Here is a 54,804-nt window from a genome sequence, read left to right as displayed (position 1 = left end):
CTACATACCTCAGGGCTAATCAAACAACCCACACCAAGCTAAGTGCAGGGTAACAAAGCTAAACCAGCAGTAAGTTATAATTTAAAAGCCAGAAAAGTGGCAATTGTAAAGCACAACCAGCTCACGACCTCCTGATAACAAAGTGTTCCTCCCCCAAACTTCAGGAATCCCAGCTATGCTGCAGGCGCCCCAGAGCCAGGCCTCGTGGCAGCCAGACCTCTGGGTTGGGGGGACCCTGAGTGGGGCTCTCAGTGTATCCAGTTCTGTGCTAATTTTAGTTTGTGAATAATACATTGTGCTAACTCCTAATGACTCACTGTGGGGTCACAAATAATTAGGCATGAGTCATCTATAAAAGCGAAAGTGTCGGAATGGCCTGTCATTCATACATGAGAAAGGAGGGAAGGACCTGGATTTTGCCTCATTTCCCAGGTGGGCGGTGGGTCATGGCCCCTACCTCACAGGTTCTGGGGCGTTGTGTGGACCCTGTACATCTCACACGTAAACGCTCTCTCCCCCAAATCAGACTCAGACTTGGAGTCCTTGTGCGCAATCAGGTCTGTGCTGGCAGCTCCTGACAGTAAGTGTGGCATCTTTGTGGAAACGTCAGATCCCTCTGGTGGTCATCACAGCATCTCTGGGGCCAAGTCAGTCACAGCATGTCTCAGGCAGCACCCGGCCACTCTGCTCCAGGTGGAAGGCCTTCCCTGACCGCTGGTCACTACAGAGGCCCAGCTCCACCCGAGATGAGGGAGTGCTTGGGCAGACAGCCCTCTACCCTCCAAATGAGGGCCAAGTGGCCGGTTATCTCTGCTTGGGAGATTCTGGGTCTGCTTCGTGGTGTGCTTTCAAGAGCTTACCTTTCTGCTTATTTGTTTCTCCTGATCGAAACAGCTTTGGTCCACTGACAAACCGGCACCCGGAACTGACCCAGCAGCCGCACCGCCTCAGCCTCGGTTGAGAGTTGACTTGGGGGTTAAAGTTTACACTTTTTTGAGAAAGGTAGTAAAACATTAATGATGGGTAGAGTTCTTTCTCTTTTGCCCCATACGTTAACTGGGCTGTGCTGTTTGCTCTATAAAGTGAACTGTATTTGCTAAGGGTAATTGAAATCGGCAACACAAACGATCTTCCTGATTTCCTGCTGCTTCTGGCCTCTGTGTCAAGTGAGCATTGCCACGTGTTATGAGGCAGCTGGAAACAGCCTTGTCATGTCCAAGACCCACTCTTCGTCAAGTCCCCCCGCCACGGGACAAATGCTGCATATTTTGTGAGAACCACTGGATCGGACACTGGGGTGCCTCAGATGCTAGGAGCCGCGAGGTTCCCAGAGCTTACACCCCACCCGCAAACGTACATCCGTGTCCCGTGGTGCACGAGAAATCGGGAGCTGGGGAGTCTGATTGACTTTCTTCATTGAAGACTCTGATTTTATTCCTGTCTCCGGCCCCCAGGCTCCTGGGTGACCTTGGACCGTGCTTGGATTCGGCATCTAGAATGTGATGTGTCTCTTTGTTCAGGGAGGTCTTCCCATGCTCAGAGCAGTGCCTGGCACGTAGCAGGCACTCAGCAAGTATCTGTCAGACCAACAAATGAATCCTATTACCTCTTCCACGCTGGCTGCCCATGGCTTTTGTGGCATTTACCATCCCCCTGGGGAGACGTGGCTGTTACCTGGCACACAGGAAACGATGAGACAACCGAGTGAGGCCGGCAGAGCTGGGTGGCGACCCCCGGCACAGCCTGCAGGCCTCCGCAGGAAGTCAGAGGGCTCAGAGGCCCTCGTGGGCCCAGGGCTGAGGCCAGGCAGGCACCTCCGCGTCTGCTGGGCAAAGAGCAGGTTGGCCTAGGTTGGGTCTGGACCAGTGTGGAGGAGAAGGAGACACAGTGTGGGTTGCCCTACGGGTACGGGGAAAACAGCTCATTTTAAAAATTGAACTGAATTCTGTCTTAGCTGAGTTTAAGAGTGTGGCCAAAGCCATCTGTGACAGGTTATCCCCTGATCTGGGCTTGTGATTGTTCCTTCGTGCCTGGAAACATCTACTCCATCTGAGACTCTTAGGGTTCCATGGCCTGTGGTCCTGAGGCTTGGCTCTCCTGAACACAGCCCAGAAGGCTTCCTCTCGCAATGCCAGGCCGGCTGCTGAGAAGGGGCCACGTCAGTGGAGGCCACGGAAGGCTCCTCACTCTCCAGGCAGCCATCCCGCATCAGACAGCACATTCTTAAGAAACGTCTCTGGTAACGAGAGTTCAGGTTGGGAGCTTAGGGTTGCTTATTTGAGGGCCGAACTTTGTGTGCAGAAAAGCACACAGGCATCACCAGTCACAGCTGATACGTGTTGGCAAAGCTGTTTATGACAGCCCTGCAGACGCAGGTGACGTGGGTGCTTGAAGGAGCAGACAGCCCGAGCTCAGGTGGCAGCCGCACTCTGAAGGTCGCCCCCCGTGTGCACTGGGGTGGGGTTCGCTCTGCGGGCCTCGAGAACGCAGCATATGGGGGTGTTTGCACCCATAAACGGCCCCCATGAAATGACCGCTGCTCCCGGGAGCCGCAGCGCGAGTCCTGACGCCTACAAATGGACGTTCTGCATCTCGTCTCCGCTCTGATGAATTGGGCCCAGAGTGTGGCTGCACAGCTTTCCACAGCCTTGGAGAGCAATCTAGTTTATTATTATTTCTCCAACATAAAAATCCAGACCACACAGTTGGGGCAAATAAACTTCTGGGGATCATGACTATCCAATGAGGCTGTTACTTCGATCAAATCACAAACTAATGACCGAATTTGGATTTGATTATGTGCCTATAAAGATAACCGAGGACACGGTGTGGGTAACTGTCAGTCAAGGTCTCTTCTGAAAACAGTGAGCATTATAGCACGCCAATAACATTTTTATCAGGTAGTTAAGTTAATTACCTGTGGTAAATGTGTTAGCGGGACAAGTGCAGATTGCTGTCAACATTTGCCGACCACTTTAAAATGCTTCCCGGCCGTGTGGGAGGAATCAAGGGTATGAGAGTATGCAGATGCATTTACACCTGCTCGTGTCATATAGAATCTAATACAAGTTTTAGGCTGAAACCTGTGCATCTTTTTTCCACCACAAGATGGCTCTGTATGGTTTCTTCTCAGAAGAAATCTGGGATCACCTGGCAAATCTGCGTTTGCGAAGTCGCAGCAAGCCCTGCTGCTTGCTGCAATTGTATAGTCAAAACTGGACGGTCAGTTTTTTAAGGACCCTCCATACTGTTCTCCATAGTGACTGTATCAATTTACATTCCCACCAACAGTGCAGGAGGGCTCTCTTTTCTCCACATCCTTGCCAACATTTGTTATTTGTAGGCTTTTGATGATGGCCATTCTGACACGTATGAGGTGATACCTCACTGTGGTTTTGATTTGCATTTCTCTAATAATTAGTAATCCATCAATTCCACTCCTGGGTACATACCCAAAAACACTGTTTTGAAAATATACATGTACCCCAGTGTTCCTAGAAGCATTATTTACAATAGCCAAGACATGGGAGCAACCCAACTGCCCATCAACAGAGGAATGGATAAAGAAGATGTAATATATGTACAATGGAATATTACTCAGCCACAAAAAAGAATGAAGTAATGCCATTTGCAGCAACGTGGCTGGGCCTAGAGAATATTATGCTTAGTGAAATTAGCCAGACAGAGAAAGACAAAGACTGTATGATATCACTTATATGTGGAATCTAAAAAAAAATAAAACGAACCAGTGGATATAACAAAAAAGAAACAGACTCACAGTTCTAGAAAACAAACTAGTGGTTACCAGTGGGGAGAGGGAAGTAGAGAGGGGCAAGATAGTGTTATGGTATTAAGAAGGTATAAACTACTATGTATAAAATAAATAAACTCTAAGGATATATTGTACAGCCCAAGGAATGTAGCCAACATTTTATAGTAACTATAAATGGAGTATAATCCTTAAAAATTGTGAATCACTATGTTATACATCTGAAACTTACATAATATTGTAAATCAGTTATACCTCAATAAGAAAGAAAGAAGCAAACAAACAAGCAAACGAATAAACAAACTTGGGCAAATGTTTCGTGAGAGTGCTAAGGGCAGAAGCCAGAGCATAGGATACAATGAAAGACAGATAAATTGATAAATTGATAAATAAAAAGCATACATGTTTAAAAAAAAGAGAGCAAATTTTTAAAAATTTAAACATGATAGCAGAAAATATAAAAACATAAAAACAGTATAGAATATTTGAAAAAATCAATAGAAAGTTTAGAGGATAAAGCTGGGGCAATCTTCCAGAAAACAGATCAAAAAGAAAAAAAAAAAAGTAGAAATGAACAGATGAAAACATTAGAGGATTAAGGGCATCATTTAAGAAGTAATCCAAGAAAATCTCCAAAGATGCAGGGCATGGGTTTCAGATTACAAGAGTCCACTCTGTGCCCAGCCCAATGGTGAAAACAGGCCACACCGAGACACAGCTCTGTGTATCCTTGTGAGATGTCAGGACACCAGGAGAAGGAGAGGACCCTCAGAGTTTCTAGTTTCTGTAGCAGGTCCTGGGAGCAGTCAGTCCAGATGGGAACAGGTCAGAAGTGCTCCAGGAGAAATTTCTCCAAGAAGATAAAGCTGATAGAATACCTGATGTGTTGGAGCATGCAGAGAGAAGATTTAGATGACTCTTGGGAGTTAGGCTGAATTAGAGATAAGTACAAAAAACACAAAAGACCAGGTAAGCCACGACAACAAAAAAACCCAGACAGCTTTTAAACTCTGGCTAAATTAAAAAGCTTTGCAAGAAGGAAAGAGAAATCACAGTTTACTACCTGGATCAGCTGTTGATAGCACTGATGTATTAGTAAAAACCCTGAAGTCTGGTCTAACTAAAGTTATGGCATAATCCCAGCCATATAACGCCGTGATTGAGAGCACAGACCCTGAGGCCAGACCGACTAGGTTCAAATCTTCACTCAATCATAATAATCCACTTATGAGCTGTGTGGGTGGGCAGGCCGTTCACTCTGACTCAATTTCCTTATCTGTAAAATGGGAATCATAACAGAACCTATTGCATAGGGTTTGGGGGGATAGTAGATGAATTAATACATGTGAAATGCTTAGAACAATGCCTGGCATGTGGCAAATTCTATATAAGGGTAACCTAGCAGTATTATTACTTCATAACCGTTTAGGAGAATGGAGAAAGTGTGTGTGTGTGTGTGTGTGTGTGTGTGTGTGTCTTTCTTAACCTTCATATCCCATAAGGAAAAATAAATAGAAAGTGCCTAAAACTGAAAAAGCAAGAAGTAGCACTATGAAACTGTTATTTAGAGATGTAAAGGAACATACCAAAAAAAGAAAAAAAGCTGAGATGAATGTAAAATTGTTGCTTCTGGAGAACAAGAGGTTGGAGAGAGTCTGGGTGGGGCTGGGAGAGGCCTGTTGTTTTTTGGAATAAACCTTATAAAATGATTTGAATCTTGGTTCGACAGAGCAGACCCTGAGGCTGGGTCTGTGGGCAGGATTTGTGAAGGAAGTGCTCCGAGGGGAACTAGTAGGGGACAGGGGATGGGGGAGGGGGAGGCTGGGCTGCTGGGCGGCCTCTCTCTTACCCCTGGCCAAGGCCGGTGGGGGGCCTTGCAGCCCCGGGGCGTGCCTCGGGAGTGTGCTGGGTGCTGGCGCCCAGAAGGCTGGTGATAGGCCTCAGAAATGTAAAATTATCTGGGAGGTGGCTTTTAAATCGTTAAAGGTCCTAAAAATCTAGTTCAAAACTCTCCAATTTGCACCTCCAGCCAGACTCTCCCAGACTCCAGGGATGAGCAATAAATCCAACTCGTCCCCCCAGGGCTCCTGGAGTCTTCACACCCACCTTCCTGGGAGTATTTGCTGGTTTCTTTTCAGGTACCCAAATACCTCAGTGTGTACTTTCAAGCATGAAGTAAAGGACCATTCGGGGCCAAGTTCTTCCTGAACCCCTGGAATCACGGGGCACAGACAGCTGGCTCCTCCTTGCGCAGGGGGCTTGATGCTGGATGGCTGCCGCTCGGGAAATGCATGCTCATTATATACGGTCTGCCCCACCCCGTGCAATTAAATAAAAACAACAGTGCTTAATACATTTCAGTACAATTTTAGTACACATTTTAATACAATTATAACACTCAAACAGCACTTTTTTGCAAATACGACCAGCAACAAAAAAATTTTTAATGCTCAAAGTAACTTTGAAAGAGAAACCAGTCCTGTTCATTTTCTCCCAGATTTACATACTTTCATGTATTGCTCAATAGAAGCTTAATGAAGAGTTTGTATGTGATGTCATAATTAAAACACATAAAATCGGGACTTCCCTGGTGGTCCAGTGGTTAAGACTTTGCCTTCCAACGCCAGGGGTGCAGATTCGATCCCTGGTCGGGGAGCTAAGATCCCATGTGCCTCGCGGCCAAAAAACCAAGACATAAAACAGAAGCTATACTGTAACGAATTCGTCAAAAAAAGTCTTAAAAAAAAATCCACGTAAAATCTTTCTCCACCAACCTTGCTGCAGACAAGGGGCGATCTCACTGTAACACTTTTAACCGCTAACCCGGCACTGGCCCAGGTGACTTTGAGGTGTCGCCTCGGAGGCTCTGGGGTGCAGTCCCTGAGCACCACGTGGGGTGGCCCAGCATCTCACACAGAGATCCCCAATTAACAGCTGCAAGAACCAACCTTGAACCATTACGTGCAGGTCTGCCTGCCTTGTCGCTCTGTGCCATCACTGAGAGCATCACAAATGTCACGACTCTGGGTGGAGGCAAGGACGTCAGCCACTTGCTTGTGGACGAAATGCGTTGTAAGAGCACACTCGCTTCTGGAAGGCAGTACTGCCTCTCCCCGGCCGCCCACCCTTTGGGATTCTGGAGGAGCCACTGGGCTGGAGACAAGCCCCACTGGGAACAGTCACAAACCTCAGACTTGAAATCGTACCACAGAAAGCAACCAAAAGATCTAAAATTCCAACCAGCATGCCAGCTCCATTAGTCTCAGCTGCCCCAAGTGTTACTTTTGAAAAATCTTTTTCTACTCACCCTCTGGAGCAGGAATTCTTAAGCTGAGTCCACCCTCCATTAAATTGTGTGCAGTATCTGTCTGCTGAGATGTGTGTGGGTATTTTCTGCGGAGAGGACCCTGGGGATGACGCCCCCTCCCCCCAGTTGTAATGATGGGCTCTAAGGGTGACAAAGGAAGAGCTTTTGGTGTGCAGTGGAGTATATATTTTTTCTACATTTGGTAGAGGAAATACTCATATAAACCAGTTTTTTTTTTAACATTTTTATTGGAGTATAATTGCTTTACAATGGTTTGTTAGTTTCTGCTTTATAACAAAGTGAATCAGCTATACATATACATATAGCCCCATATCCACTGGGTAAAAGAATGACAAAAGGCCTGGAAAAGAAAAATGGAATAGAACCATTTCGTTCCTCCGCAGCTGCAAATAGATGAAGGCATTTCCTCTTTTTATATAGGGGCAGGGACCTACACAGGAGAGGCAGCAGCTGTTTCAACATGCGCTCAAATTCCTTTTTCTAGAAGACTAATACTTGAGACCAGATAATTTCTCTTCTCCACAGGTAAGTGAATATTAATAGAGGTCCTTTTAAGGTTCCGGGGCAAGTTTGTATCATCACAGGCATTAGAGCCGTGGTTTTCCAGGATACATTCTGCAAGTTCTGAAACACGGCCCCAGACACCCCAAGGAGCCAGGAGACCCCTGCCTTTCCCATCCTCTCTCCACACAACCCTCTATCTGAAAAGAGATGGCTCCTATTTCTTCATAGCAGTGTTGGGAAATCTATAGGCTCCGTCGAGAAGAGAGAGTGATACAAAACTGAGAGGAGAGTATGCAGGGAAGTGGGTGATGGGCAGGTGTGAGTAATGAAGGAAGCTCAGAGGGGTTGGACCGAGTGGGAGTGGGGCTTGGACCGAGCGGGAGGGGAGCTTGGACCAAGTGGGAGGGGTGCGAATTGAGGCCAAGTGGGGTACAGTAAGGAGTCGGGGCTTTATCCTAAAGGCTCTAGGACACCACTGAAATCCCTGGCATTTGGGAAGGATCCCTTAGCATCGTGTGGAGAAAGGACTGGAGAGGGGGACCCTGGCTGCAGGATGTACCTGGAGATCAGGTGAGATGATGGCGGACTGGACAGAGATGAGGTAGTAAAGGGAGATGGATGGATTCCACCCCTAAGGTAAACCAAGGAGCCATCCATAAATGGGGCGAGGACTCCCGCTCAGCTCTGCCGGGGGCGTCTCTGGGGGCTCGGTGAAAAAAGCTGATGGAGGAAATTATCAAACGCAAAAATCTTGCATGGGCTGTGGATGGAAACTGTGAGCATTCAAGCACCTGACCCTGTGGGTAATCAGAGAGCAATTAGGTCTCGCTTACTAGATGGAATCTGGCTGCTCCCGGCTCAGATGGGTTTGAAGTGGGTGGGAGTGATTAAGCACAGGCCAGCGGCGGTACCCTGGTGGGGCAATTACAGCTGCAGGAAAATTCGATGATCAGACTGAAGCGAGAGGAGGGCTAATTGGAGAAGCCAGGCTGGAATTGCATGGTGAGCGGACAACCAAGAAGGGAGGTGTCCCGCGTCTCCCACTGTCCACTGATGGTTCCAGGGGAAGTCGTGGTGGGGGTGGGAGGTGGTCCAAGAACAGATGCTGCAAGAGGGCGAGGACTCTGCTGACAGAGGAGCAAGGACAAAGGTACAGGTGATGCCTGGGGGACCTCTCCTGACTGGTTAGATGATCAGTGACCCCGGAGGCTCCCTGAGGGACAGGGGAGACGGGCTATATTGAGGATGTGGCCGAGGGGTGGAATCTCTCTTGCTCAATCCTACCTTGGCCATCCTTGGGCTGACCTTGGCTCATTCACTTTTTGTTTGAGCCAATATTTGAGAACCTAGTGTCAGTAACAGTTTACAGATGGCTAGCACTTCATGGTTGGCAAAGGTGTTTTACGTGTATTTTCTTGTTAATCCTCACAATCTGTGAAGAAGGTACTATTGTTCTCAATCGGCTGGTGAAGAACTGAGGTTCAGAGAGGTCAGTTAACTCGCCAGGTTCCCATATGATGCCCATAACAACTGTGAGAGGAAGGCAGGGCAGGGTCTCCTCTATTTCATAGACTAGGCAAAGCAGGCTGGGGAGAGTTGCCCAAAGTCATACTCAAGTAGTTAGTGGCAATTGGGGCTGAATCCAAAAGTCTTTCTACCGCATGCCTATAAAAGAAGGAACAGAGCTTCAAGTTAAAGGTGGGTTTCAGGGATGATGTCCTGGTGCTTTGCTTGATCTGCTAGGACAGTGGCCCTAGCTGACTACCTTGGCTGTGCTGGATCAAACCGGGAGAAGTAAACAGTAGAAGATAAGGATAAAATCGGGATTAAAGGGACCACATACTGAAGGGCAGTCCACATTCAAGCTATTTTGTCCAGTTATCACCATAACTACATGCGTTCTTGTCACAGTGTGATTTTTGGATAGGAAGAAATTTGTGTGATGGTTGGATGCTGGGTCAGAGTCCCCCTCCTGTCAGAACCCTCTCTGTTCAGATGCCCTCTCCTTAGGGTGAGTTCAGGACTGCCAGGTCTAGAGTTATTCTGTGTAATGTAACTGTGTGTTAGTTATGCTGCATGACAAATCAGCCCCAAATTTAGTGGTGTAAACAAGCACACACTTATTATCTCACAATTTCTGCAGGTCAGGAATCTGGGCATGGCTTACCCAGGTTCTCTGCTTCAGGGTCTCTCCCAGGCTGCAGTGAAGGAGTCAGCCAGGGTTAGGGTCTCATCCCAAGGTCTGGCTGGGACAGGATCTGCTTCTAAGCTCACATGGTCGTCGGCAGGATTCAGTTCCTCCAGGGCTGCTGGACCGAGGGCCTCAGTTCCTAGTTGGCTGTTGGCCACCCTCAGTTCTTTGCCCTGTGGGCTCCTCCAGTGTGGTTGCTATTTTGTCACAGTGCACAAGCCCAGAAGGGAATGAAGGTCTGTTAGGAAGACGAAAGTCCCAGTGTTTTGTAACCTAATCACATCCCATCGCCTTTGCCTTACGCTATTAGTTAGAAACAATTCACAGGGTCCAGTCTACCCCAAGGAGGGGGTAATCACACAAGGATGTGAATACCAGAAAGCAGTGATCACTGGGAGCCGTCATAGCAGCCTGCCAACCACAACTCAAGGGTACGAATAGAAGGCATAAGCCAGCAGCAAGTGGGGAAAAAAATAAAGGCTACTAATTTATTTTTTATAACTTTAATTAATTAATTAATTTATTTTTATTTTTGGCTGTGTTGGGTCTTCGTTTCTGTGCGAGGGCTTGCTCTAGTTGCGGCAAGCGGGGGCCACTCTTCATTGCGGTGCGCGGGCCTCTCACTATCGCGGCCTCTCTTGTTGCGGAGCACAGGCTCCAGACGCGCAGGCTCAGTAGTTGTGGCTCACGGGCCTAGTTGCTCTGCGGCATGTGGGATCTTCCCAGACCAGGGCTCGAACCCGTGTCCCCTGCATTAGCAGGCAGATTCTCAACCACTGCGCCACCAGGGAAGCCCAAGGCTACTAATTTTTGATTACGTATTATGTTGAGCCCTGAGCTAAGCACCTCACATGAATTAATTGTCTCATATAAATCTCCCAGCAACACTGTGGCATAGATATCATTATCCCCATTGTACAGATAACACACACTTCAGAGGAATTAAATAACTCTCTCGAGGCCAAATAGGAAATGGTAGAGCCAGGATTCAGAGTTGGGTTGCCAAACTACCAAGCCCATTCGGGGCCTGGAGGGGGCCTGAGCCCGGGGACCCCATTTCCCACCTGAGTGCTTTTACCTGAATTGTAGGAAAAATAGCTAAGAGGAATAAAAATGCTTTACAAATGCCAGTCTTGCAAACTTCAACCTGGAAAGTCTCAGGTGTTTTACGGAGAGATTAGAGGCAGGAGAGTGTTAAGGTAGGAAAGCGGTTGAGAGGCTGTTTCAGGTGTCCAGGCTCAGAGCAAAGCAAAGCTGGGCAGCAGGTGGGAGGGAACGGACAGGCAGGTGTACAAGCCAGCCAGGCCAGGGATGGGCGAGGAAGGAGGAGGGACAGGGCTGATTGCACTGGTGCGGGTGGGGCCCAAGAGACATCCTTTCCAGAAGCTCCTGGTGACTCCAATGTGCTGCCAGGGTGAGAACCACTGTTCTACATTTTCGTGGGTGGCAGACAGGGTCACACTGCCAATGGCAAGAAAGAGGCAGGGAGCAGGCGGGAGGGAGGGAGGTGTAACCAGGTGGAGATGGTAAGATTTAAGATGGTTTAACTTGCAAATAATGTTGAGTTGGAGGTGACTGCTTGATGTTTTTTACTTTAGTAAAAAAAAAAAAAAATCCACTCCTCATTTAGAAATGTGGGATGTTGAAAACACATTGAAGAGTAAACTACAGAGAGGATAGAGGTGGACGATGGATCAGTTCATAGGAAAGAAAAAAAAAGAAAGAAAAGGCACGGCCTGGATTGTATCAGCTTCTTTACGTGCAGAGTTGTTGGGAGAACTAAGAGTTGCTGGTAAATGTGCTTGGCTCAGGGGGTGGCACATAATAAATGGAATTATCGGTTATTACAATCTCATTCACTCCAAGAATGACTCCAATGGTCCAGTTTAAAGGTAAGAAAAGAGATTAAAATAACTTTATCCAAAGTCCTACAGTTAGTAAATGTAGACTTAGACTTCAAAGTCGGTGCTCCCCTCTACAATACCTCACATCAGAGGGCTGAGCACGAAGACGTGGGTACGGAGAAGAAGGTGTGAAGAACAGTTGGTTAAGGAGATGGGAGAAGTTGGGAAGCCAGGAGCAGAGGCACGGGTCACGGTGTGCGTCGGAAGGGCGGAAGAGGAAGAGGCTTACCACGCAACCCCGCCACGGCCAGGGGGCAGCGGAATGCGGAGGAGGTAGCCGGAACCAGCACCAGGGAAACCATTTAAGATGTGCAGAGTCGTAGGAGGGATGTCTGCGGACCTGTCCGCTGAAGAGGGGTTGGCCAGCAAAGGAGAAAAGCAGCATGTGGATGCGTGTCCCAGACTCCCTCTTCCAGTCCTCATGACACGCGACAAGACAGGCCATTATCCTCGTGGGAGTGAGTCCCGGTTTGTTTTCAAAACTGCGCTTCTTTGCAGGGACTGCTCATCACCATCAGACAGGGGCTTGCCAAATGATTCACAGTGATGCAGTCTGTGAAAAGTACACACCTGGGGGAACATCAGACCATCCTGTCATTGTTATCCTCATCCAAGGATGTCCTTTAAACATGTGGTCCCCGTAAACAGAGATACCCATACCATTCAAGCCTCTGAACAGTGCTTCTCAAATTCCAATGTGCGTCAAATCACCTGGAGACCTCTCTGATTCAAGCAGGTCCGAGGTTCCCACTTCTAACGAACGATGCTGCTGACCCGAAGACCACACTCTGAGCAGCAAGGCCTCAGGGCAATGGTCCCCAAACTTGACTGAACGTTGGAATCACCTGGGGAATTTCCAGACTATGGATTCCCGTTTCCCACCGACAGAAATTGTGATTTAATTGGTCCAGGATATGCTCTGGGCTTGGAAGTTTTAAAAGGTCTCCACGTGATTTTAAGCAAGTTTAGGATGCACTGCCAGGGGGCTTGCAGAGGGAGCATGTAGAGAGCTTGCAGGAAATGAATCCATAAGACAAACCCAGAATGTAGTAAGAACTGGATAGTTTAGATCATGCAAGGGTAGTACTTTGAAAAGGGTGGTGGCGGATGGGAACACATTTAACAGTCGCCTCGGAGTCCATCACAGGGCCTGCGACTCGCGCGCACCTTTTGCTGGGGGGGGGAGGATGAAGCCCTGGCCACTCGTTCCTCCCTTCCGCTCCTGCCCCAGAACGGGAGGGGCGGGGGCCGGCGAGGGGCTTCTCAGAGCATGCGCGAACGCGGGCCGGCAAGGAGCTTCTCGGAGCATGCGCGACTGCGCCGGCGCTCCAGCCCCGGCGCTCCAGCCCCGCCCCGCCGGGGCCGCGCTACCGGAAGTGCAGTCGGGTCGCGCGTAGGATCTCCCGGAGCGGTCGGTCGCCCTCGGTTCGCGGCACGTGGCTCAGCACGTGGCCGAGTGCCTGGCCCCGGGCACCCTGGAGCCGCCGGCCTCTGTCGCCGAGGCGGTGTCGTCCCTGACCATCGCTGACGCGTTCGTCGCGGCTGGCGAGAGCCTAGCCCCGCCGCCCCCGGCGCCCTCTCAGAGGTTCATCTGCTCCTTCCCCGACTGCAGCGCTAATTACAACAAGGCCTGGAAACTAGACGCGCACCTGTGCAAGCACACGGGGGAGGTAACGAGGCCGAAGGCGTGGCTGCGGGGGGCGTGGCGTCCAGGCCGGGGACTAGTGGTGCGGTGCGCGCCAGGTGGGCGCTGCCCGAGGGTCCCGCGCGTGGGTGCGCAGACGCGTTCAGCTTTGGCTCCCGGGACCGCACAAGCGAACCAGCTATGCCTTAGGTCAGGGAAGGACTGGGGAGGTAGACAGGGAGCTCCAGGACCGAGATATCCTTGCCGTGGGCTCAGGGCTCACTAAGCAACACTTTCCCCATTTTTGACCTTGAGTGGGGGCCAGTCACCACCTCCCCATAACGTGTAAATATTTGCAAGGTTGGAATACTCCCACGCCCACCCCCAACCTGCCTTAAAAGGCCGCGCCTCCTGGGACCGGAATGGAGAACTTTAGAGTACTGGAGGTTTGCAAGCAACATGTGTTCGTTCATTCATAGTTCAGTACCATCTTGGCCTGGAGAGCAGCAGATACGATATTCATGGCTTCTGCCGTCACGGACCTTATGCTTTAAGCGGGAGGACAACGGAATAAGTAGGAATGCGACGCAGTGAAGAGAGGGCTGCAGGAGGGTGGTCGGGAGAGGCTTCTCTCTTGACCTGAATGAGAAGGAAAGGTCCCAGCCCTGCAGACATTTGAGGGAGAAACAGCCCGGGCAGAGAGAACTGCCAAAGGAGCGTGTGGTCCTGGGGGTGGACGCCGGCCAGTGTGATTGGGTGGGGGAGCCTGAGGAGCAGGCCTGGAGGGTCATTTGTAGGCCAGGGTACAGATGGGTTTAGAGCTTGGGTTTTGTTTTGAGGGCAATAGGAAGCCTTTGGAAGGTGACAGGTGAGCAAAGGGCGGCTCATGGAGGCCTAGGAATTGGCCCAGTTTCCCGGGATTTGGCGGAGTCTGGCTTCTCAGGGCCTCAGCTGAAGGCCCTTAGCCGGGGCGCTGCAGCTCCCGCCTCTGCTCCTAGCACTTTCCTGACTTACAGGTTATCCCTCCGTGTGTCCTCACGCAGCCCATCCCCCCTCCCCCTGCAGCATTTGCAGGCTGACCGTTCCCTCCCCGGGACCTTGTCCAGCTCACTGACCCTTTCCCCTGGCTCCTCTCCCGCCCTCAAGGTTCTCCACGTGCCCCGCCCTCTTGGCTGCTTCTTACCCTGTGACTGGCTTCTTTCATGGCATGCTTTATGCTTCGCCTCCCTCTCTTTCCTCTCGCGCGTTCAACCCCCCTAAATTCTGGGCCCTGTTACCAGGATGTCCAAATTAGACCTTACGTTTCTTTTCAGACTCGTGGGCTGTATTTAGGATATTGGCACTCCCAGCTTCCTGTGAAGGCTGCCCGCTGGTTTCACATGGTATTCCTAGAACAGAATCTGCTGCAGCACTTTGTGAGCAGCTGTGGCATTTCGGTTGTCGCATAACCCCAGGCAGGAGATCCTTGCCTGGCTTCCTATAGCAGGTGCTTAGCACTTACTGGGTGGAAACCATCTCTACAGACAGAGTCCACGGCTTTGCCCATCAGATAGTTTAGGGCTTGAAGTAACAGCAGAGCCACTGACGCAGGCAGGATTGACGTGCTTTTTGTTGCCTTCCTGCTAGAGACCATTTGTTTGTGACCATGAAGGGTGCAGCAAGGCCTTCGTCAGGGACTGGCACCTCAGCCGCCACGCCCTGGTTCACACCGGAGAGAAGCCCTTTGTGTAAGTAGAGAACTGTCTTCAGGCCTCTGAAGTGGGTGGCGTTTGGCACAGAAAATTGGCTGATGACCTTCAAGGTGAAGAAAGTGGAGCTGCTTTCGCCTGCATCTCCTGAGACTGGGTTTGGAATGTGCGAAGAGCGTTGGGGTCTTGTGGGTCATTGCGTGTGATAACTTCAGGGACGCGTTCTTCTGAAGTTGTCTTCAGTTTGCATCCTCTCGTCTCCCTTTAAAGTGTATCCTAAATGGGAAATCAACCTCGAAAAGTTCAGACCAGATGGAAAATGGTTCCCTGGCAGATTCTGGGCTCTGCATCGTCAGGGTCTTTGCGAACCAATCAGCTGCTGGGATAAGAGACATAACGCAGGGGAAAGTAGAGCTTTAACAGTTTATCTTCTCTTTCTTTCAATTAAGCCCCCACTTCTCTGCCATGCCAGTGTTAATTTCATTCTTCTCTGACACAGTTGCTCGTTATCTCTGAAAGGATAAATATTACTGCTTTTCTTTTAAATCAGCTACTTTAAAGCAGTGGATCTCAAATTTGGGGTCCATCAGAATCACTTGGAGGGCTTGTTAAGTCACAGATGGGAGCAGCCCGCCTACTCATCAGGAAGGACCAGTTAAAGTATATCCACACCGTGGAATACTGTACAGCGGGAAAAAGGAATGCAGGTGTTCCCTGTGAAACTGTAAGAAAATCTCTGGGGCTTATTAGTTGAAAAACCGAGGTTCGGAAGAGGGTGTATTTCAGGCTACCTGTTTGTGTGTAAAAAAGAGCAGGTAAAAAGGGAGGTAGACAGGAAGTCCTGTATTTGTATTTGCTTCTGTTTGTATAAAGAAATCCTATAAGCTACATAGCAAAACTTAAGAACATTGTTGCCTGTCTTGGGAGTGGTGGGAGTCCTGGGTGGGTAGGGGCAGGGGTGGAAGGAACCATGCAGCTGTGTCCCTTTCCATGCTTTTGGTTTCTGAGCTAAGCGATTGTATACTATTTAAAAAACTAAGTCTTAAATAAAAATGGGGCTGGATACGGATGCACGGGTTGGAGAGAACGGCGAGGGCTACTCCTGCTGGAGCAGGACGACTCTAGTGTCTCTTCCGGCTTGCTCTCCAGCACAGATCCCTCTCTTTAGCGCCAGATCCCCGAGTCCAGCTGCTTGCTGGGCGGCGTTACTTGGCTGTCTCCCTGGTTCTATGGGGCCCAGGTCCCTGACAGTCCACAAGCTTTGTCTTTGGTCTCGTTCTTGCCAGGCGGCATCACTGCCTGCTTGCTGACCCTCGGGACTCCTCATTCTTCCCTCCTGTCCTCCACAGCAGGAGGTCTGCAAGGGCTGTCCTTACCCCTCAGGGCCTCTCCCCTCCCCCAGCTGCCGGTGTCTCGGTTCAGGAGCTGGCCTGCACGCCTCACTTGAAGGCTGTTTCCCCGGCCCTCTCTCACATCACCCTCCAGATTGCTTCCTTTCCTAAAACTGGGCAGTGGTTTTGAGCGCTGCTTACATAGTGACCTTTGGGCCTGGGCACTTCTGTGGTCTTGCCCCGTTTGCTGGACTCTGACAGGAAGTGGGGGTCCAGCTCTTCTTAACTGGGCAGCAGCACTCCCACCCCCAACTTTGCCAGGGAGTCTCACGCCCCCTGCCTCTGCTGTTTGGTTCCTGGCAGGACTTTCCTGGCCCTGTCCTGTCCCACAGTGGTGCTGGGTTAGATGTCTGTGTCAGGATTGAAGTCAAGAGTGACGGAAAACTCAGCCCAGTAGAGGCTTAAACAGGATAGTGTCTGTTTCTCTTGCATAACTAAGATGCAGAAAGGCCGAGGTGGATAGGGGCTCCTCCTAACTTCCTCTGCAGTCCTCATGGTCCAAGATGGCTGTCGGAGCTCCAGCTGTCACATATGCCTGCCACCAGGATGGAGGGAGGGGCAGAAGAGGTGTGCCCCCTTTTTAGACACCTTGTGGGAGCTGAGCAGGATGGGCCAGAACTTAGCTGTGGGACCACGCCTCATTACAAGGGAGGCTGGAAGAAGCTCTACTTCTGTTGGCTGTGAACCCAGCTGAAAGTCAGCATTTTGTTCCTGAGGTCAGAAATAGCACGTGTTGGAACTTGGGGTGGGTGGTCTCTGCCACAGCACCCCTCTTGTGTCCTTCCAGTGGGCCTCTGGGCATTTCTCCCACGTCACTCTGCACTGTCGGTCTCCGCCTTTCTCTGCCTGTCCCTGCGGATAGCGTGGTGCCTGATAGGAGCGTTATTCGGGGTTTATCGGTGAATGATGGCTACGATGAGGGCTTGTAAAGGAAGTCCTGCTTCATCCATCCGGCTTATGAAGACTCATCACAAAAAGAGCACATGTTAAAAATCACAAAGAATTTAGATAATTCAAGGTCAGGATATAGAAACACTCATTAAGGGGAACGAACTACACCGGCTTGGTGATGTGTCACAGGGCCTAATGGTTTATGGTTCTCTAAATATCTGTTTTTTACCTCTAATGATAAGCTGAAACCAGTTTTTTTGTTTGTTTTGTTTTGTTTGAGGTCTTTTTGGAAATGTAGTTTGTAGAGACATTTCAAGCAAAATTAAAGTTATCAGATTCTAAACTGAGAACAATTTAACTTAAGCATGATTTAAGTCTAAGCAGGGTTTGGGCTTTTGGAACTAGTGTTTTTCATCTTCCCTCTGCCCACTGTATAATGTCTGCTGCACTGTGCTTAATTTCAGAAGCCTAACAAGAAAATGCATCTCTCGTTACATATAATCACGTCAAATTGAGAGGCGTTATGTGGTATGGCTTAACACTTTGGAATTTGTTAAAGACTATTTTTTATTATACTTTGGAATAATTAGCTTTTATAAAGTGGGAGGATGTACACATCTTAAAATTTCTCTTCCCTTGGTTTGTTAATATTTTGGTTTACACAATTTCCTAACAGTTGTACAGCTAGTGGCTGTGATCAGAAATTCAACACAAAATCAAACTTGAAGAAACATTTTGAACGCAAACATGAAAACCAGCAAAAACAATATGTAGTAAGTATGAATGATTTTATATGCTTAAATTCTGACTTTTTTAATGTTTTTTGCCTGTGTGTCTAAAATTTTCATCAACCAAATTTTGTCGGTCAAATATCTGAATTTAGTTTGACACTAGCTATCATAATAATGGTTTATTTTGAAAGCAAACTTTTTTGCTAACTAAAGTATATTATTGGTAGACTACCCCAAATGAAACGTTTTTGCTGTTTCATATGTGTTACTTTTCAAAGCTTCTTGAATTTTATAGTAACTAAATGGGTGAAAGTAGCAAGTATGTAATTTCTGCAATACTTTTATCTTGAGAGGATTCTGTTATGAACTGTTCTTGATTTTGTTTTGAGACTAACAAACCTTTACTTAAACAGTGCAGTTTTGAAGGTTGTAAGAAGACCTTTAAGAAGCATCAGCAGCTGAAAACCCATCAGTGCCAGCACACCAACGAACCGCCGTTCACGTAGGTACTTTACGTGGGTGAAAACCTCTTAAAGTTCAGGTGGGGGTAAGATTAAAATGCATAGGTTGCATACCAATGCTCAGAAACAGTTTCTTTTTTTTTTTTTAAATTTATTTATTTATTTATTTATTTTTGGCTTTGTTGGGTCTTCGTTTCTGTGCGAGGGCTTTCTCCAGTTGTGGCGAGCGGGGGCCACTCTTCATCGCGGTGCGCGGGCCTCTCACTATCGCGACCTCTCTTGTTGTGGAGCACAGGCTCCACACGCGCAGTCTCAGTAGTTGTGGCTCACGGGCCTAGTCGCTCCGCGGCATGTGGGATCTTCCCAGACCAGGGCTCGAACCGTGTCCCCTGCATTGGCAGGCAGACTCTCAACCACTGCGCCACCAGGGAAGCCCAGAAACAGTTTCTTAATCAACATTTTCCTGTTAAGTTGTACAGTGTATGCCCATTTATGTATTTGGGGTCTTTCAAAAGTTTGTGCTTTTGTTTCTCTAAAAGAAAGATTTAATGTGTTTCAGAATAATTTGTGAAATTAGTACAATTGTGGTTAAGCTTGAAGGGAAGGCTTATGTCTTAACTATTCAAATAGAGCCTGTTCAGTGGTGTGAAATGTCCTTATGAAGATGCTAAGTATTCCTTTCCTGTAGAACAAAGGTATGTGGGCTTAGCCTGCATCAGAGAGGGTTTCAGGAGGAACAGGAAGAGGTGACTGGACGCATTGGAAGACACGTGCCAAGGGCACCTGCTGATGGCCGTCCTGCGAGCCCTGGCTGGCGCTGTGCGCGGCTGGGCTGTCCCCTGCCTGGGACTTGTTGCTGTGACGGTGCCTGTCCCTGCTTGCAGCTCTGCCGCCTCTTCCTGTGCCGCTGGTGGCCTGAGTGCAGAAGGGGCACCCAGAGGCCGTGCATCTGCTGCTGTGTTTTCTTTTCACACCATCCCATGGCAACATCATTAGAAAAACTAGACACAAATGACTCAGGATGGCTTAGGTGTTTACCTGAGCCATCTTTTTGTTGCCATGAAAACAGGGTATATTTTCAGAGGTATAAAGATGAAAACTGTTTAATTTGATCACATAAGCAAAAAAAAAAAAAAAAAAGTAATGACTTTTCTCTCAGTTTGTTCTGCCCAAGGCTGGTGAAGTAACTTGCGTTTCACCTACAACGAGGTCTGAATTTGAAATCCCATTTTTATGACTGGTTTGGTTGTGGGAAGAGGAGACTTTGGCAGGATGAGGACAAATGCTATTCAAGTACAGTTCTGTCTGAAAATGGATCAGCTAACGCTCGTGTGTTGTTGACCCAGGTGTACCCACGAAGGATGTGGAAAACACTTTGCTTCCCCCAGCAGCCTGAAGCGGCACGGGAAGGTCCACGAGGGTAGGTACTGGTGCCCGCTCTGACGGGCACACCAGCAGTAGGGCGCGTGTGTTTAATTCTCTGACTGCTCGAGTCTGTGGTCATCCCGAGAAGCTGAAGCTGCGTGGGCAGGGGCTCCCGCTGCTTGTGCAGGTTTTATGCTCTTGACCAGAGAGGTGCTGGGTGTCGCGTCTGCCCTTGCACTCCCTGTTGTTGCTGCTGAGAGTTAACGTTTATTGTTTACAGCCGTGCCTGCTTACGCTTCTTCCTTGTGAAAGGGCTGGAACTCCAGCCGTGACTTTGCTGCATCTGCTGCTTTTAACCTCTTCTCTTTTCTTTCCTTGTTGGCATTCAAAGGACTTGGATTATAGTTTGAGGTTTTTGGAGTAATCAGATTGTAACTTTTTTCAGAAAGACTTGATTAAGCCAACAGCTTGAATCTCTTCTGTTTCCATGAAGGATTTTTGATACATATTCCGGTTTCCCAAGCCTTAGAATTTATATGACTTTTTAAAATAATTAATTAATTAATTAATTAATTTTTGGCTGTGTTGTGTCTTTGTTGCTGCACGCGGGTTTTCTCTAGTTGTGGCGAGCAGGGGCTACTCTTCATTGCGGTGCGCGGGCTTCTCCTTGTGGTGGCTTCTCTTGTTGGGGAGCACAGGCCCTAGGCGCACGGGCTTCGTTAGTTGTGGCACGTGGGCTCAGTAGTTGTGGCACATGGGCTTAGTTGCTCCGCGGCCTGTGGATCTTCCCGGACCAGGGCTCGAACCTGCGTCTCCTGTATTGTCAGGCGGATTCTTAACCACTGCATCACCAGGGAAGTCCCTTTTTTTTTTTTTAAGACAAGAGACTAGTAGTTGAGTCTTTTAGTTTCTATCTGGTATTTAATTGGGTGAAGCTCAGGCTGACTGTTACACTGACTAATCCAGTTCTAGTGCTTTGCACAGTGTCCATTTTTGTTCACAGAGTTTTTCTCTGGAATCTTTTGTTTTCTTTTCTCCCTTAGCTGCTTCTTCCTAGTTCTTTTTTGCAGTGTGAAATTTACAAGATATTGACACTACAGGAAGCTGGGGGTGGGCACGGTTATCCTTGGTGGTTTATCCAGGGCAAAGGGCTGAGTAAAAAAAGAGGCAAAGGTAAAGCAGGGGGAGGGGAAAGGGGCCTTGAGCCATGGAAGCGGGGATGGGGGGGGGGCATCACAGCAGCTGGGAGTCCGTGGTCTGTGTACCCAACCCACTGAGAACAGGAGAGGGAGGGCCTCCTCGTGCAGCCCTGCTGAAGGGAGAGCCTATATGAAGAACCTTGACATGCAGTTGTTTGGTTTTACTGTAAAATAAACTTTTTTTAGTTTTAATAGCTACCTCTTGAGACTAACAGGATATTGGGAAGTAGGAGCAAAATTATATAGGCATGTAAGTTTCCTTGCAGTCTAATTTATTTTTGATAATTTGCTTGTTTTTTATGATAATTATTTTCCTTTCAATCTAATTATAATTGGTGTTTATGCCGAGTATTCACAAAAGGCAATGCACCAATCTGTTGTGGTTTTTTTTTTGAAATAGGCTATATATGTCAAAAAGAATGTTCTTTTGTGGCAAAAACATGGACAGAGCTTCTGAAACATGTGAGAGAAGCCCATAAAGGTAAGGCAGGCATGAGGGGCATGATATAAATATCTGCCCCTGTGGAACTGATTGAGTGCTTTTAAAGGGTGAAACATTAAATATGCCCTTGAAAATACAGAGTTTCTACAGTATGTCTGGTAAGTGCTGCATACCTCAGCTGTTTGACATGTGAGCAGAGATCCGTGGTCCTGAGCCGAAGCCTGTGCACATTTTAAAGGCTCGGGCAGGTGAGGCCTCCGGGGAGGCACTGGCTGGTGTCTGCGGGGCAGTGTGGGAAGCGTGCCCTGTGTGTTGGGGGACACGGAAGAAAACTGGTCCGTTTAACTCCCTCCCCTTGCTGCGCCCCTGGGTGGAGAACCCCTGCTGCTTGCAGAGGAAAACAGGGACTTCATGTCATGTAGGAACTTGGAAGAATTGAGGCACACTTTCAAGCAGTAAAAACTGGAGTTAGTTTCCTCCCAGATTTCTGATTTATGTGTCATCATAAGGTTTTGGGCATCGAATACGTCGCTTGATATATTCCATATTAGTTTTTCCAGCATGGTAACACCTGGGAAGTGGGCTCAGTTTGCTTGTCTGCTCCCCCAGAGGACATAACATGTGACGTGTGCCAGAAAACGTTTAAGCGCAAGGATTTCCTGAAGCAGCATATGAGGATTCACGCCCCGGAGAGGGACGTGTGTCGGTGCCCCAGGGAAGGCTGCGGCCGCACCTACACCACCGTGTTCAACCTCCAGAGCCACATCCTCTCGTTCCACGAGGAGCGGCGCCCGTTCGTGTGTGAGCACGCCAGCTGCGGCAAGACATTTGCCATGAAGGTGAGCGCCCCGCCCGGCGCCGTCCTTGGGGGCTGCTGGGCTCCAGGGAGCCTGGCCCCAGGCGGCAGGTGGGGAGGCTGCGGGGACTCTGGCCCTTCACTCCTGCTCTAGCAGGAGCGGCTCTCCGCCAAACTCGGCGAACAGACAGATCGCCCCTGCCAGTGGTGCTCAAAGTCTGGCCCTCAGCATCGCCAGGGAACTTGCGAGAAATGCACATCCAGGCTCTGCTCCAGACCCACTGAATCGGAAGTTGTGGGGATGGGCCCAGTCATTTGTATTTTAACGAACTTCCCAGGTGATTCTTACGTGACGGAATTTGAGACCCAGTGGCCTCTGGTACCATATGCTTATTATTTATGAGTCTGCTGATATTTGGGGTGTCCTTTTGGGCTGCCATCATCTGGAGATTGAGAAGGGGAGCAAGAGACAAGGACATGGGGGACCTTAGAGCTTCGGGACACTTGTCTAGACTTGGAGACCGTGACTCCAGGTGGAGGGGCCCGTGCGGCTCCGAGGACCCGCACCTGGTTGGTGCCCTCGCAGGCGCTCGTGGGAACAACGGTAGAGACTGAAGTGGGGGTGAGGCTGGCTTAGCCCAGCCCAGGCCGTGAGAAAACCACGGACCTGCTGGTGGTCAGTGTTCGCGCCAAGGACAGCAGGCCTGGGGTCAGGTTTTCCACTGGTGTTTGGCGATGCTGATGACACGGATTCAGTTAGAAGAGCCTCCTTCAGCTCGGAAGGGTTTTCAGAACTGGCCCCCCACACCCCTTACTATGAAAGAACTAGGAAGCCACAGGCACACTTGGTGAGAATGTATACATTCCTAAGCTGGGTCCTTGGAAAAGGCAGTGATTTTAGTCCAGGATTTAAGGAACAGTTCTGCTCCAGTGGTAGAAGTCAGATCCCTCAACAGAATGTAACAGAAAGAAGGCTGTCCGTTTATTTAAATGACTCATGGGGTTTTCATATTAGCAGACACCAAATACCAAGTGGCAGTATTTTACGAATAAAACTTTTTCTTTTTCCTTCATTGTAGCAGAGCCTCAGCAGGCATGCCGTTGTGCATGACCCTGACAAGAAGAAAATGAAGCTCAAAGTAAGTTGAGACTTAGCAAGCTGTTAATTTTAAAACATGAATTGCTTAAACTAGATACAATCTGTTTAGCATATTTTCAACTACTTATTACTGTGTGAGGCTGTACTACTATACAAAGCAATTGTGTGGATTTCACTTTCTTTCTTTACGACAGTATTTCTGTTGTTGTATATACTGCAGTAGTTGTATACCTGATAGGTACACGATTCCAGTAGTTTTTGATTTTGAATTCGAGTTACAGTTGTCCCTTGGTATCCATGGGGAATTGGTTCCAGGAACCCCCAGGATACCAAAATCCGCAGATGCCCAAGTAAAGTTATATGAGGATTTTTGACTGCGCAGGTGTGCACGTGCCTAACCCCCCCCAAGTTCAAGGGTCAGCTGTATTTGCATATAACCTCCGCACGTGCTCCATATACCTTAAATCATGTTACTTACCATACCTAATACAATGAAAATGCTATGTAAATTGTTGTCAGCACACGGTAAATTCAAATTTTGCTTTTTGGAACTTTCTGGATTTTTCTTTTTCTAAAATATTTTTGATCAGCTGTTGGTTGACCCGCAGATGTAGAGGCCTGCCTGTAATCTGTCTTCCTTATTCCCAAAGGTGAGACCGTCCCATGAAAAACGGAGTCTGGCCTCTCGGCTGAGCGGGTACATTCCTCCTAAAAGGACACAGGACCAGGGTGTGTCTTTGCCCAGAAACGGGGAGACTGAACTGCCTTCTGAACTGCACTAAAGGCCAGGTGCCCTCCGCCGTGGCGACGCTGGCCCCAGCTACACACCAGACTGCTCTGTTTGAAGGACCGCAGACCAGCCACTCAGTTATTTTCTCTCAGAAGCACGTTTTTATTAAAATCACTGGTGCAGAGCGTTGGATGCTCCGTGGTTTCCATTTTCTCTGTTCAGAGCGTCTCCTCTCGGGGTCCCCTGAGCTGATCTGCACGCGTTCTCTTCCTTTTGGCTCAAGGGACGAAGCACACACGTCACAGCCTTTCCCCCTCTGATGGGCTGTGGCCTGGATGAGAAGGTAGCTATTCCAGGCATAGTCTGGAGTATTTGATTACATATCTCCTCCTAGAAAAGGAAAACAGCCAAAGACTAATTTAAAACCAACATCTTTGATTCTTCCCCATGTTAATGCTCTAATACGCATAAAAACCAGCATGCTTGAATTGCTGCTATTTAAGGGATTTGCTGAATCGAATCGTACATACCTGGTTAAGCTGACTGAAACCTGTACAATAAGCAGGCAGTTATACAAACTCCATGTAACTAGGCTAATGCACTAAAGGCTTGATAGTTTTAAATCCCGTCATGGCACTGAGGGGCTATGTTTGGCCCAGACCACCCTCTCGAAAAAAGTGCAAAGCAGTGGGTTTGGGCACTGGCAGAACCCCTCCTTTCCCCCCAGGTTGTCAGTCCAGTGCCATTCCCAGCACTCATTCACAGAGTCATTGGGGTGGTTAAAAAAATACAGACAACTCAGTTCTAGAGATTCTGGATCAGCTGGGCTGGGCCAGGCCCTAGGCCTGTGTCATTCTAACGTGGAACTAGGGTTGAAAACCGCTGGAATAAATGCTGCCTTTTAGATGCTTCAAGTTGTCTAACTCCAAAAGCAAAATAGATACTCCACAGACTTATCCTGGGACTGTAAACTGATAGACACTTTCTAGAAGACAATTTGACTTTATATGGAATGCTGCTTATAGGCCTTTATAAAGAGGAAACAGACTTCAAAAGATGAACCCATAAAGTTTCTAACTTTCCTATTTAAGTGTTGGATACTCTACAATTTGTAAAATAGAATAGCATATAGCTTGTAAGTTATAAACGAGTTTTTTTTTTTAATAATTTTTTTTTTTGGCCGCATTGGGTCTTTGCTGCTGCATGCGGGCTTTCTCTAGTTGCGGCGAGCGGGGGCTACTCTTCGTTGCGGTGGCTTCTCTTGTTGCGGAGCATGGGCTCTAGGTGCGTGGGCTTCAGTAGTTGTGGCTCACGGGCTCTAGAGCGCAGGGCTCAGTAGTTGTGGCTCGGGGGCTCTAGACCGCAGGCTCAGTAGTTGTGGCGCATGGGCTTAGTTGCTCCGCGGCATGTGGGATCTTCCCGGACCAGGGCTTGAACCTGTGTCGCCTGCATTGGCAGGCAGATTCTTAACCACTGCGCCACCAGGGAAGCCCTGTGAACTAGAGCGTTTTCACGTGGCGAAGTATTTATGCTACAATGGATAAAGTAACGTGTACATTTTGCATTTTGAAAAACAAATTGGAAAGCTACTACCGTCACTGGGTAGGATTAGTAGTTACTTTTCTTTGCCTTTACATTTCCCAGATTTTCTGCAGTTGTATTTTTAAGATCAGAAAGAAAACAGAAACACACAAGCAGTCAGTCACACCTGCTTTTACTTACCATTTTGTTTTCTGGCTCTTCTGTATTCTTCCCTTTCTTTATTGTAATTTGAACTTTGTACTTTTTCTCGATCCACTGCTGAATCTGTTTACTCTTTGTGTCCAAATCATGTTGTCCAATATTTGAAGAAAAAGTCAGTTCCTTTGTCAGGGTGGGTCCTGGTTTGAAAGAGTGAGACTTGGTATTAGTCTGTGAGGCCTGTGCTGTATCACGTGCTCGTCCTAAGTCTGCATTGCTGCGCGGGCCCTAGAAGTCTTCCTGCCCGGTGGTCTCACATGCCAGTAAACATTTAAACACAGGAGACAGACACAGGTAAAATACCAATTTTTTACCTGCCAAGTAAGAGTATTTCAATATGGAATGCTTCTGTTTATCGTTACCATTGTCTGATGAAAGAACAAAGGAATGGTCCTTTAAAAGGAACCAGTTAATCCTTATTCTTATTTTGGATGGTGGGGTAACAGGTGTTTTTATTATATTTTTTCTTTAGGCTTTCTTTTCTTATTATATTTTTTCTTCTTTAAATAGAAGTAATTTTTCTGAAAAGGAGTGCTTTTATTAACACCTCTTTGCTTCCTTACAGCTCTTACCAGCTGGTCTGAGTTCTCTGTCAGCCCTTCAGCCGTCTCTGAACCAAGCTTCTCGGGCTGTTCACCTTTTTTTTTTTTAAACGTGACATAGTTTGATGTCCTTATCACCCTAGCTGGCCTCTTTTGGATAGTTTTTGTTTTCCAGTCAACATCCCTGTTGTTAAATGTCGTGTCAGAAAATTGACACGTGGCCTTACCGTGCAGCTCTGGAACCAGCCTTCTGACCTCTGTCTCAGTGTGTTTTCCATAATGATCAGTGCTTACTAGGAATCATGAAAAGCAAACCTCTTCACGTAATATCCAACTCACGGCTTCTGTACGGTTTAAATGACAAGTGAGCTGACAAAATACGTGAGCGTCCCTACCCTTACTGTGATGAAACGGGCATGGGGCACGCTCCAGGAATCACTTCAGAGTTAGGGAGCGCTTCTGTGTGATTAACTGCACACCCCCCCCCCCCCCTTAGAGATGACGGGAGCAGGGGAGGAGGGCGCCCCGACAGGTGAGCGGCCCAGGACAGGACCAGGAGCCCGTCACGCCCGTGCGCCACTCTGCCGGGCCCGGCTCTGGGAGGCCAGGCAGCTAACGGGGGGGTTAAGGGTTCCCGTTATTTTGGTCGTGGTCACCTTGTTTTCCCCTCATTTTACACAGGTGTAGAGGACGACATGATGGACACAAGAGTAGCAAGGAAAAGAAAAAAGGGATAGAAGTAAGTGGACGAAAAAGACACTGGAAACGGTGGTGAAAGGACGTCTCAGTTTCTCACTGCCCCGTTGTCTTAGGGGCCCTGGCAAATGCCAGACCTCAGCTGCGGATCTGCAGTCGTGAGGAGCTCGGGGGCAGACAGCAAGGTACCTACCAGGCTTGGGCTCGGCCCTCTCCATCCCTCTGCGCCGGAGCCGCTCCTGGTAGATCTGCGTGCCCGTCATGAGCTGGTACCGCGGGGGCTCGGCGCCGGGGTCCCTCGGCACCAGCCGCAGGTCCTGCTCGGCCATGAGCCTGATCACGTTCGCTCGGTGCATGGGGCCCAGGTCGTTGCCCTTCTCGTCCAGCACCTGAATGATGCGCTCGTTAATTTTTCTTCCAACGTTACGAAAAGCTGTTTCATTCTTTTTTTTCTTTTCTCTCTTGTCCTGGGTGTCTTCAGTACTAAAAGCTTTTGCGTGAATGAGGCAGGACCGTCTTGGGGCAGAGGCAATGTGGGATGGCTCCGCCAGAGCCGTCTTTTGTACGACGTATTTACCCAAACATCTTCTAATGCAAGTATTTTCCGTTTTTATAGTTCGTAATGTTAACCTCTTTAGCAAAAGGGCAGCCATCCTAAAAAGCAGGGAGAAAAGCTCACTTAAGTCCGATTGCTCATTCCCGTGGGCCGGTGCTGTGGAGCATGGAGGGCGTGTGCGAGCCTGTGGGAACCTCACCTGTGAACATTGCAGGTCCGTGCACAGGAAACGTCAAAGTTATCTTAGTTGACCCCGTTCCCCATGGATCTCACAGTGCCAGCTCCAAAAGCAGGTGTCACCCTAAGGGTTTATTTAGGACGATGCAGAATCTTGAATCTCTGCTGACTCACAGACACCTCTTCGTGAACGTAATGAACAACTTATCAATACGTCTGATGGCCTACAAAAGGTAAGAACACTGTTATGGGAAGGGGGACCCTCCAGGAAGACAGCGGACCCCCTGGAAGAATGAACTGGGACTCTCAGAAAGGAAATGCCCCGACATTAAAGGGGCCTCATAAACTACATCCATCACTCACAAGGGAGGTGCTGCATCCCTGCCAAAGGTGAGCTAAAGCGCCAGGCGCATGTGGTCTGACTTCATGGCTACGAACGCTGCACTTAGAAGGGGCATTCTGATGTTTTAGTTGCTTGTCTACCATAATAAGTGTCCCTCCTACCATCTACACGACAGGTAGACCTGAGAAGTGTCTGAGGGAGTGATGAGAGGACCCGTTCATCTCATCTAGGGTTTGCTGAGAAACACGAGAGAATCAAGAACTCAGAGAGGTAGGTGTGTGCGGCTCGTCAATGAGAGAGAAGAGGATGCGGTGCCTTAGACGGTGCTTCTCAGACAAGGCTCCCTGGGGCACCTGCTCGAGCATCACCTGGGGTGTTTGTTCAGACTGGAAGCTCCCTCTGGTCCAGCTTTGATCCCACTGGGCTGGGTAACCCACCCCTCCTACCCATCACCACCGACCACGCCCACTGTCAACCAGTGACATGGCGGGGGTGGGGGGGTGGGGGGTGGGGAATGAACAGCAAACTATGGAAAGTGATGGGAGGCGCACATTCTCACCTCCCTCCCCTGCAGGTCTGTCGCTCTGGCTCCAACCCCCCAGCCCCGCCCCGAACGCCACCCTTGCAGAGATAACTGCCCACCCAGCTCCTCCACGCAGATGCCCAGCGGGCAGCCTCAGGTCAGCACGGCCAGAGCTGAATTCCACCTGCCCCTGCTCCCCGCTCTGTCCTCCTGTCTGCTGTCCTCGCATACACTCTCTGACACTCAGGCCCAAGACAGCTGAGTGATCCTTGACCCTTCTTTTTCAGCAGATCCCATTGTTCGCCCTCTAAAAATCAGCAGGATCCAAGCACTCCTCGCCTTCTCCCTTGCTGTCTATCGCCTGCCCCTGAAATGCCATCGTCTCTCACCGGGATCAGGTCCCAGCCTCCTGACCACCCTCCCCGCTGCTGCCCCTGCCCCTTAAAACGTGGAAGTCAGGCCGCGGCGCTCCTCTGCTCACAGCCCTCCGCGGCCCCCACCTCCTCCAGAGCCCCCGGGACCAGGCCCCCACCCACCCCTGCCCACAGCACCCACCCCGCTTCTTGCGCTCCCTGCGCCAACCGCACGGGCCTCCTGCTGTTGCTGTGAACGCCGGACGCGCCCTCCCCGAGCCCCCGCCCCGGGTGGGATCCTCTCCCTCAGGCGATGCCAGCGCACTTACCTCTCGGCGAGGCCTTCCCTGTCCGCTCTGCCAACGGCACATCCCACCCCTTCAAGCCCACGACCTTGCCTTTTAAAGAGCTTCACTGCCGACATACATTGATCTACACGTGAACACTCAGTCTTTCCTCACTGGAACGTAAGCTTCGTGAGAAAACGTCACGTGTCTACTTCGGTCGCCGCCGTGCTCCTCACGCTGGCGCCTACAGCCTGTCTCAGTACGTACAGGCGTCCTCGGTATCCACGTGGGACTGGTTCCAGGACACCTGGCACGGACACCAAAATCCGAGGATGCTCAAGTCCCTTATATAAAGTGCTGTAGTGTTTGCACGTAACCTATGCACACCCTCCTGTACACTTCGAATCATCTCTAGATTACTTATAATACCTAATACAATGGAAATGATATATAAATAGTTGCCTGGCACAGTTGCTTTTTGGAACTTTCTGGCAATTTTTTCTTTCGAGTATTTTCAGTCATGGTTGCAGCCACGGATGTGGAACCTGTGGATACGGAGGGCTGACCGTATGTGCTGAATGACTGCGTGAGCCCAAGGAAACGGCCAGGAGGCAGGCGGCGTCTGCAGGCAAATCTCCAGGTCGTCAGGTACACCAGCGCCCCCCACCGCAGATGCGCCGTAAGAGCGCTCTTGTTATTCTAGAGATACTGAACTTTCCTCCGTATATTTTCTTCCTTTGTTCAAAAGCTAGGGCCCTTTTTTCCAGGAGTATTCAATCATACCACTGTGTCAGTTTTCTTCTGGTGCTTTTCTATAGTATCGTGAGAAGATATTGTCAGATTTATGAATAAACCTTGAATAAAATGATCCATGCTTTACAAAAAAAAAAAAAAAAATTCCCAGCTGGCATTTTTTTTTTTTTAAAGTTTTTTTACTTGATTTTATTTATTTATTTTTGGCTGTGTTGGGTCTTCGGTTCGTGCGAGGGCTTTCTCCAGTTGCGGCAAGCGGGGGCCACTCTTCATCGCGGTGCGGGGACCGCTCTTCATCGCGGTGCGCGGGCCTTTCTCTATCGCGGCCCCTCCCGTCGCGGGGCACAGGCTCCAGACGCGCAGGCTCAGCAATTGTGGCTCACGGGCCCAGCTGCTCCGTGGCATGTGGGATCTTCCCAGACCAGGGCTCGAACCCGTGTCCCCTGCATTAGCAGGCAGATTCTCAACCACTGCGCCACCAGGGAAGCCCCCAGCTGGCATTTTTAAACGTCCACCAACCTCAGTGAGATCTACGGCCAGACATTTCATCCACAATGAATGGATTACCTGATGGTCATTAACTGGGGATGCAGATGCTGTAAAGGCTCCACAGTGGGATTGAACTGGGTTTTAAATAGCTGAGATACTTACTGCTCAATAACAGACACTCAGATACTTGTTGCCATGTGGCGGAAGCTGGCAAACCAAACAGAAAAGTCTGAAGACACCGGAGAAGACTTTTCCATTTATCCTCAGAAAAAGAGCAGCAGCAGCAAGTCCCAGATTTCCCTCTGAGTCAGGATGAAACTAGCGGTTACAGACGAACGCTAGCGTGCCCTGTGTAATGCGTTATCAACACGTTACACAGAAAATACTACTGCAATAGGTAGGATTTTGTAAAACAAGGAAGCGAATAAACTAGGCACAGGAGAAAGATGAAAAGAAATTTAAGAACCCTGAGGTTTCCTTAAGGTTGAAGACACAGTAATTTTCTTTCCCCTATTCTTCCTAATTACCATTATTTCTCTAATTTTTTATAAGGAGGAAGTATTTTTTATACTAATAAATTCTATTTGTTTACAAAATAAAAACTATTTCAGAAAGATAATGTAGTTTTTTTTTTTTTTAAAGAATTTTTTTTTAAATTAATTATTTATTTATTTATGGCTGTGTTGGGTCTTCGTTTCTGTGCGAGGGCTTTCTCTAGTTGTGGCAAGCGGGGGCCACTCTTCATCGCGGTGCGCGGGCCTCTTACTATCGCGGCCTCTCTTGTTGCGGAGCACAGGCTCCAGACGCGCAGGCTCAGTAATCATGGCTCACGGGCCAAGCCGCTCCGCGGCATGTGGGATCCTCCCAGACCAGGGCTCGAACCCGTGTCCCCTGCACCGGCAGGCGGACTCTCAACCACTGCGCCACCAGGGAAGCCCCTATGTAGTTTTTTTTTTAAAGCTTTAAAAATACTTTCCAAGAAGAGGAAAAGGTAAAGAGTAGAAAAATTATTATAATAACAATAATTGAATATAGTATATAAATATATAATTATTATATAATTATATTTTATATATTATGATATATAATGTATAAATTATACATTATATAATTTATATAAATTATAAAATTTATAAAAATAAATTATAAAATATATTATAATACTATATAAGTATATATTATAATTATATAATTATATTATAATTATAATAATTAATATATAATTATTAATGTAATAATTAAAAATGATTATTATTTACCTTTACTTTTTTAAAGGTTCTTTGCTATTATTCTAATTTTAAAAGGCTTTAAATTTTCTTGACTTACACAGCAATTATGCTTCAACACTAGCTAAATTTTGGCTTTGGATCAGCAAAGAGGAAGATAACACCTGTTTCTTCAAAATAAACTCTTCATAGATAAAAATATAAATAACAGAGTTAGGGAAAAACCTGTGATATGAAATTTGAATTGGAAATATCAACATAAATTCAAGTAATTGAGAAACTTCTTATTAGGAAAATTCTCAAGCATATACAGAAAAAACAGCAAAATAAAGGTCTAAGCACCCATCACTCAGCTCCTTGATTCGCAGCATGTGGTCCAACAGGCTTTCTCTCTACCAGCAACTACTCCCGGGACCCCAGCATCCGTGAACTACTTCCGAGTAAATCCTGTGTCATCAGTAAACACTCCAGTAAGAGCTGAGGACTCTTGTATGTTTTGAATAAACACAATAACACATTCCCAACTGATAATCAGTCCTCTATATGCTCAAATATCCAGTCTTCAGGTTTCCCTGATAGTATTACCATTTTGTTTACATTTACGGTTTGATCATATGAAGAGACTCCCACGGGCCAAATGTGTGATAATTTAAACATCAGTGACTGAAATTCATTTCAACACACCGAATATGCAAAAATCTATGATAAAGAAAGACAGCCACAACTGTATGTGACTGCTACCCTGACTCCTTACTCTGGAAATTGGTCATTGAAAAAGAACTAAGCATTTATCCTACCTCTTTAAGAAGAACTGTAATCACCCCTAGTTGATGAAGAAAAGCGTTCTTTAGAGGAGAATGCCAGCTAATACATGGAGAAGAAAAGTAAAAGTAATTTGAAAACCACCATTTTGCCACCTCCAGTCAAATCGCTGACTCAGGCAAGGATGGATGCAAAAATCATTAGGTAAAAAGCTGATGAGGAAACAAGGTATTCAAGTGGTGCCAAAGGGTGACCCAAAGAATACTTCCAGACTGAAGCGGGAAATGCGCACTCTGGCCGTCACCCCGTAACAGAGGTCAGACTCAGCATCCTGACAGTCTAACACTCACCTCTTCACATGATGGATGGTCCTTCCGTGAAGCAGTCCTGCCAAAAAGGTTAAACCTGAACCGCGTCAAGCCTCTAGACTTAGCGTCTAGTTTCCAAGGATACAAGGGCCAGACTAGAGAGGAATGAATGAGATGACACTATAAGGAAACAGTCTGACAAGTCCAGACTGTGGGACAAAACCACTGGCCTCAAGTCTTAAAAAAAGAAAAGTCAGTGTCCCTGGGAACTTGAATTAAAAGACTATGGAGGGCTTCCCTGGTGGCGCAGTGGTTGAGAATCTGCCTGCCAATGCAGGGGACACGGGTTCGAGCCCTGGTCTGGGAAGATCCCACATGCCGCGGAGCAACTAGGCCCGTGAGCCACAACTACTGAGCCTGCGCGTCTGGAACCTGTGCTCCGCAACAAGAGAGGCCGCGACAGTGAGAGGCCCGCGCACCGCGATGAAGAGTGGCCCCCGCTTGCCGCAACTAGAGAAAGCCCTCACAGAAATGAAGACCAAACACAGCCAAAAATAAATAAATTAAAAAAAAAAAAAAGACTATGGAGACATATGGGACTTCCCTGGTGGCGCAGTGGTTAAGAATCCACCTCCCAATGCAGGGGACACGGGTTCGAGCCCTGGTCCAGGAGGATCCCACATGCCGCGGAGCAACTAAGCCCATGTGCCACAACTACTGAGCCTGTGCTCTAAAGCCCACGAGCCACAACTACTGAGCCCACATGCCACAATTACTGAGCCCACAAGCCACAACTACTGGAGCCTGTGCTCTGCAACAAGAGAAGCCACTGCAATGAGAAGCCCACGCACCACAACAAAGAGCAGCCCCCACTCACCGCAACTAGAGAAAGCCCACGCGCAGCAGCCCACGCGCAGCAACGAAGAACCAACAGCGGCCAAAAATAAATAAATTAATTAATGAATTTTTTTTAAAAATTAAAAGACTGTGGAGACATAATCATAAAATTCAGTGTGTTTGAGAAAAAAGCAACCAAAAAGACATATGGGGGTAAAGGGAGAAATATCTGCATATGGGCTAGATTCGTGATGGATTAGATACTATCAGAGAAGTATTGTTAATTTTCTCAACTGTGGAAATGGCATTCTTAGGAACTCCTTAGGGAGCGTGTCATGACATCTGCAGCTTACTTTGAAATGGTTCGGCAGAAAATATAAATGTAATTATGGCAAAATCCGCAGAATCTAGGTTATGGTTATATGAGTGTTTACTTATTAATCTTTCAACTTTTCTGTATGTTTAAATTTTTTTCATAATTAAAAAGGTGTTTTTTAAAAAGAATCAACAACCTACAAGGAGGAAAAAGTTCACTAGTCATGCCAATATGACTATCCCAGTCTGTGTAAGTTGTACATTTACTGTAATTTAATAAACAGGCACTCTGGCTTTATATATCTTAAAAAAAAAATTCCCTTCATTAGTTGTAAGTCTGTGTCTAAGTGGAGCCTATGTGCAAGGAACTTCACAAACTTAATGGCTGATTTTTTTTAATGCAAATTGCCTTTTTTTCTCCATCTGGTTTTTATCAAATCAAGTCTAAAAGTGTTTTACCATCATAAATGGTGATGGTTTCAGTTTAAGGTACTATGTGAACAATTTGTTGTTAACCGAAACAGCTAAAAGTTAACACAAGTCCTCTATTTTAGAGAAGTGGTTCTCAGAAAATGGGAGCCTACCAGCATCAGCTGGGGATGCTTTTTCAAAATACAAGATGTTTCCTCACCCCGCTCCTGTTAACAACCACTGGGTTGGGACCCCCCAGAAAAAGATGACGTTAAGAAAATGAGTAATAAAACATTATAATGTAAGTGGGTTCAAGTCATTTAAGCTGGGATGTCTGGGGTTACCCTTAACCTTTCCAGGCTGATGCAAAATAGGGAGCCAATTTCTCTGATGAGATGTCTTTGATAACCTCTGTCAAATACATAACAGACCGAATGAACCAAATCTAAGTCAAAATAAGCACTTACTAGGAATCATGAAAAGCAAGCCTCTTCACTTAATATCCAACTCACAGCTTCTGTACGGTTTAAATAACAAGTGAGCTGACAAAATACATGAGTGTTCCTACCCCTACCTCCACAACTGTCGTTTCTGAGACATCCAAAAATATTTTAAAAGCCAGTTATCTTAAAGTCAGTTACTTAAAATGCACAGTTTAATAATATGAGATATCCATTTGATTCCATGATTACTCAGACCTTATTGAAATCACACAGTGATTTCACACTGTGCTGTATGAGCTGCATCTATTGGTCGTTTTAGTTCAGTAGCTAACTCCATATTCTAGAAAGAAACACACGATTTCTTTTTCTTCGTTGTTCTTTACTTACTTGAGATTGGATCACTGAAAAACTCCACATCCTCTAAGCACTGGAGGACAAACTGACAAATGTCCCCAGAGTCCCTCTCCCCTCTGGGCTGTGGTTCCTCTCCTGCAACTCCTGCTACTTTGCATCCCCACGCCTCTTCTTGGACCTCTTCAGCATCATCCCTAGCTGTCCCAGGATGATGTAAGAAAAAAAATGTCAATTACATGATTCCAGGTGTACACAACAGAGTAATTTTAGTGTTTGACCCACATATTACCGTAAGAACTGGAAATAATTTAAACATTAAGCCATAAAGTGGGCAATTCTGAAATAAATATGTGGTACTTCCATATGCTGTGGGTTTCAGGTGAGCTTAGGGCTGCATCCTTTGTATTTTCACATTAGTCTTCAGTTGTCTGAAAGGAACCACATCCTTTGAGGACAGTTACCAAGTCCAGCTCGTACTGCTCGCCACATGACAGGCCAATAAATCGAGAGACGAGTCGTTGGGACAAGGAACAGTGACTTTATTTGGAAAGCAGCAGACCGAAAAGATGGTGGACCCATGTCCCAAAGAACCACCTTCCCCGAGTTAGAATTCAGCCTTCTTTTACACTAAAAGGGGAGGAAGTAAAGTCCTGGTTCCGGCCAGACTCCAGAGGGGATGTGTTATTCTTCCTCCCTGCAGCCATTCACAGGTGGGCCTGGTCCGGATATTTTCTGTGATCTGAACAGAGGTATTTTAGCTTCACCTGGGAGGCAGGGTTCCCAGAGATGGGCCATTATGTATGATTTAAGCTTATAGGCAACATCCCTTTAGTGATTAACTAGAATACAAAGGTTCTTCCCTATTATAGGACTACTTTCCCCAACTTTTATCATGAAAATGTTTAAATGTTCAGAAAAGTTGAAAGATTGTACAGTCAACACCCCAATACTCATTCACCCAGATTCCACGGTTGCTCTCCTTGGTTTATCTATCCATCTATTTTTTCCTCTTTCCATCCATTTTATTTATGGTTTGATACATTTCAAAGTAAGCTGCAGACACTTGTACACTTCATCCTCAAACACTTCAGCATGCATAGCATTAACTAGAGTTCAATAATCATTTACAATTCTTTTCATTTTGAGGCAAAATTTACATACAATGAAATGTACAAATCTTACACACATAATTTGACAACACCTTTGTTACCAAACTCCTATCAACTAAAGAGATGAAAATAACTTCTATTATTTGTTCACTCCCTGCTTTTCTTTCCTACATAGCTGACATTGTATATTGATACCTATGCTTTCCAGGGAGGTTGAATCAAAAGGTACATGGATTCTAGTGGACTAAGTATTTGTGAAATTAATTTTGCCAATTCCGATGACTTTAAGAATCCTCTCTCACGCCTTCCAAAGGAGTTTCACTAAGTCCTTCTGCCGGCAGGCCTGCCCACTGCCCCACCTGCCCCACTGCAGCCCGGGGTGAGCACTGCAGTCACCAGGCCTTCAGGTTGCTGTCTGCTGGCCCTGGTTTTGTACAAAGTACCCTCCACACTGACGAGCTGTTGACGAGCTAGAACACTGATTAAAACACTGGAAAAAGCTAACATGTATCTTGACCAATTACTTAACCACATTGCTTTAGCCATAAAATTTTAAATTTATTTTTATTTTTTAGTTATTTTATTGTAATAAGTTAACCGTCCAGAAAACATTTTTTGAAAAGCTCTTAAATCCTGAGCTCAAGACTCAATATTAAAAGTTGTACTTATTCCTGTATATTAATTTTCTAAACGGTCATCTCACCTTCCAGAACTCCCTATCTCAGTGACCAGCACCTCAGTCCGTCCAGAGCCAGCTCGTCTTGTCCACTTCTGCTCTCCCGCGCTCTCACAGCTAATCCAGCACCAAGGCTCCTCAGTCTTACTTCCGAACACCATAAATCCACCCACTTCTCTCCATATCCACTGCCACCACCCTAGTTTAAGACATCTTCCATCTCTCCTTTGGATTCCCATCCGTCTCCTAACTAGGCTGTTACAACATGAGCCCTGCAATCAGTTCTCCCCTCTGCAACGCTGGTGTTGTCCCCGCAGCCAGCGCCCGCCCACCTTAAAACTGCCTGAAGATTAAAGACCAAGAGCTTTCAGGAGGCCAAAAGGTCCTTCGCACCTTCCCGGCCTCACTCCATTCCAAACTTCCTTTCTGCGTAAGCCACCCTGGCCTTTCCGATCTTGAAGCGCTCTTCCCCTTGGTTTAGGAAACCCCATTCCTGCCTAGCGCGGTCCTTCTCAGGGCGTTCCTTTGATTACCTCCCAGACTAGGCCAGCTCTCCCCTGGCCAACCCCCCTTCCCCCGTCCCCGCTATTTGCTTGTTGAGCTCAGCGTTAAGTGCGTCCACAGAACAGCTAATCTCTCCACGATTATAACTGTGTGATTATCTTGTTACTGTTTCTCTCAGTCGGTAGGTTCTGTGAAGCAGGGAACGCATCCGGTTTACCCTTTCCTGCATCGCGCCGGGCACGGTCAACAGTGGCTGATTTTCCAGAGCCCTCCACTCTGCACTTTCTGACACTGAAGCCTCTCATAACCTGTACTTGGAACTGCGGCTCTTCAGTAAGAAAATGTATTTACTTCTTTCAGGAGTCTTATGCCGTGGAGCCTAGTAAATGGTAAATGGGAAAACGAGAAAGCCCAGATCACTCAGCGACCTTCCCCACTACGCCGCCTTCTTTGGCCGCAGAGGGCAAAGAGCCTGCACGCTCTCCCCTGCTCCGCGCTGAGCCAGGGACTGTGGGGTGGGGGGAGCCCGGCGCGCCAAACAGACCGGTCACGTGCACCTGCGGCGGCCGCGCCCACCCTAGCCCCGCCCCCGCGGCGCGCCTGGGCTGGAGCGGGCCGTAGCGACGTACGGCCTGCGTGCGTGCCCGTACGTGCACCGGGATAGCTGGGAGGAAGGTCCAGGGGCCTGAAGGACCGGGGGCGGCGGGTCTAGGTGCTGCGGCTCCGGGGTGCGCGGACAGCGGCTTGGGCTCGAAGACGGCTTTACAGCCCGGCCGAATCCCCGAACCCGCGGCACGGTCTGCAGGGCTTGTCCGCTGGCGGGTGGGCGGCACTGAGCTTCCAGGGACAGGGACGCGGCCGAGCGCAAGGCCGCGTCCTCCGCAGGCACGTCCCTACGACCCCGTCCTCCCGCCGCAGGTCCCCTCACCCGCGCAGCGCCCCTTGCCTTTAGCTTTACCTGTTCCGGGCCGCCGATTGGTAAGGTTTGGCAGAAGGAGCCCGCAAACGGGCTCCGCCGTGAGACCCTTTCACCTTCCGTAGTGGGCGGGGCTTCGGCCTGCGTCTTTAAAGGAAAGGTGACGTGAGGAGGAGCGCCTTTTCGGCCGGCGGCCTAAAGTCCTCCGACAGAAAATGCCGAGGGCGAGGGGAGGTGCGTGCGGGAAGTTGCCGTTCACCTGGCTCCTGGCGCCGCAGGTGGTGCGGCGATCGGAGCTTCCCATCCCCTCGGTCCATTACGTTGGCGCCTACCACGGTGTGGCTGTATTCGCACTAGGCTTAGAGCTTTCGTACACGTCTTTTTTATTTAATAAAATACTATTTTGATAGAATGCTTAATAAACTATTTCATAAACGTCTTTATAATTATTGTGAGTTCGGGAGCACTGTCTGCATTTGCAGGTGAGCAGGCAGACTCGGGAAGCAGAGGCTCCCGTCGGTTCCCAGGTAAGCGGCACTGGCGGCCCGCTAGCGCCGGGCCGGGCGGGGAAGGCCCGCGTGGCGCCGTAACCCGGAGAGCTCGGAGCCGTCAGTGTTTGGCCGAGGACCGCACGGGTGTGGTGCGTGCGTGCGGTGTCCAGGCTCTGGAGCAGTTCTAACCCTGGGAGCGGACCGTGCACCCGGTCTCTTGCCTGCTTGCTTTGGGGTCCGCGAGCCTGCAGACCGCCGTGCCAGCCCCTGCCCCTCTCGTTTCTTCTCCAGTAGGAAATTCCTCCGTGGCAAAGTGGGAATTCCTCAGTGGCCGTGACTCCCGGAAGCCACCTAGTTAGAGGCTATTTTGATATATATGAGAGCACACTGCTTCCACTGGATACGTGTAGTCCAGCAGGACATGTCGCTTTATTCTCATTAAACAGCTCAAGTCTCGCATTACCTCTTTCGTTTCAGATGAGGAAACTAGTGCAGCCTTAAACAGTTCCTTGAGAGCAAAGAGCAAGTTTCCGTTTCCTCATCAAATCCACGGCGTCGTCGGGCATAGTAGGTACTGAATTTTTGTTGAAAACAGTGAAGTGGTAAACCCAGAAAAACTATGTGTGACCCAAAGGCCAAGGTTAGTATTTGCATGTTGGTCTTTTCCAAGTTGAACATGAAGAATTAAAGATTCATTTTATCCTACCAAAAATATTCTTTAATAGCAAGATGTGTTTGTTTAGTGTAGATCTGGGGATGGAGTGACCAGCACAAAACTTGGGAAATGGTAGGTGCTTGTCACCTGTAAATGCCCGCATTTACAGCGTTTACCTGTGTGCGTGCCGGGCAGTGTTACACAAGTGCTTGACTTCTCTCAAGTTGTTTAATCCTCAGGAAAATGTAAGTACCTCATTTCACAGATGAGGGAACTGAAGCCTGAAGAAAGTAAGTAATCTGCCCAAGGTCACGCAGCAAGTAGCAGATTCAAGAATAAAAAAAAACCCCAGGCAGCCTGGCGCCAGAGTTGGTGTTCTTTTTTTTTTTTTTTTTAATTTTTATTTATTTATGTATTTATTTTTGACTGTGTTGGGTCCTCGTCTCTGTGCGAGGGCTCCCTCCAGTTGCGGCAAGCGGGGGCCACTCTTCATCGCGGTGCGCGGGCCTCTCACCATCGCGGCCTCTCTTGTTGCGGAGCACAGGCTCCAGACGCGCAGGCTCAGTAATTGTGGCTCACGGGCCCAGTTGCTCCGCGGCATGTGGGATCTTCCCAGCCCAGGGCTCGAACCCGCGTCCCCTGCATTAGCAGGCCGACTCTCAACCACTGCGCCACCAGGGAAGCCCCAGAGAGTTGGTGTTCTTAATGCTGAATGTCCCTTACGAAATGAGTGAGTCAGTGGGGTTACAAGTCTGGGAAGATACTAAGTGAGACTGGTTGAAGAGTTTAATACCCAAACTAAGGGCTTAAAGTTTGGTGAGATTACGATTCGAATAAATTCACGCCAAGTTGTCCTTGGTAACTGGAGCTACCTGTCAGCAACCCTTTTTTTTTTTGCAGCCCCTCTTTGAAGGTATGAGTGGCCAGAATAGATGATGTGGGGAGTTTTCTAGACTGCCATTGTGAGATATCTCAACAAGAGAGGGGCTTTGGTGTTCCTGGAAGGAGATGAGCAGAAAAGGGTGGGTGTTACAGACATGCCCTCAGAGGGAGAAGCAGGTTCTTTTTAGCTCTTCTTTTGAACTCTGCTCTGACCTCCAGCTGAAATGGGACCGGGCAGCTTCTAAAGAATCATTGAGAGTCTTGGGCTCAGCTCCAGTGGGGGTGACTTTGAAGACCCTTGAAGAATGATAGTAAAGCAGGCAACTGGGTCTTTCAGGACCCCTCCCTGTGTTTATGGCCTCTGCTTGCTAAGGCACCCTTCTTGGTTTGGGGACAGAATATGATTACACCACAAAGCCCTTGTAAGCCGTCTCGTTCAGTATGTGCAAAGAATAGGACTCTCAGAAGTGTATAGAGCTTTCCAAATTGTTGTCTCTACCCGTAATTTACCAAAAAAGCAAAGCCCAGAATGTAGAAGTGTAACTCCATAATATGACTCAAATCCTGGCTATTCTAAAACTTCTACATTTTCCACCACAGGGTAATTTCCATGATACTTTTCCTGGTTGGTCCCTGAGCGACGCATTTCCTCACACAAGGCAGGTATTGATGTTTTTGCTCTGACGAAGGATTAAAGGAAATACTCTGACCCTCTCCTTGCCTGTTAGCTTTCAAAGTCCCCTCCCTCCCACTGGTGCAGACGGAGGTGTGTGAAACACAGTTGCTCAGCGCAGGTCATTGAGGTTCAAGATATCTGTCCCACAGAGTCGTTACTCTGTGGGTGATTTCTTTCAAAGTTGTTAACACTAGGCTGTGTCTTCGTGATGCCACAGTGACTGCAACAAATTGAGAAGCTACTCTGCTAATAGTCCTGCGTTTGTTCTGAAGGTCTGTGGATGTGGCAGAGCCTGCGTGAGGTCCAATACTCTGCATGTTCTTCAACAGGTAGTTGTTAATGGATTGCAGGTAGTTTCTGTGCCCCCTTCCCTCCCTCCATTACACTGTAAACTCCTGCCAGGACATTTTGCTGAAACAAAAGAATGGGAGTCTATTACATGTGAGAGCCTGTGCAGTGCAGACTATATCCAGTAAGAGCGTTGTCTTAAGTGGCAGCCACTTTCTCGTCACGGTGCCATTTAAAAACCGAGAGGGTCCGCGCTCTGCTCTCCTGGGTACGTGTTTACAAACTTGTCGAAAGGGACAGAGAAAGCAAGGTGCGCACAGGGCTTTGGCTGATGTGGGGTGACTTCAGAACCTCCGGAAGATGCTCGCAGCCCAACAGTGTGTGTCTATTCTCATAACACATGAAAGCTGGAAGCCTTCTTACAGAATCTGTACCATTATCCACAGGCAGAAGTGTGATTAATGCGTTCTAAACATATAAACATCTGTACACTTAAAAAAAAACAAAACAGGGGCTTCCCTGGTGGCGCAGTGGTTGGGAGTTTGCCTGCCGGTGCGGGGGACGCGGGTTCGAGCCCTGGTCTGGGAGGATCCCGCGTGTCACGGAGCGACTGGGCCCGTGGGCCACGGCTGCTGGGCCTGCGCGTCTGGAGCCTGTGCTCCGCAGCGGGAGGGGCCGCGATGGTGGGGGGCCCGCGCACCGCGATGAAGAGTGGCCCCCGCTCGCCGCGGCTGGAGGGGGCCCTCGCGCAGAGATGAAGACCCAACACGGTCATAAATAAATAAATGAATAAAATTAAAACAAAACAAAACAAAACAAAAAACAAAACTCCAAACAAGGAGATTGAGCCCTCCCTCAGTAGCTCATTTCGTTGTTTTAAAGGACTGAGGAAATCTTCCTTCAAGTAACCTAAGTCCATCATGCAGCTACTTCTGCTGGTTCCTCAGAAGAGCTGGAACATCTGGTGACCACATCTGTGTTAAATCCCTTCACATACTCTCAAACTATTATTAGATTCAGAAAAAATTTCTTTTTAAAAAAAATTTTATTTATTTATTTATTTTTGGCTGGGTTGGGTCTTCATTGCTGCGCTCGGGCTTTCTCTAGTTGCAGCAAGCGGGGGCTACTTTTCGTTGCGGTGCGCGGGCTTCTCATTGCAGTGGCCTCTCTTGTTGTGGAGCACGGGCTCTAGGTGTGCGGGCCTCAGTAGTTGTGGCCAGTGGGCTCCAGAGGGCAGGCGCAGCAGCTGTGGGCATGGGCTTAGTTGCTCCGCGGCATGTGGGATCTTCCTGGACCAGGGCTCGAACCCGTGTCCCCTGCATTGGCAGGCGGATTCTTAACCACTGCGCCACCAGGGAAGCCCCAGAATAAATTTCTTTATCATGTGTAAAATTTCCCATAACATTAGACTCCAGATTAATCATTTATCAAAAGGGATGGCACCAATGATTAAAACATGACAGTGGTTGGGAATGAGCAAGACAAGTTTGTCTAAAATGAATAACACTGGGATGAATTTTTTTAAAAAGCTCTCATGTCTACTAAGTAAAAGAATATTTATATATGGAAGGGCCATTTATCTTCTGTGGAAAATCTCTTGTGCAACCGAATGAAGCAGAAAATAAATAGGTTCAAAAGTCTCCTTTGGAAAAACAACGGGGCCATATGTTTCCATTTCAAAGATGTTAAGTTTAGGAGTGAGTCAGTTAACTTTGGTCATTTTGAAACACTTAATGAAAATAATTTCCTTTACCATCATAAGACGTCATGCAGAAATACAAAGAGCTAGTACAGGAAACTTTATGAAAGGTGCACTGTTTCCTACTGTGTAAATCAAAGCAAAGCAGGACCAAGTTATTAGTGTTCTACATTATAAAGAAAACCCAATAATGCGTTTAAACAGCCACATGAGATCTAGTTACAAGGCTATGTAAGGAAGCAGAACTAACAGTAAATATAATGTTAGTGATGAAACAAATTTGTGCTCTCACTGTTTCCCATCTTTGAGGGAAATGGAATTAAAAGCAAATCATTACATCTTGGAAAGTTCTCAGATGTGGAGTTTCACACGTTTGCTGTATAGGGAGGACTTTCTGCTGGACATTTCCGTCATTGTTTGGCTGCTTTCGCCCCCTGGAAGTTGCTAGCTTCCACTGCAAAGATTTTAAAGGCTGTTTTGCTGGCAGCCTGGGACGTATCCATGACCTTACCAAAGTGGAAGTGAAAGCTCTCAGTTTTTCTTCTTTTTTTTTTTTTTTTTTTTGCAACAGTAAATCTACCAATTTTACAGTCAGTTGAACAGCAATAGATGAATTTGTTAAAGTCTGTATTCACAAAGAAAACCTGAACTTCAGTGGCTTGAATGCCTGAAGCTGCAGCGTGATAGTTGAAGGGCAGACATGCTTACAACTTGCTCTAGGCCACTGTCACCTGCTTTTCCGCACAGGTGCTGACCCCTCCCTCAGTCGATCTAGGGCATCCTGACGGGGGAGCAGGAAGCCTGGCCTTTGTGTGCTACGGAGAACGCTTTTCCAAGAACTGGACCACTGTCACCTGCTTCTCTGCACAGGTGCTGACCCCTCAGTCGATCTGGGGCATCCTGAGAGGGGAGCAGGAAGCCTGGGCCTTTGTGTGCTACGGAGAACGCTTTTCCAAGGACTAGGCCACTGTCACCTGCTTCTCTGCACAGGTGCTGACCCCTCAGCCGATCCGGGGCATCCTGATGGGGGAGCAGGAAGCCTGGGCCTTTGTGTGCTACAGAGAGAACACTTTTCCAAGGACTGGGCCACTGTCACCTGCTTCTCCGCACAGGTGCTGACCCCTCGGTTGATCCGGGGCCTCCTGACTGGGGAGCAGGAAGCCTGGGCCTTTGTGTGCTGCAGAGAACGCTTTTCCAAGGACTGGGCCAGTATTCTCCAGCAGTCACAGGAAGCAGAAGAAAGAAAAGGTTAAGGGCCACCACCAGGGTCAGAATAGGTTAAGTTTAGTTAACATCAGAGGTTATAGCTTTTAACAAGAGCTTCAAGAAAACTTATTCGAAGATGCAATTTGTTTCTTCTTTGTCAGCCGTTATTTTTTTTTTTATCCTATTGATAGTGACAGCTTAACAAAGTTTTTATATGCTAGAGGTTTTCATCCTTTAGAGGATAAAGGACTGTTGCTAAAAGGAGATGCAGGTGGAGAACTTTATAAAGCTTCCATGACTTTCAAATTGGGAGCTTTAAAATAGACTCCCTGCTTGGCTAAGTCAAAAATAATCTGTGAGGGATGTTTAAAAAAATCCCTATTGGAAATGGAGGACTGCTTCAGAAATCAGATGCAGAGGCTCAGGTTTCTAGAAGCTTCTTTGTGTGTATTTTGCTTTCATCCATTCTAGGACAGTTTTCCCAGTTGTTATTCAAAATTACCAAAGAGGCCTCCTCTGAACTTTCCATACATGTGTTTCTTTCAATTTAGAGCATCGTACTGAGAAGAACTAGTTGTTTATTGTATTTCTGTGTGAGCGGAAGAGATGGCCACAAATTTCTGTACCTGCCCTCTATGTTCCTGTCATTCTGTTAGTGCACATGTTCTGATCAAGGACTGAAAGGGTCCAGAAATTGGTCCTTCAGAGGAGAGTCATGTAAACTCTAGCTTTTCAATCGGGAACCCACACCTTTCAACAGGTATGATTACCCAGGGCTGACGTTGAGTGTCCTGTGTCATACAAAGGCGTTGTGTATTATTTAGCTGCATTTCTGGCATAGACGAGAGGCTTGACTTTCTTTGAATGAGTTTTATATATTTATTTAGCTGAGGTTTTGTTTTTGTTTTTTTATTAATTAATTAATTAAATTTTTTATGGCTGTGTTGGGTCTTCGTTTCTGTGCGAGGGCTTTCTCCAGTTGTGGCGAGCGGGGGCTGCTCTTCATCGTGGTGCTCGGGCCTCTCACTATCGTGGCCTCTCTTGTTACGGAGCACAGGCTCCAGACGCGCAGGCTCAGCAATTGTGGCTCACGGGCCTAGTTGCTCCGCGGCATGTGGGATCTTCCCAGACCGGGGCTCGAACCCGTGTCCCCTGCATTGGCAGGCAGATTCTCAACCACTGCGCCACCAGGGAAGCCCAAGAAATTTTTTTTAAATGCATGTATATGATGGCAAAAATAAGTAAAAGGGTAATCATGTGGACAGCGTCTGTGACAGCGTCTCTCAGTGACCCAGTTCCAGCGACCGGCAGAGTAAGAATGTCCTTGAAGTCAGGAACATCTACGTCCAGTTCATCAGACCTCATCTACGTTCAGTTCATCAGAGCTGAGGACGTGGAGGACTTCAGGGCAGAGCCGTGGGAGAATGGTGCTCACAGGTCTGTTAGAACCTTAGGCAATGACGTCATGAAGGTCCTGGAGATTGTTTCCTTAGTGAATCTTTTTGTGAAGCATCAATGTGGAGAGATTTCTTTAGGGAGCAATGCCTTTTCCCCCAGTTTTCTGCATTTGTAAAATGTAATGCTTCAGTATCCCCTACACAAACGTTACGTCCCTTTCTGACATCTGATTAATCACAGGAATTATTCCGGGTGATGCATTGTATTTTTTAATACTTTTTGATAGAGTCTGGATCATCTTTGCGATAAAATAAGGATGATCAGGACAGAACTTTTAGTTTGACGTTGGAGGGTATTTTTATGTTTCAAGATAATTTTTTTAATGTTTGGATAAATCACTACCTTTAAGCCAAGTAGTGAAAATAAAATTCATTCAACGCTCAATTCCCGGGCGCCCACTACGTGCCAAACGCTGTTCTAGAAGCTGGGCACAGGGCACAGAGGCCTGTCAGCGGCCCCCCCCTGCATTTACAGGCGAGGAAGCTGAAGCTTGAAGGGAATGAGTGTCTCAAGGTCGGGCCAGCTGGGACCTGCCGTTTCACCGTGGTTCCTGACTTCCTTAGTAAGGTTAGTTGGTCAGTGAAGTAGGGTGGGCACAGGAATTCTCGGTACTTTCTGCTCAGTTGTGTTGTGAACCTAAAACTGCTCTAAAAATCGTCTATTAAAAAAAATCCAACAGTGTGGAGTTCGAGTGAAATTAGCCAAATCAATGTTTTAATGATGGGTTAGAATCTTCTGTGCTTATTATTTATATGTCTGTGTCATATATGTATGACATATGAAGTTCTCAATCAAAATAATTAATCAACAATAAGAGGAAACAGTTCAGAAAAGAAGATGAGACAGTCGGGTTTAGACGGCAGGCCACCCTACTCTGTGGAGTAACACAGATCTGAGTTCAGCTACCGACCCGCCACCACCAGCATAGGGACCGAGAGAGAGGCATCTGTCTGGATACAGAGAGCTGAGCATCCTGAGTGTGACTGAAGCACCACGGAGAACTTGAAGGCTGGGCCAGGATTCTTGGCATGGTCTCTGCATTGTGGCGGAGAATGGTCCGCCTCCTGGACCGTCTTGGGCGCCCTGGGATTCTCAAGGAAGAGCAGACCTCTCAGGTGAGATTCCTGGGTCCAGGAGCATCAGCACCCCTGGGGGGCTTGTTGGAAACGCAGGGATCCCAGACCTGCAGGATCGGAATCTGTGTGAAGTGTGAGACTCTCTGCTGAGGACTCACCTGGAGCAAAGCAGAGCCTGCGGGCGTGGGCTGGACCAGCATCCCCCAAGGTGTTCCCTGACCGTCCAGCGCGCCCGTCTCCATGGGGCCCGATGACCAGATGGCATTAGCCACTGGGCGTCCCTGTGGACAGCCGCCCCGTGGGTGCAGGAGGCCCTGGATTTTAACACTGCCCTGTTTACTGGAAGCCACACCATCCTCCTTGAAGTGGCCGCTCCGAGACTTACCCCAGGAGACCGGCTTTGTGGGCACAGAACCCAAGAGCCAAAACAGTCTTATCATAAGACACTGAGATTACTGGGTGAAAGGAGCTTTTGATCTTATCTGAAGCAGGCTTGTCTGCGTAAACTGCTACTACTGGATATGTCTGCTCCTTTAGATTAAGTTTCCTGTGGCCCTGCTTTGGCAACTCGGAGCTCTGTAAGTGCATTGTGGTTTACGACTACTGTCCTCAAGACCCTCTCAAAAGCAAGGAGCCCCTGTTAGCGTGTACACGTAGCTAGGATCCCTCCCCCAATAACCTCTAATAGTAATGATACCTCTTATTAGTGCTTGCCGAAGACCTCACAGCTAGAAGTGATGGAAGTGGATTTACATCCAAGTCTGACCCCAGAGCTTTTGACCATCATGCTATAATGCTTCCGTGCACGTGTGCCTGGCACTCTGCTAGGGTCAGAGCACGTTTGCTCCTGCAAGTGCCCCAAGTCATCCCGTCTCCCACGTGGGGTGGTGCTTCCCAGGGAGAGAAGGGTGGTGGGGAGGTTCTGAGGTTCTGGGCACCTCATGCCTCTGCGACCCTGAGCCCTCACCTCCCCTGCATTAGCAGCCCCCCTCCTGACCTTATTCTCAGCCACAGATGCTGACGTTAACGGGAGCGAGCGTGCAGAGACAGAGGATGGCGCTGCAGCTGGAAGTCCTCCCCAAAATTCGGTAACTTGGCCCTTGCACGACTCCCACGATGAGGAAGGCCTGTGTGATGGTGGGAAGTCACCAGAGATTCGGGGGCATCCATTCCTGGTCTCCCCGGCGCTGTTCTCTGGAGGCTGAACTGGGAGCCCAGCCCATCCGCAAGCCCCCACCCGTGGCACCGGGCTCCATGGGGAGCAGTGCCCTGGGGGGTTACTGGCATTACAAGAGCAAACACTAGTGTCGATACAAACGCACAGGCGACGGCAGAATGATGGCTGCGACTGGAAACGCTGGTATGGAGCTTGCAAGCGTTGGCGGGTGAGGGAGGAACCGTGAACTTGTTTTTCCAGATTCAGACACTTCTATCAGATTCAGGGTTGACAAAGGAAGGCTAGTTATGTGGGGCATCTCCTCTGGGATTTCCTCTTCAAATATCAGCCGGTCAAGTTCCTTCTGTGCAAATCATTTTGAGCATTTATCCTGCTTCTCATTAACATAATCTCTCCTGGGCCATCACCCTAGCCACTCTCCTCTGAAACATTTCACAGGGAAGGAAAGCTCAGAGGGGTGGGGGAAATACTGCATCTTTGTGAAGGAGGTAGAGTTTTTATTCTGTCTCCTCTGGCTGCTATATATTATTATATGCTATATCCACATCCAAGAAGCTTTATTTTTTCAGTAAAGAACAAAATAAACAGATTTACAGATATAGAGAACAGACTTGTGGTTGCCAAGGGGAAGCGGGGTGGGGGAGGGATGGAGTGGGAGTTTGGGGTCAGCAGATGTAAACTATTGCATATAGAATGGATAAGCAACAAGGTCCTACTGTAGAGCACAGGGAACTATATTCAATATCCTGTAATAATCCATAATGGAAAGGAATATGGGGAAAAAAGGACAAAATAAAGCTGAGATTCATTACTCCTAGGTTAAAAAGCCCCAGAATCTCAAGGGAGATCTGAATTCTCTCTGCGGCATGCTCTACACGATGCTATGCTTGTTATCCCGGTGCTGGGCCAGATACTAGGTAGCACGAAAAGGTAAACTGTGCAGGAGATGTGTTCACTGCAAAAGACACTTAGCACTGAGGACCCGTCTCTTCCAGATGGAGGGTTTACTCCAGTTGGAGAGGGCTGGAGGGGTGGTTTCCACCACCACCCTCTCTTCTGGGAGAGCATCTTCTATTGCTCTGCCAGGTCAGGGGGAGGGCGACGAGGGATGGGTACCCCACAGCCCTCTTCTGCTGCCGCCCGCTTCCCCCAAACGCCACCTTTTCACAGTTTGTCCCTCGATTTGTATGCACACGTGGGCCACCCTTTTGGATTCTGTATGCGGTGCCCATCAACCTGTCTCCAAATCTATTCGTTCTTTGTACCAATACAATCCCAGCACTTGGTAGGCAGACGTGGGACACTCAATCAACATGCCTTAAATAGAATTAATTTCATGCTCTGAGGGGGGAAGTAGGGATTTTCTGATTTTGGAGAGCCTTTGTTTCTAAAGTAATGAAAGTGAGGGTACAGAACCACATACCAGATAGAATCTCAGCTATGAAAACACACACACACACACACACACACACACACACACACACAGCTTGTGCACACATGCAGAAAAAAAAAGACTGCAGACTATCACCATAGTGTTAAAAAGGATTATCTCTGGGTAGCTGGAATTTAGTTTCTTTCCCATATTTTTTCAGAATGGCTATGGGAATCTATATTACTTTTGTAATCAGAAAAAAATAAACATTTTATTTCTTCTATAAAAGTACCCTTGACACCGGTTAATTAAGTAATCATCAGGCAACATTTTCAGAGGAATTAATGAATGAAAGCCTCGGAGAAATAGCACCTGAGCTCAGTACCTGAGGTTTGGGAAGAGACACGGTGACAGGGCAGAAGGGAGTGCCATGGTCCTGTAGGACAGTGTCACTGATGTCACAGCTTTCTTACTGTGTGTTGAGCTGAAGAAACCAGACACGAAAGAGTACACAGTCTATGGTTTAATTTATGTGAAACTCTAAAACATTCAACAATAAGCTATGGTCATAGAAATCACTAGTGGTTTCTGAGGCGGGGCTTTGAATTGACTGGGAAGAGGTGTAAGGAACTTTCTGAGGTGCTGGAAGGGCTTTTATGTCTTGATTGAGTGGCTTATGGGTTATAGGTAAGCATTTGTTGAAGTTGAACTGTACCCTTAAAAAGTTAAAAATGAAATTTTGAAGTGTGTATTTTATTGTGTGACTATGATACAGCAATTCTAAAAAAGGATGTAAAATCAATATGAATGGACACCTCTCTCAAAAAGAAAACAAACAAACAAACAAAACCCCACCTGAATAGGCACCCTGACTTGTAATTCACCTGAAAACTGCATCAGTGAATTAGAGGAAAAGCGATGGAAACCATAAGAAGGGATAAAATTTGAATCCAGAGTAACCAGTACTTGAATATTAGGACTTTCATGAGGAGAGAGAAAAGAATAGAAGAAAAGACAATGAAAATACCATTAATTTTTTTCTGAGTGGAAAGGGGCCATTGATGCCAAGTAGGAATAATTTTTTGAAAAACCAAACACCTGGATATCGTCTGATGAAATCTCTTAATTCCAAGGTCAAACAGAAAAATTTATAAGACAGAACCCTGCACCCCAAAAACCAATTACCCTCATAGAAAAGAGAATCAGACTTACGTACAACGTCAAGCGCTAGAAGAGAGTGAAACAATATTCCCAGGGCCCTGAGAGAAAGAACTGTGGGGTCGAATCCATAGCCACCCAGCTTGGCCTTTCACGTGTGAGGGCAAAAGAGTCCCGGTCGGTGGACCACCCACACCTCTCCTGTGCTGACAGCCAAACACAGTTATTAAGAGAGTTCTCTTAAAGCTCTTTAAAGTTCTTAAAAGTTTAAAAGTTCTCTTCACAAGAAATGTAACTATGTCTGCTGACAGATGTTAACTAGATTTATTGCGGTGATCATTTTGCAATATATACAAATACCAAATCATTATGTTGTACACCTGAAACTAATACGATGGTAACTGTCAATTATACCTCAGTAAAAAACAAAACAAAACAAAACGCAGAAACTAAATAACCTCCAGGAAGTAAGTGAAAATGCACCAAAATAAATAATTCAGGAAAGAATGAAGGTAAGAAACAGTGTTAAACAATAAAAGCTATAATTAAGTTTAAATCATTATTGATAACAAGGTTGTTAAGTTCAGTAGATTCTTTTAAGCATTCTTAAAATAGAAGAGGGATAAAGTAAAAATTAATAATAACATAAACTCAAACATTTAGATGACTTCAACAGAGGTATTTCAACCCAGAGAGGTAGAAAAGAGTAAAAGTATGCTAAATATTGCACTTTTTGTGAACTTGGAGGAGTTATATACAGATTGTTTAATTCTTGACATTGATGAAAAATACACATTCATATATGTTTGTTAGAATAGAAATAGGATTTAAAAAGCTTCCAAAAACCGGGGTGGGGGGAGGGGGCGGGGCGGTGTGGGTTACAAACTGTGTTCATCCCAACAGATGTGCATTTCACCGTAGTCTCTGAGTGCCAGGGGTGGGTAGAGATGTGTACAAATGAAAGAAGAATGGCAGAATGCTGCCCATTGTTGGAGCTGGTCGACAGGAACACGCGGGTCATCATCTTTATTCTGTTTATTTTATATGTTGAGATTTTGAAAATTTTAAGTATTTTTTTCCTATTTCCTTCATTCCAACTGGGTCTTTAGTTGGCATTTCCTCTCTCTGAGGCTTGTCTGGGAAAAGAGCCAGGCCAGCAGCCCTTCGCTGCCTCTGGCATCACGGTACAGGAGCCTGGTGTTCTAACTGTGAGCGTCTGGGTCACGGGGCAGAGGCCAGGGTGCAGACTCAGCCTCCAACTCACCCTGAACTCTGCCTTTGCAATTTGCAACCTGTGGACAACTTGAAGCAGAGATGCTGGCTCCTCCGTGTGCCCGACCCCGAGCCCTGCCAGAGGGGCGCTCACCAAATGTTTGGTGAATGAATAAATGAATGAGTTAACAGGAGAGTTAAGCCGATAAATTATCATTGAAACAGGCTATAGACTTTTCAAAAAATAAGCATTTGTAGGCAGAACCCAGTTTATAACTGGATTGTACTCCAGAGATTTATTTGTCAACTCTTTGGATTTCTTGATGAATTTCTCCTGAGTGGTGAAGTTTCTAGATCAGTTACAAAAGATGGTGGCCTGTAAGTCACAACATGTAACATTGTCTCCATGGAGAAATGCATTTGAGATCCAACTCTGGAAGAGTTTGCTGCAAATGTGCAAATAGTTGGTATTTACTGAGAGGCAATGGCCCCAAGCAAGAAGGCAAAAGAGCCTCCTAGAAGCTTCTCCTCTCCCAGCCTGGGTAGATGTTCTGTTTCGTGCCCTCTGTCCCTCTCATCACTGGGGGAGCTTCAGAATTTCTATCTAGAACAGGGCTCGGGTGCTTGTCTAAAACAGTAGTAGTTTATACTTAGATCACAGGTGTATTTGGAGTTGCTTGCGGGGGGTTGCAGAAGCCCCCTATCGCACACCTTGGCGCTTTCACTACTCGTATACAGCAGTCATGATTATTGCTTTAAAAATATCCATCTTCCCCAGCAAAACGCCTGCCTGGTGAGGCAAGTATCATGTCTAGTTTTCTCCCCACACCAGGCAAGCACTCAGGACGCTACTGTTGCGCGCTGAATAAGGCACTGCTGTCCGAGGGGAGCCTGCAGGGGCTTCTGGATTCCCAGCGGGATGCGCTGCTGGCGGCTGGGCTGGGCCTCACGCAGGGGGCACTGGAGGCTTCCCCCCCAGGTATTAAAGGAAAGCGCTCCAGGAGATGGAGGGGGACATATAGCCCCCTGAATAGTCACCATGTGCTATGAGCTAGAGGTCTGATGGATGTTATCTCATTTTACTCTTACAAATTATATAAGGGAGAATTACATAAATATCCCCATTCTACAGTGGGGCAAGCAGAGGCTTGGAGTATGGTTCTGCTTGGAGATAATAAAGTACACTAACTCACTTAAGGTACCTAATACCCAGTGTCAGTCGACACTTTCAGTGGAAAGCTTTACAAATATAATATGTCTAACCCTTGCTGATTCTTTGCAATCTCTTTGCTTCCTGCTGGATGAAAAGGGCATGTAGGAGCCATGTGGACGGTGGGGAAGAGAAGAGAAAATCAATGTATCAGAGGAAACCATGAACGGACGCGAGACTGTGTTTCATTCTAGATTTATTTCCTAACTCATCCCAGCCCAGCAGCTGAGCTATTAGAAGCCTGCAGTGTTGGCTGGACGCTTGGACCTCTCTCACACTGGAAGTATTTCTTGCTAAAATAGCAGTTGCACATGCCTCCCACAGAGAAGGACAAGACCGCCAGCCTGAAAGCAGCCTGAAAGTTTACTCAATTCCGGCATCCGAGGGTCCTTCTGACTCTGCCATTTTCTCTTTTTAAATCCTATTAAGGTAAGGCAGGAGCAAATTTTACTGTAATAGGAAAAAACCCCACCACAACCCAATCCTTGGGCCTGTGGTTTCAGTAATTAGCTCAATGTGTTAATGAGAGTCTTCAGGGAGAACAACATTAATTAATGGGTGAATTTCACTGTAATAAATGTATAGGCAATTTTCTAAATGCAGATGGCAGAGTCCGCCCTGATGGTCTACCTAGAGCCACTCAACATGGTAAGTGTCGGAGGAAAGTGGTTAATTTGTAAAATGCTTCATGATCCTGATTAGAAGGGAAATCATGCTGATGTTTGCTTTCCAATGTATTATTCATCTCTCCCGGGCTGAGAACCCATCCTGCTCCCACCTCCATCGTGTCCTAAGGCTTTGTGTTGCTCCTGTTGTCTTGAAGAGGGAGACACACCTCTCTTCTTCCTGGGGGGCTGGGCTGGACATCCCCCACTTTGTGGGCTTTCTCTCCTGGTCTCTAACCCCTAGGCCAGCCCAGGGGTCTTTATCTCCTATTTCTCTGAATACCATAAATGGTCAGAATGTGGTCCAGGCGAGATCAAGACACTTTTAGAAAAGATGCCTTCCAGGATATGTGACACTCCAAAGCCACCATTTCCTTAAGAAATCATTTGCTAGTAGTTGGTTACAGACATTTAAAAACACCAGTAAGGACAGGGCACTAAGAGAAGAAATGAATTCCTGTCTTCTTCTTTTTTAAAAAAATTATTTATTTATTTATTTTTGGCTGCATTGGGTCTTTGTTGCTGTGCACGGGCTTTCTCTAGTTGCGGCGAGCGGGGGCTACTCTTCGTTGCGGTGAGCGGGCTTCCCATTGCAGTGGCTTCTCTTGTGGAGCATGAGCTCTAGAGCGCAGGCTTCAGTAGTTGTGGCGCACGGGCTTAGTTGCTCCGCGGCATGTGGGATCCTCCCGGACCAGGGCTTGAACCCATGTCCCCTGCATTGGCAGGCGATTCTTAACCACTGCGCCACCAGGGAAGCCCTCCTCTCTTCTTTTTTTTTTTTTTTTTTGGATTTTTTCTTATTTATTTATTTATTTATTTATTTATTTATTTTTGGCTGTGTTGGGTCTTCGGTTCGTGCGAGGGCTTTCTCCAGTTGCGGCAAGCGGGGGCCACTCTTCATCGTGGTGCGGGGACCGCTCTTCATCGCGGTGCGCGGGCCTTTCTCTATCGCGGCCCCTCCCGTTGCGGGGCACAGGCTCCAGACGCGCAGGCTCAGCAATTGTGGCTCACGGGCCCAGCTGCTCCGCGGCATGTGGGATCTTCCCAGACCAGGGCTCGAACCCGTGTCCCCTGCATTAGCAGGCAGATTCTCAACCACTGCGCCACCAGGGAAGCCCCTCCTCTCTTCTTTTAATTAACCCTCTG

The 54,804-nt window shown here is 47.6% G+C and overlaps 2 protein-coding genes across 3 annotated transcripts; one reads left to right on the top strand and one right to left on the bottom strand.

Annotated features, from left to right (window-relative positions):
- Positions 1–12,966: 12,966 nt before the first annotated feature.
- GTF3A (general transcription factor IIIA) lies at positions 12,967–24,299 on the top strand. Its single transcript, XM_057532718.1, has 10 exons — positions 12,967–12,984; positions 13,094–13,366; positions 14,947–15,047; positions 17,967–18,063; positions 18,435–18,523; positions 19,829–19,902; positions 21,447–21,527; positions 22,098–22,327; positions 23,364–23,423; positions 24,034–24,299. The coding sequence occupies exons 1-10, from the start codon at positions 12,967–12,969 to the stop codon at positions 24,163–24,165; spliced, it is 1,155 nt and encodes a 384-aa protein (XP_057388701.1). The 3' UTR covers positions 24,166–24,299.
- On the bottom strand, positions 23,245–38,593 carry MTIF3 (mitochondrial translational initiation factor 3). Of its 2 annotated transcripts, none has more exons than XM_007164193.3 (5): positions 38,476–38,593; positions 27,847–28,048; positions 27,285–27,769; positions 25,836–25,993; positions 23,245–24,503 (listed from the first exon to the last, which is right to left on the bottom strand). In XM_007164193.3, the coding sequence occupies exons 3-5, from the start codon at positions 27,742–27,744 to the stop codon at positions 24,285–24,287; spliced, it is 837 nt and encodes a 278-aa protein (XP_007164255.1). In that variant the 5' UTR covers positions 27,745–27,769; positions 27,847–28,048; positions 38,476–38,593; the 3' UTR covers positions 23,245–24,284. The 2 variants fall into 2 exon arrangements, with proteins under 2 accessions (XP_007164255.1, XP_007164254.1); XM_007164192.3 differs by having other exon boundaries at positions 27,285–27,745.
- Between the last annotated feature and the right edge of the window lie 16,211 nt (positions 38,594–54,804).

This window comes from Balaenoptera acutorostrata, chromosome 18, assembly GCF_949987535.1.
Source record: "Balaenoptera acutorostrata chromosome 18, mBalAcu1.1, whole genome shotgun sequence".
Taxonomy (NCBI): domain Eukaryota; kingdom Metazoa; phylum Chordata; class Mammalia; order Artiodactyla; family Balaenopteridae; genus Balaenoptera; species Balaenoptera acutorostrata.
Note: the sequence above shows the minus strand (reverse complement) of the source record. Positions and strands in the feature narration are given on the sequence as shown.

Excerpts from the sequence above, each read along its gene's own strand:
- GTF3A (XM_057532718.1), top strand. Across the intron at positions 18,524-19,828 it reads ACCAACGAACCGCCGTTCAC|GTGTACCCACGAAGGATGTG; the intron begins GTAGGTACTTTA and ends TTGTTGACCCAG. Across the intron at positions 19,903-21,446 it reads GCACGGGAAGGTCCACGAGG|GCTATATATGTCAAAAAGAA; the intron begins GTAGGTACTGGT and ends TTTTTGAAATAG.
- MTIF3 (XM_007164193.3), bottom strand. The coding sequence starts at position 27,744 with ATGGCTGCCCTTTTGCTAAAGAGGTTAACATTACGAACTATAAAAACG. Across the intron at positions 25,994-27,284 it reads GAGGGCCGAGCCCAAGCCTG|GACCCACCCTGACAAAGGAA; the intron begins GTAGGTACCTTG and ends CTTTCAAACCAG. Across the intron at positions 24,504-25,835 it reads AAGAGCCAGAAAACAAAATG|GAGGAGATATGTAATCAAAT; the intron begins GTAAGTAAAAGC and ends TTCCTTTTCTAG.